Here is a 72,089-nt window from a genome sequence, read left to right on the forward strand (position 1 = left end):
ATGTATACACTATTAATATATAAAAGATAAGATATGAATGCTCACGTATCAATATTGTGATTCAATATTGCAGGAAAGTACGTAGACGCAACGGAGATGATAAACACTAGATTGACTCACGAGCAATACCCTCGAATAATACCCATCACCTCCTTAGCTATAATTCATAATTTCCTTAGCTCTTTCCCGCTCGAAAAACATGTTTGAAATAACTAGTCTATGACCTCGTCGCAGTATTTTATGTATAATACTAATAATAATATCAATATTACTAATAATAATAAATAAGATTAATAATAATAATATTAATCTTAATAATAATAATAATAATAATAATAATAATAATAATAATAATAATATAATTAATGAAATTTACAGAATAGAAAGAAGAGGAAAAAGGAGTGCACAAACTGATTCATTTTCGCTCGTTTTATAGATGTGGCCAACCCCTGACCCCCATCCGATCGCATGGGTCTGTAGGCTAATGGCCATGCGATCGCATGGCTAGTGCCTCCAGCTCACAATCATTTGTATTTTAGCTTGTCGACATATTATAATATAATATATATAATATATTTAATTTATATAATTAATTATATATTATATTATATTCACGTGCATAGTTGACTTGTAATTTTTGGTCCGTCGACTCGTACGTTGTTACTCGACTTATGTCCCGATTCCGGTTTCTCGAATGCATTTTCATACGCTTAATAAATTAGCATTTTACGTTTTGTGATGTGTACCATTATTAAGAATATATACTTAATTCTCCAAAATTTATATTTTAATAAATGTAACTTACAAATTTGAGTATTATGGTCATTTGCTTCTATAAATCATCGTCTCGTAGTATATACATATACATATATACATTTTCATTTTAAAATAGCGGGTTACTGTAGCAAAGTTTTTTTTACTGTAGCAAAAAAGTGATTTTCGAAAACACTGTAGCTTTTCGGGTACTGTAGCAATTCAAAAAATACTGTAGCAAATTAGTGTTTTACTGGTTCATCTTAAACGTTTTAGTTAACTTATTCAATAATCGAATGTTACTATCGTTTACTAAATAACTTGAAATCATATATATATATATATGCACATTAAGTTTTATATATATATATATATATATATATATATATATATATTGTTCGTGAATCTTCGAGAACAGTTAAAGAATAATTGATTACATGAATATAGTTCCAAAACTTTCGTGACTCAACATTACAGACTTTGCTTATCGTGTCTAAACATTAAATCATTTAAAGATAAAGTTTAAATTTGGTCAAAAATTTCCGAGTTGTCACACACACACACACACACACACACACACACACATATATATATATATATATATATATATATATATATATATATATATATATATATATATATATATATATATATATATATATATATATATATATATATATATTATAATATGAGTAATAATAATACGGGATTTGTAACCAAAAATAGGTAGATCACGACATACCATATGATTTCTAATATATATAATTAATAATTTGTAATTAATATAATAATATATATAATATAGATATATAGATATAATATATAGATACAAACATCCTAAAATAACTTTCAACCACAATTCACAAAATTTTTTTGATTTATATATATGTATGTATGTATATATATATGTATATGTATATATATATATATATATATATATGTATGTATGTATATATATATGTATGTATGTATATATATATGTATATGTATATATATATATATATATATATATATATATATATATATATATATATATATATATATATAGTGGTAGGATCAAGAGGGAAGTAACCAATCGGGGGAAGCGGGGGAAAGTAAAATTTTTTTGTCTTTTCGTTTTTTGAAAAAACTTTGTTCACGAACATTATAGATTGGATGAAAATATGAACATTTAATAAAGACACTTTGTGATAAATATTTTTATTTTGGCGGGAAAACGCTCGAAGAAGTAATATATAACAATTATCGTATTTTTTGAGCGTATGTTGAGGTTTTAGATATTAGGGTTTAAATATTAGGGTTTATAGGGTTTAGATATTAGGGTTTAGAAATTTAGGGTTTAGGGTTTAGATTTAGGATTTAGATTGAGTTTTTAACACGAACGGTTTAGAGTTTAGGGTTTAGGGTTTGTCCATAAACCCAAAACACCAAACCCTAAATCCTATAACCCTAAACTCTTTTGGGCTAAATTTTACTTCACAAAACATGGAAAAAAAACGTTCACATTCTTCACGAACAATATTATCTTGAATGTTATTTTTGTCGATCGTTTTCCCACCTAAATAATAACATTCATCACGAAGTGTCTTTTCTAAATGTTCATATTTTCGTGTAATCTTGATGCCGGAAAAAAATTCCAAAGAAACGAAAAAAAAATTTGCTTCCCCCTATATATATATATATATATATATCGTAGTGAATTTTGTAGACTTTGTCACATAAGCAAGTTAGCTAAGGAATCCTAGCGATGGCAATGGGCGGAAAGATGACTCACGGGTACCCGTGTTCGTGACGGGGGTAATTATAAAAAAGTGTACCCACGGCACGGGTAAGGGTTAAAATTTTATACCTGTTAATCCGTGATGCTCGTTTGAGCAACCTGTGGATATACTCGTTTACACGCATATATATACTTAATTTTATAATATATAATTTAATTAAGACAAAATTGTTGAAATGGTCCCTCTGGTTTGTACCAAAATGCTGATTTAGTCCCTGTGCTTTTTTGACGGATTTGGTCCAAGTGGTTTGTAAAAGTTGCTGATTTAGTTCCTCTGACCGACGACCGTCAAAAAAGGCCGTTAACCCCAGTCATGTGCCAGACATGTGAGGGTATTTTCCTCAGTTTCTTTCCTTTATTGACCATTTTTGAAATGGTCCATATGGTTTGTACCGACATTGCTGAAATGGTCCCTGTGGTTTGTTCGAAAATGCTGGTTTCGTCACTACAATCATTTTATTGTTTCCAGTCATATTTGTTATCATAAACATAAGCCTAAACATACGAATCAGTGATTTCGACATTTTATCATTTCCAGTCCTATTCGACATTCAACTGAATTAATCAACAACTTAGAATTCAGTGATTTCCTGAACGACTTGGTTTGCGGAACAATTAAGCGTATATCAGACCGAATTCAACTCATTTTCTGGATATCTATCAATCATTGAAGCTTCGTGATGCTTTAAATCATGTTAAATATCATCTATGAATTCCAGATCTTCAAGTCAAAGTTCGTGTTCTTATATTCAACAATTTAATTGGAGAAAATTGAGAAGTTTCAGATGTTATAATTGATTGTCGAGTACTCGAATGATGATTCTAAGCAACTTTGATTCAAATATCTTCACCTGAAAACATTCATATTTTAAATTTGGATTTTGTATTCATATGAAGCTTTTCGAGCTATTCAATCAATGGATGTAGGGATGAAACCAACATTTTCGAACAAACCACAGGGACCATTTCAGTGATTTTGTCAATAAAGGAAAGAAACTGACAAAAATACCCTCACATGTCTGGCACATGACTGGAGTTAACTGATCAATCCATAATTAATGAGTTATTTAATTAAAGACTGAGTGCAATGAGATTAAGATGAAGGATGGGATGTTTGATGATTATTTTGGGCCCTGATGATCATCTTTCACTTTAACAATAAAGTGATCAACCACCCCGACCCGGTCTTGATTGTTAATTAGCATGATTCACCTCGACAAGATGTAAAAGTTCCTTGAGCAAGATCACAAGAGAAAATTACAAAGGTCCGGGCAAATGGCAGAGAATCAACAACCCATAAATGAGAGGCCAAGCTCCCTATTTATAGTATTCGAAATATTCGCGGTCTGCGGATTGCTTAACTATCCGCGAAATCTTAGTGAAATGACCCGCAGTCTTTCATTAGCGCGGAAACTGATCTGCTATCTTTATTTTCAGCGAATATTCCAATCCTTTCGAATATACTTCGCGTAACTTCTGCTTTTAGCCTTTAGTAAATAAAATACACATATACAATGCTATGTTGACAGTGACATACCAAAAAACTTCTGCTTTTATCCGCGCATGTTGACAGCGACATACCAAAAACTTGGTGCACTGAACTCGATGCTACTGTGAATGACAAGATCACCCCAGATGATCTTGAACAAGATATTCTTAAAACAATCAAGAATGCGGGCTTCATTATGCTGGCGTATTCCAACGTTCCGCTGTATATTGGCGGGGTTTCTATCCATTGGATTTGGGGCGATTGCAACGCACTTTTGATCGACATAGCAAATAATGGTATATTGCTTATACTTTTCGTTTTACACAAATACACATTATACACTATCGCTATATTTGTATAACTTTTTTGCGGTACCATTTTGCACAGATTGACCTTGATCTGGTGATGAGGTCAGTGGACGTCAGTAGGATTAGACCAGCGTGTCGCTTAAAAGACGGCGACGGTGAAATCATACATATTGATGAACCGATTCTCAACACACTTTCCATCCCTGGTGGCGAAGACTGCGGAAAGCGTAAAGCAGCAGCAGAGGGGGCTACCATGCCTCGCAAAAGACGTATTCGCTCTTTATCCAAACAAGAAACAAGTAAGAAAATTTCAATCCGCATTATTGTTTATACAGCGCTAATATTCTTGTCTCATTAATTTGCTGTATTCGCTTATTTCTTTTTATTTGTGCTTTCAGACTCTACAGGGAAGCCGGAACAGCTATACAACATTATTGGGGATATCCCCGATGATATTTTAGAAGAGCCCGGCAATGAAGATTTAAATCTTCCCTCTGATGTCGAAGCATCAAACCGCGAAGAAGAAGATGCGGATGAGGCTGCGGAGGAGGAACAAGCCAACCGACTCTACCTCAAACTTTGCAAGTTTGTTCCCAGAAATGTACAACGACAATACCGCCAACTCTCATACACTCAAGCTGAAAGACAGCGAATTCATAAATGTTTCAATGCTATTTGCTTGACTTTTGACAATGTTGAGCGTTTCAATGAGATGTCTGATGAATATGAAAAGCAAGTCAAAATTGCTAACGCTCAGCACAGGAAAGCGCAGAAGCTTGAGGCACAACTGAAAAAAGTTGCGGATGAAAATGTGACGCTCAAAAAGAGAGCGGAACACGCAGAAAAACAATTCTCTCAACTTGTCAAATATCTGCCTGAGTTTAGCGATAAGGTAATGGATTCGATGCCAGTGACCGAAAAGTTTCAAGCATACGCCCAAGCTGCAAAACTCGCTACCCGTTGTGAGTGGCATGATTTACTTTGCAAGCTCGGCCATCTTACTCAACCACTTCCCGCAGATATTGACAGTGAAATATGCCCAACTGGTGATGCACAAGAAGCGCTGACAATAGCGAAAAAAGAGGTTGAAAAGATCGCTATCCCGGCACTGGAGGAGCTTAGCCGGCGCGAAGGTGTTACTTTTGAAGATATTAAAGCGCTTAAGCTTTAAAATATCTTGTTTGAAATATAAATCTATAATCCGCAATTACATATTGCGTTTTTGTAATTTTACGCGTCTCACATAGCGCGTTTATTAATGAAATATTTTTATTCTGCAGTTGCAACTTGAATTATTTATATAGCGCTTTATTTTAATATATATTCATAATTCAGACTTGTCCTTTGCAATTTCCATATTCGTTATTGTGCACATAACAAACACGTACTTATGCGAAACAATCTTTTATATATTATGAATCTTCTAAGTCCGACAAAACGATTCTTAGGTAATTTATTAGCATTGCGAAGCATCTAAGTATGGAAAGATCAAATACTTAGGAAATTTTATCCTTTCGCAACATTCATTATTTAACACAAGTGGGCAATTTCATCACTTGGTTTTAAAATCATTATTTCGCAATATACATCCGCATTAATATAGCATAAGTAGACTTCATCATCACTTAGCAAAACAATGACGTTTGTTTTAAAATTTCTGCGAACTCTTAGTCACATTTACACAAACATTAATTCAGTGTTTTGAAAATTAAGCAATTGTATTATGCAAAATAATCACTACGCGTGGCCACACGCAGTGTTTTTGCTTTGTATAGAAACAATCACTAACACCCAAACTAATTTTGTCTTATTCAATTATTTTTCTGCAATAACAACTCAGAAAATGAAAATAACATATTGATCATGATCAAACATGATTAAGCATTCTATCGAAACTCTTTTATTACAAATGTGTGCAATATTCAAGGTGGACTGCATGCCCCTCAACACCTACACTTTCTCGCGCCACAATCATCGCACAAAATGGCTCAACCACCACAGAAGTTAACGTGCCAATACCCTTATTGGCAGAAAACTTAACCATTCCATGTAGCGTAGATGGTATTTCACCAAATATGCGCAAAGCAGTGCGCCCAAGAATCATGTTAAATTGCTATTGATTTCGCATTATATAAAGATTCAACAAAGCTTGGCGCCTTAGTGATTCGTCGCAGTCATCTACTAACTCAACTTGTAATTCCAACTGACCAATAGGCCAAGTTGATTCTCCTGAAAATCCAGCGAGCGAAACCGTAGTAGGTTTCATCAAAGCTTTAATGTTTGCAGGCAACTTGCTAAAACATTGCTCATACATTACATCTACACTACTACCAGTGTCAACATGCACCTTCATAATCACAATACCAGTATTCGCAATGCGACACAAAACCACCACTGGCTTATCAAGATTCGCGCTCAATTTTGCAGGAGGAAAAGTAATAGAGGGGTATTGCTAGTTCGCGATTTGTTCAGATGTTTGGAATACTGACATTTCGCCTTGTACCTCTACCACATTGATGACCTGAATTCCCCGCAAATTCTCTTTCTTACTCACCATTTTTACTCCAAGATTCTTCACCGCGGGAGCTTTTCGATCAGCAGCATTTGGCACTTGCGGAGCATTAGACTCTGCAGGAAAGATAATCGCATTCATGGTATTTGTAGCACCTTGCATGATTAAATGTTCTAGCTTGCCTTGCTCATATGCCTCCGTATCAGCTCTGCCAAATCCCTACAACGATTGGTATCATGACCATAATCATCATGGAAAATACAAAACTTAAATTTATCTCACCTACTGTTCTCCGCTAAAGGTTGAGGATCAGGAAAAGATCTCGCAACCCTTTCTTGTAAAAGAATTTCTTTGGGTGTTTTTGTTAACATCTGTATGATATTAAAAGACTCGTTGTTCCATTTTCGCGTAGAATAGTGATCCCGACGGCCATATCCATGATTATCATTTTGACCTTGATGTCTATCATTGCGCGGGTAACCACTGCCGCCATTTCGCCGTGGATATCCTGAACCGCGGTAATTATCACCATTTCCATCATGAAAAGAATCATTATCATCTCGCCAACTTTTATCCTTACCCCACCCGCAAGCGGGTGTTATAGTACTATCTTCTCCACCTCTAAGATAATCATACGTTTCTTGTTACACCTTAGCGAAAGTTGGCGGAACATCTCTTCACAGTCGACGCACAAATATTGCATGTCGCTGCGGATTAATAGCATGCAAAAACCCAGAGATTTTTTGATTTTCATTCAAACTAGGTATCTTTTGGCACTCATAAATGTACCGCGTAAGTAATGCGCTTAAAGTTTCCTTGTTGCCTTGTTTGATATCATGACATTCTATATGCGTCTTCTTCTGCGGCAAAAGATTCTAAAACGGCAGCAAAAATTTATCGCGAAGATCGATAAAGTCGATAATACTGCGAGCTTGCGGGATATGGAACAACTCCTTTGCTGATCCTTGTAAAACCATAGGAATACTCTAAACGCAACCGGCTCATTCCAGTTGTAGGTGCTTACCACCCTTCAAACCGCTGCAAAAAATCCAAGGGATCAGTTAAACCCGAGTAAACTCCCAATGTCGCCGGAACAATAGGCGGTGTAACGATTGGATAATCAGAGATATGCTGGACAAACTTGTCTGCAGCAGTAGTAATCTCAGTCGCCTTTTTTGTGCGAGTATCAGTATTCTCCGCACAAAATTTGGCTATCATATCTTGCAAAAAATTCAGTTGTTCAAACTTATGCTGCATTGACTTAGGCGCAATGCTTTTAAAAGCATCCGCCAAAAAATGTTGAGCATTCTCTCTGCGGACAGCATCAGCTGCTTCACCTTCTTCCCCATGACGAGGGAAAGGTGTTGGTGGTCGCCTTTTCTTAACATGTGGAATTTTTACAAAATTCTTCCACACAATCCGAATCATCAGAAAATTCGCTTTCTTCTCTTGGCGCTTTCGCAATCTTTGAGTTATAAGCAGAGTTCAAAATAAGGCGTTCCTATGCATTATCACTATCACTATCATGATGTTCCACAACTAAGCGATCAACTTGAGATCCTAAATCATTCAACGGCCATAAGTAAGTGCGCGGTATGCGAGGTTCGGGACTATACTTAGCGTCTTTCTTAGCTTGCTCAATAGTAGTGCCAACAACTTTGTCTATTTTCAGACTCGCTTTTCCAGCCAAAACTCTTAACTGCTTGCCTTCAGCAATGGTTTCATCGCGGTTCTGTTGCAGATTTCTACGCGCAACCATTTTTTCTGCAGCAAACTCTAATTGCGAATCATTATTAGCGGTGTTAACATTATACATTTTAGCGAGCGGTTCTTGAACTGATTTGCTTGCAGTAGCATTAACATTTGTTTGCGTATTGAACGGCAAGGCGTTCTGCAAATCACCAGCCATCACATCGGCATTCACGTAAACACTTACATGCTTTGCATTTGCTGCCATGGCAGATAATCAAATCAAATGATATGCCCTAGAAAGTACCTGCAAATCATCATAACCAAACATGATTGAAATTAAACCAGCCAATTAATTGTTTGATAGCACAGAACAAAAAATTTCGAGTTTAGTTTTAAAACGAGTCCCACGGATGGCGCCAATTGATCAATCCATAATTAATGAGTTATTTAATTAAGGACTGAGTGCAATGAGATTAAGATGAAGGATGGGATGTTTGATGATTATTTTGGGCCCTGATGATCGTCTTTCACTTTAACAATCAAGTGATCAACCACCCCGACCCGGTCTTGATTGTTAATTAGCATGATTCACCTCGACACGATGTAAAAGTTCCTGGGGCAAGATAACAAGAGAAAATTACAAAGGTCTAGGCAGATGGCAGAGAATCAACAACCCATAAATGAGAGGCCAAACTCCCTATTTATAGTATTTGAAATATTCGCGGTCTGCAGATTGCTTAACTATCCGTGAAAACTTAGCGAAGTGACCCACAGTCTTTCATTAGCGCGGAAACTGATCTGCTATCTTTATTTTCAGCGAATATTCCAAGCCTTTCAAATATATTTCACGTAACTTCTTCTTTTAGCCTTTAGTAAATAAAATACACATATACAATGTTATGTATATGATCATTAACGGCCTTTTTTGACGGTCGTCGGTCAGAGGGACTAAATCAACAACTTTTACAAACCACTGGGACCAAATCCGTCAAAAAAAGCACAGGGACTAAATCAGCATTTTGGTACAAATCACAGGGACCATTTCAGCAATTTTGTCTTTAATTAATATATATTAATGTATTTCCATAATTATTTACGGGTTTACCGCGGGTGATGGGTATCTATGATTAAAAGTTACTTAAAGTGCACATTTTGTAAACCCGCAGGTCACGGGTATCCGCGAGTCACTGGCACGGGTAGAAAAATTTACCCGTTGACGGGTAAACGGGTACCCGCGGGTAAAGAAAAAATCCTGACAAGCGGGTTGTAAATAGTAGGTATCTATGCCCGTCGCCCGCGGGTGCCATCCAATCCTAAGCCCTCTCATCTCTACTGTTTTACTCAGAAAGTCCAATAGGTTATGTTCTGATATGGCCGAAACGGACGGTTTTATTCTTGCGGTGTTGTCAGGCCGCAGCACGCCAGGATCAGCCACCCAAGGGGGAGGTACTATTTTAAAATTTATATTTAGCAGGGCCTAAATCGTACTACTCCTTAGTATGAGTAAGGGAAGTATGACCTAGAGTCATATTTTTGAGATATCAGTAGAATCGAATCTATATTTAAGCCTAAGATAGTTCGGAAGGAGTAGTGATTACTTAATTTTGGAATTTTCTAATTTATAAGACAGATAAAGTAAATGCAATAAAATTTGTAATTCAGATAAGGTTAAAGTGAGTGCATACTATGACTTCATCAGTTATTCTGCCGAGATTATGGAATGCTGGCTCATGAAACAGGCAGAGACCTTGTATTCATTACACTGGTCCTAAACGCCCCTGTCATAAGACATGTCACTGGGTACTGCGTTAGGCTTGAATATTCTGAATAGACAACAACATCCCTAACCCCCGACGCCCGTGCAGTCTGACTACAAGCATACACGTTCAGACGGCTCATCCAATTGAGCGACTCGGTTGGGTGAAGTATTAACATTCCACAATGGTCTAAACTTTCTTAAGTATAATAGAATACATGGTTTACCATATCCGAGAGACGTGATGTGTTTCAATGCTTTTGTTAATGATTGGGTTTAAAAGATAGTTAGGCCCTTAAAAAGAGTTCAACCATGAAGAACACCATGACCAAGTCAAGCTGACTTCCATGAACACGTTCGGTTATCCTAACGGTCCAATCCTTTATGTGTCTAAACAAACAGTTCCTTAATTAACTAAGAATCCCTCAAGCGGGGTACAATGCTTGAGACCACGTTATGGTGCAGTGTACTAATCAACACTGACCGGGTTTCATGGCCTTACTTAGCAGAGGTACAGCTTACAACAACCGTTGTGCTTTAGCGTGCACGTATGAAGTTTATATGCTTAGTTACTACACTAGCATGGTCTGGGACCGACAAGTTTATATGCTTAGTGATTACACTAGCATGGTCAGGCAGGCCGTTTGGCAGGCCGTTTTTGGAGGCCGTTTGCTAAGGCAAGCCGTTTGTCGAGCCCGTTTGATCTGACCGTTTGGTAAGCCGTTTTCCATACTGGCAGGCCATTTGGCAAGCCGTATGGCAGGCCGTTTGCTGGCCTGGTCAGCTTGATTTTCCTGGATCGTAACTTGATTTCTTGTCTTTCACCGTTTTTGCTCTAGAATCTTCGTTTTAGCTCCGATTCTCTTGATTCTTTTTGCACCGTATTCGTAATTACTTGTTCTTCACTTCTAACCGACGAAGTGGGTATTTTGCCAACAAAGTTCAAATCTTTCTTATTTTTGGGCCTTAATACCGGGGTGAAAACGTGACTTTTTAGCCGATATCATGTTCCTAAAAATTTATCAGTTTAGATAGCTGCCACAACAGAAATTTTTCACCGGGGCGAATTTTTGTTGTTTAAGCGTAGCAAATATATTTTTTTTTTTTGGAAAAATAGACTTTTTGTGCCGTTGGTCCCTCCATTATACACAAAATAGTGAACAGCGCCCCTTTCATTTTTTTTCTGCTTACAGCATCCCTCCATTATCCCATTTAAGCATACCGAGTCCCTCTGTTAAATTTTCGTTAAAAAGGTCCATTAACCCTTGACATGTGCCTTGCATGTGAGGGTAAAATTGTCTTTTTACCAATCTTCCTCATCTATATCTAAATCTAATGTTTGTTGAACTTGTTCTTTCCCAAAATTCAAACCCTAAATCAAAAAATAATAATAAAACCAACAACTAAATTAAAAAACAAAACAAACACATAACAAATTATATTCATTATATGACCAAGAACTCTTTCATCCATTATTCCTTCTTATCCTAACAATCTATCTAAATCAAATCAAAACAAATAATATAATCAAAGCATCCATTTAATCGATCAGTATGCTGATTAAAAACCATATATAGCTAGAAACCATCCATTAAAAAGAAAAAAGTAATAACTAAAAACTCAAATTATAAATCAAAATTAAAAACCTGTTGGGTTTCATCATCGGCTGGTAAGAGCAGGGTTTCACATCACTGTACGATTCGAAGTGTTGATTAAAAATTTAAAGGCACGTGTTGGTGGTGGGTACCAGTGGCGGCAGAAAGTGTTGGTGGTAGAGGATTTTCGACGACAACAGCGGTTGGTTGGTACAGGTGGTGACAAAGGTCGAAGTTATTCAACACCATCACCGCCAATACACCAACACAGGTTCTTGAAACCCATTTCATTTGTGTATAAATAATTTAATTTTGAAATTAATTTTGAAGAGATCAACTTAGAGACGTCATTTGTTCAGGTGGTATCGAAATCAAATTTCGGTGGTAGTGTGGTGACGATGGTGAGGTGGCAGTGGGTGGTTGTTAAATTTAGGTTATATCTGCAAGATGGGTTGCGGTGGTGACGATGTGCAGTGGTATGATGATGGTGAATTTGTTATGATTTTTTAAAATCGATTTCATATTGTTACTGCTCTACTGCTTATTTTAAAATCGATTACCTGAGGATGTGATGTGTAGTGGTGTTTTGATCTGCTATTTTTTAAATTGATTACAGATATATTGGTTTCGATTTTAATTTGGTCCTCAACAACAACAATCAGATTCATAATTTCCTGAAAAATCCTATTAACCAAAAAAATACAACTCGATCAGTTTTGAAAAAATCTACTTAATCTAATCCTGATATGAAACTTGTTCTAGAATCCTTATGAGTTGTTTATGCTTCGTGAATCATCAGATGTAACGACCCAACCCGTTATCCAACTTAATATGCAAGAATAATTTTTTTTTTAATACAGTTAGGGTGCGCGGCGCGCAACCCTCTCTGTGCGCAGCGCGCACAGAGCCTGATCAGTTCTGTCCGGATTTTCTATTTTTCGTTTAATGATCTACCACTTCCCGACACTTTTAGGCGAAACGGTTTTCACAACACATTATAATAAGTAAAAATCACACGTTTTCATAATAAAAAAAGTTTTACGACACCGGGACCACATCGGCCGTTTTACGACTTTCGTACAAAATACAAATTTCCGACCACATGATTTTTAACACAAAATAAAGACCGAGCATGGTAATTGGGGATATGCTACCCAATCCTAATCAATCCAAAAACACGTCTTCTAAGTAACTACGCGAGTCAACTAGTTCCCACGTGTGATGACCCGTCCAAATCCACTTGGACGAAGTCATCATTCATCGATTTCATAGTGAGGTACTGACCTCTACATGATACGTTTTGTAAACATTGCATTCTTTTGATAAGGCACACCATAAATGAATACCAATTTCCAAGGTTTTCAGCATCTGATGATTTCTGTATATAGACAATCACCGTAAATAATAGTTTACCATAATACATCCGTTGACAATACAGTCAAAATAAGATACATGGTGATGATTTTGTGAATGCAAAGTTTTCTCGAATAAAGCATGTATGACTCCATGCACATAGCTTGTATAACGTATAAGCAAACAGCGGAAGACTTCTAGGAACCTGAGAATAAACATGCTTAAAAGTGTCAACACAAAGGTTGGTGAGTTCATAGTTTTAGTGTTGCGCATAATCGGTATATAAAGGTGGATAACAAGATTTCAGTTGTTTCATCCAGAAACGTTTATCAAAATATTCTACGAAATTGAGCACCCTGGTAACTAAACTTTAACGTTATAATAAGTACCCCTGTTTTAACATACATGCAACCAACATGTACAATACACGCAATCCAACGTGTACTAAACTCAAATAGCATACGTCTGTTTTATATTTCAGGCTAGGGTTTCTATACCTGGAACAGACGGAGATGTCAAGCCCTATGGATCCAAATACCACTATTCGCGCTCACCAGTTCTTATAACCGGCAGTTACTAGTTACCAAAGCTAAAGGATTTTCGGTTCAAAATCGGTGTAGAATTTAGTATGTACTCATATCCATTGCATTTAAAATATAGTGCATGTATTCTCAGCCCAAAAATATAGATTGCAAAAAGCAATTAAAAAGGGATCAAATAAAACTCACCTTAGCAGCACATAAATTCATTCACCGAAATGTGACTGAAACTCGGAATGCAAAGTAATCGTAGATCTCAACGTATCAATATTGTGATTCAATATTGTAGGATACTACGTAGACGCAACGGAGATGATAAACACTAGTTTGACTCACGAGCTATACCCCCGAACCATACCCATAAACTCCATAGCTATAACCCATAATTTCCTTAGCTCTATCCCGCTCGAAAATTCATTTTGAAAATATGCGAGCAGAACCTCGTCGTAGTATTTTATGTATAAATAATAATAATAATACTAATACTACTAATAATAAGATTAATAATAATATTAATCTTAATAATAATAATAATAATAATAATAATAATAATAATAATAATAATAATAATAATAATAATAATAATTATAATACATATAGAGGGAGATATTCGAAAAATAGATAGATTGAATGAATGTATCTGGCCAAAACTGATCGAGCTTTTATAATGTGGCTTGTCTCCTCATCCAATGCGATCGCATGGATGGGAAGGCATAATCCCATGCGATCGCATGGCCTAAATATCCAGCTCACAATGTTTTGTTTTCTTGTTTGTCGACATATTTTTCACTGTAGCAAATAGTGTTCACTCTAGAAAATAGTGTTTTACTGTAGGAAAGTCGTTTTACTGTAGCAAATAGTGATTTTCGAAAACACTGTAGCAAAATGATTTTTACTGTGGTAAATAGTGATTTTCGAAAACACTGTAGCTTTTCGGGTACTGTAGCAATTCGAAAATACTGTAGTAAATTAGTATTTTACTTGTTCATCTTAAATGTTTTAGTTAACTTATCTAAATATCAATCGAATCAATAAACGAATGTTACTATCATTTACTAAATAACTTGAAATTATATATATGTATATATGTTTATTTAATATACATAAATCAGGTTTTAAATGCACATTGCAAGTTATTTATGAATAATTAATATTCCAACTTATATATATATATATATATATATATATATATATATATATATATATATATATATATATATATATCTATTTACAAATAGATGTTCGTGAATCGTCGGTCAATAGTCAAAGGTTAACTGAATATATAACATCAGTTCAAAAAGTTTGAGAATCAATATTACAAACTTTGCTTATCGTGTCAGAAACATATAAAGATTAAGTTTAAATTTGGTCGGAAATTTCCGGGTTGTCACAGTACCTACCCGTTAAAGAAATTTTGTCCCAAAATTTGATTGGGATCGTCATGGCTGGCAATAAGTATGTTTTCATGACAAATACGAGTTGATGAATAGAGTTTCATCATTATTGACTAATATAGATAAAACGATTCGATTATGTGAAACGTACGAGTGAAGCTGTCACAAAAGGTTAAGATAAAGATTTAATTTTTGACGTAGTCGCGGTGGATTTTTGGATTTCAAGGAATCTGGAGGAAAATCTTCGTAATAAGATTTGATTCTTCGGTAGTTAAGGAGATAGGATCTTCTTTGGTTAAATGCGATAATCTGTTTTGATTGCTCTGTCGTATATTTCACTATAAATCTACCCTCTTCATTTCCTTATTTTTCACAGCTCATACCTTCTATTCTTTCTCCCTCAATTCATATTTTGAAGCATTCATCAATATGCTCCATCCAGTTCTGCTTCTTGAAATACTCCTAACTTTCATATCTGTCATCCTTCTTTTTCATATGTCGCCAGAAGAATCTATTTACTTCTACTATAATCTTGGTTTTATAGTGTTTTTAGTTCTCCCGTGTGTTTATATTGCTATATGCATCGATATACATGGTTTGTAATTTCCGATTTGTTGTTGTGTTTTATATCTTCCCTTATATTTCGGAGTCCCTGTTTCTGTCTTTCTATAATCATTGATATCCACAGTTAATGCTCTCTCCTATTTGCTGCGATTTATGCTCCCATTTCTATTTCGGAGCTCCATGCTTTTATTTTCTTCTTCTTCCTGACTTCAAGTAAAGCGAATAATGGTCCAGAATTCGTAGGCATGGAGTTTCGAATGATCATAATATACAAAGAAGAAAGGAAAGGTAATAGCACGATTTGATTTGTCAAATTACCAGAATATCCGGAAAAAACCGAATCATCAAGAAAAATATTTTCTTGATATGTTTAGAGGTTAAATAGAATGAAAGAGTTATGTAACATGGTTCATGATGAGGGCATGATCTGTGAACCTTTATCACGTTTCATTAGAAACTCAGCATGACTTACTGTAATATAATCACGTTGATCAGGTGTCATTATATTATACTAACTCATGCTTCAGTCCCAACACTGCTTCAAAAATATTCATAATTTAAACTCGAAGGTTTACAGAATATAGAAATTAAACAGTTTCCTTTATGAGGTAATACAGATAACGCTAGGAAATAAATGATTTTAGATAAGAATAGTTATGAAAATATCTTCAGAAATATCGAGGATATTTATAATAAAAGATATGATGATATCTTAGAATTTCTAATATCAAAGGACAATAAAGAAGATTTGTCCGTAAAGATTTAGAGTCAGAAGCAAGGTATTCGTTAATGACTTCAGCAGATACTGAATCATTTTGATTCTTTGAAGGCAGGTCCAGTCTTTGTGATTTGTCAACAGTTTCCTTCATAGTTTGCTCAATCTGTTTTTCAGTTTCAAATCTGAGCTTTTTCAACATACTATTCTTTATCATCAAACTTTTGGCCATTAAGCCCATTTACATTTTTGCTGTTTCATCAGCCTTCAAAGTTATCATAACCGAATCGTCGGTTATCAATCCGAGGTGTTTTTAAGAGTTTGAAGAGTTTGAATGAAGATTGTAATTGTCAAGATACATATGATGTTCTAGAATTTTGAATGATACAAATATTTTTTTGGGTTTTAGAAGTGATGTTCTAGCACAGCTTTGAAGTCAAAGTATAACTTTGAAAGATATAGGGATCTAAGAGTGATATCTTCTGTTAAATCTTAACTTGGATTTCGATTTGTCAAAATCAGAATATGTAATCAAATTTAGGTGAGAATGGTTGTTTTGATTTCTATGAAAGAATGTATATCGTTGTGAAAGTAGTGAATATAGTTGATGATTTGTTGAATCAGAATCAAAGAATGTAACATATTAATTGTGAATTTATATATCTCTCGGGTATTACTTACCCGTTAAAATATTCTCATCATTAACAGTTTATACAAAAGATTTTTTTCTTAATTACAATCTTTATGAAAATATACCTACATATATATTTTCTTTAGATGTAATCATGGATTTTGATGTTATGCGAGGTGTATACGAAATATTATTATTTTTATTACGAAATACGACGAAATATAATACAAGTTACACAAGTTTTAATTATTTATTTACAGATGGGATATATCTAAACCTTGCTACAACACAATAGGTAGTGTACCTAATCGTAGAGTAGTATAGTTTTTAGTAAGTCCGGTTCGTTCCACAGGGAGACGGCTTATTTTACACTATATTTTTATATAACTATATTTGTACAAAATATAAATATATATATATTACAATTATTATTATTATAAAAAGGGGGGTTTTACCGTTTAATGACCGGTTTGTCGATTTTAAAACTTAAGTCACAATTAAAACCTAATGCAAAATATTAAAAATAAATATAACTTAATTTAAAGCGTAAAGTAAATGACGATAATTAAAGTGCGATAATTTAAAGTGCGATAAATAAAATGACGGTAAAAAAAATTGCGATAATTAAAAGTACGATAATTAAAAGTGCGATGAGATATAAAATAAAGGAATTATGCTTATTTAAACTTCCGTAATTATGATGTTCGACGTGTTGATTTTAATTTATTACCATGGGTTAATTGTTCTTTGTCCTGAATTATTCGATATGTCCATCTGGTTTTGTCCATAATAGTCCATCGGTCATAATTATAAAGTGCGAGAGTCTTCGTCAAATTAACCTTATACCCGAAGTCAAATATTCCAACTAATTAGGGATTCGAACTGTAACAAGGTCTTAATACTTTGTTTAATGAATACACTAGGTTATCGACTGCGTGTAATCCAAGGTTTCAATACTATATTAACAATTACACCAATTACCCTTGAATGTAATCCACCCCTGTTTCAACGAGTCCATTGACTATTAATCCATTCCCGTGTCCGGTCAAATGAACAATTATTGGTATTTATAGATATCCCGCCCACCGTACCCGATTAAGCGTGTGTGGTTATTTATAGATACGTCAAATTATAACCTTTATATTAAATTAATAAGATATCATGTAGTTAATTAAATATAAAGCCCATTAATAGCCCATAGTCCAATTTCCACAAGTGTCGTTCTTTTGTTCAAACCCCAATTATGGTCCAAAGCCCAATAACCCCGTCTTAATATTTAGCCCAACATCACGATTACTTCGGCTCAAATAAGCATAATAATAACTTAAGTACGAGACATTAATTTAAAAAGGAAGAACATAGCTTACAGTGGTGATTAATCGCGTAGCGTTACACGGACAGAGTTCCGACTTTAAAACCCGTAAAATAACTTTTACATTACCCAAACTAACTAATTTAAAACTAAACTAATATATATTATAAATATATATTATAAATATATAATATATATTATAGAAATAGAGAGATTGAATTGATATGGGGTGCCATGGATTCGGCAGACTTCGTGCCTTTTATAAGAGATTTCTGACTTTGGCTGCTCCGCGAGTGCGGTACTTTTGTGCCTTACAGCTCCGCGAGTGCGGAGCTTCGGATTCCAGCTCACCACTTTTTGGCCATTTGCTTGTCAACATAATTAATAAATATATATAATTTATATAATTATTTATATATTATATTATATTTTTGTGCATAGTTGACTTGTACTTTTAGCTCCGTTGACTCACGCGTTGATGCTTAGTTCATGTCTCGGTTCCGGATTTTCGAACTTTTTTTTGTACGCTTAGATATCTTGTACTTTGCGTTTCGCGACTTGTACTCTTGTAATTTTTAGACGTTTCTCATCAATAAATTGAACCACTTGAATTGTAACTTGTACGTTTTAGCCTTTTGGTCATTTGCGTCTTCTAATCATCGTTTTCTTCTTTTGTCTTCGCACTTATTTAATATAAACGATTATTACATGAAAATAGAACAATTGCAACTGAAAACTTTACATATTGGGAGGATACTGTAGCTAAGTCGTTTTTACTGTAGCAAATCGTGTTTTACGAAAACACTGTAGCTTTTCGAGTACTGTAGCAATTCGAAAATAATGTAGTAAATTAGTATTTTACTTGTTCATCTTAAACGTTTTAGTTAACTTATCTAAATATCAATCGAATCAATAAACGAATGTTACTATTATTTACTAAATAACTTGAAATTATATATGTATATATCTTTATTTTATATACATAAATCAGTTTTTAAATACACATTGCAAGTTTTTTATGAATAATTAATAGGGAAAATGGCCCCAAAATGCATTGAACTTTTATCAAAATCCTATTGTATGCATTTAACTTTCAAAAGTCCTATTGTATGCATTCAACTTTATATTTTCTCCTATTGTATGCATTCAACCTGTTATAACAAGTTACCTTCTAGGTCACCTTTTAAATATTTACATCTTTAGTCCCTCATATTTGTAAATTCTAATTTCATTAGTCCTTCTGTTAAATAAAACATTTATATATGCATAAAATGGACACGCCACACAATAATAATCAAATAGCACATACCGGAGTCCAATGCATAAAGGTAAGCTAAACTAGGCATACCGTACGAATGCTATACAACAAGCTAATAATCAACGATGCGCGAACACCAAACGATAAGAACAACGTCATCAAGCTACACCCGGAGGGTTAGCTACGTAACAATTATATCAATAACGTATATATATAAAAATATATAACCAACGAACCCACAACCCATGGTTAACCACTTAACCTTAAACACCCGAAGGATGAACGTGCAACCCGGCCTTAGTGAATACGTACGACCCAATACTCACTACTTTCACTTCGTAGAATAACCGAGGATGGTCGTGCTAACCGAGCCTTAGTGAATACATGCAACCCGTTATTCACCACCTCAACCACGAATTCAGCCAAAAGGAAAATCGTACAACCCGAAGTATTGTGAATACGAACGACCCGATATTCACGTCCCCAAACCATAACCCACGGTCTCAAGATTACTAAAATCCATGACCTCGGGGTTAATCAACCGAAATCAAATACCAACGCACATCCTTGCCAATTGGACCTAAAACACAAGTCCATCAAATCCACCTATATGTGAAGTGAGCTCTATAACCGAGAACCACTTCACCCGACCCGCACCCATCCTACACATACATATGCACATAGAATATTAACACTCACCTTGTCGTCTTGATGAATGCTACCGAAATAATTCGCAACTCGCCGATGGAATGTACCTATTCCAATATCACAATACAAGTAACACACTTAGAGTGGATTTACAACCCAACTCAAAACGACACTTAGTGCAATTTCGACCAATTGCACTTACAAGCACAAAACGCCCCCAAACTAACCAATAATCACTAACACTAGTGACAATGGTCCTAATACGTCAATTAAACCCAAACACAAGTGTTAAACACTTACCATTCTCAAAATCACCCATAAACCCTAATTTTGACTCATTTCAAAATTAGTCAACCTAAACCCCCAAATAGGTTCCAACACTTCCATAATCAGTCAACCTAGTGATTAAACCCATTATCAAAACCTAATCAAGGCCAAATCGTCAACCAACCCAAAACCCGACAACTGACAAGAATAACTAGTCACCATAAACCCACTTCATCATCAAAAGGAGTTTCACAACAAATCAAGCTCAATCCCTAACTTGAATATCAAATCTAACAAATGAAATTCGGAGTTTGAACTTACCAATACTACCACAACGTAGCCGTGAATGAGATGAACAACTTTAAAACCCGAGCTTTGGTGAGAATCCAACCCCTTCTTCTCCAAATGGAGCTTCCTCTCTCTAAAACACTTCCTCTCTCTAGGGTTTGAAGATGAGAGTGTTTGTGGTGTAGAAATGAGGATAAGATGATCAATGGATCAGCTTTGAGGGCTCCAAACCGACCCCAAGTGAAATGACCAAAATGTCCTTCATTTAACCCAAAATACAAAAAGACAGAATTTCTGTCGCAGGCCACGTGTGCGGCGCGCTCCTTTAAGTGTGCGCGGCTCGCACACACGTCTGAATAGATTCTGAGCTTTTAACTTTTACCCACGCTTCTCACACTATACGTACATCATTCTTACGCTATGTACCATAAATATTAGGGTCTTACAACTCTCCCCCACTTAGAATCGATCACGTCCTAGTGATCCTCGTCACTTAACCAACCGGACCCACACTCAACGGTCCTCAACATACGTTCCAAACCGATTTCCACCATAATTATCATAAACTCGAAGATTAATCCCTTTACCAATTACACACTTGAACGCATTCTGGAATACGCAATGCGCACAATATCTGAAAACTACCACAATCGCTTAACATACACGGAAACATCATGTTTCCTTCCAACTTCTCTAGGCAATCCTTCCCAATGAATCGCCTTTAACACAAAATCATCATCCGCGATTTATCAAATCCCAAATCCGAGCACTAAAACTTGCTCAATACGACCAGTACGCAACTATCGTAACATCATAAGCAAACGGCTAAAACCGATATCTCCCAAAACGACTATGGCAACGCAAATCCCAAGGTGTACAAAGTCGACTATGGTCACACCCGTAACAACATGTGAGCGAAACACGGCTATCGCATCACTAACCACACAACATGGTCCTTACGACCCCGCCATCGGTGTATAAAACAACCAATAGTTCACAAAACATGGTCCTTACGACCCCACCATCGGTGTATAAAACAACCAATAGTTCACACAACATGGTCCTTACGACCCCACCATCGGTGTATAAAACAACCAATAGTTCACACAACATGGTCCTTACGACCCCACCATCGGTGTATAAAACAACCAATAGTTCACACAACATGGTCCTTACGACCCCACCATCGATGTATAAAACAACCAATAATTCACACAACATGGTCGAAATAACCCGAGCCTAAACACATATGGAGGATGGTCGAAACAACCCGAACCTTCGTGAATTCGCAACAACCCGAAATTACCAACCCAATCCATATTTCCCACAACGAAATGACCGCACAACCCGAGTCATTGTGAATACGCGCAAACCGATATTCACTACCTCCACCACATAGTATAACCAAGGATGGCCGTACATCCCGAGCCTTAGTGAATCCGAACTACCCGACCTTCACTACCTCAAACTATGAGTTCAACCAACAGGGACAATCGTACTACCCGAAATATTGTGAATACGAACAACCCGATATTCGCGTCCCACAACACAACACATGAATGGTACTCCCATTCCCCATCGGTACTCGAATTTCTCGATAATGTCATACCATACCGATATAACACTACACCCATGATGAAGTTAGCGGACCGAATCAACGGCCATAACTCACCAATCACATACGCTCTTTTGGCCTCAAACAACGAGTAGTGCAACATCGCGCACTCCTACACTATAGTGAATCCTAACGGATCACACTAACCATTCACCACAAACGAAGCATATACGCATACGCGAACATCGCTATCACAATCGAGCAAGAACCACCAATATCGCACATAGGCACAAAACAATAATTCTCTAGAAGAGAATCCGATACACACATCCCTTAACCTAGGGATTTCACCTTGCTCGCCAAATACGCCCATTATCTCTCAACGAGATTCACCACATTACCACGTCGGTGATAATTCAAATCCGAAACCATAAGTACAATTTAACCAAAATCGTACTGTACCACAAATCGACCAAATCTAGGTCCCGTCACAAATTCCGGACCTACTAAGAGCATCATCCAAAACCTTACACTAAAACCTCCTCGTGTGGGAGTGTACTAAAACCTCCTCGTGTGGGAGTGTAACTCCCCCACTCAGAACTACGTTCCATAACCGCCTCTTGTACAACCGTACCATGCTACCAAAGGTAGACTTTACTAACAATTGGGTTCACACGACCCATCACCACATCTTGCTCCAACCTTGAGCATGCAAAGGATTTTAGCCAATCCTTAAACACTTCGAACAGAAGTCACCACAATTTTCACAACTTTACTCTCGTAATCATCCAATTGCTATAACTTGTCAAATTTCTACCAAGTCACTCATGTACCTAAGGGTTTCTTACCGGTACCCTAAGCACAAAGTAACCACACTACCATCGGAGTCGAATACCACGCTAGTAGGTATGAAAGAGGCACCTAACACCGCGTCATGTAGACTCCTTCACCAACATACATCGAGATCAAACACTCGATCTCAAGGGTTCTATCCACCCGATGAACCGCATGGTTCAACAACTTCAACACGAAAGTAAACACGTGCTAACAACCGAACACCAAAGGCCATACCCATAGCTTGGTAGAAACATTTCCCAACGCTAAGGAATGCTTGGTTGCACCAAGTCTTACGCCCTTCGTCCGCCAACCAAACGTCACCATAGGGTAATTCCACTAGGAACGTCACCCATAACAAAATGTGCACAACACAAATGCTTTCAACAAACTCGTACACAATGACACATAATAAATATCCAAAGGACATATTTATTAAAACAAAACGTACCTTAACGTCTCCTTGCGGCATTTGCCTCCGCCAACTCAGGACAATCCGGCTTGCGATGTCCCTCTTTATGACAATAGTAGCACATTCCGTCATCACTTCTCGGCATTGTGCACTCCCATAACTTGTGGCCCCTAACACCACAATTAAAATATCTAGGCGCACGAGAACTCGTCATGCCTTTCTCTACATCACCCATACCCACACTTGCACCCTTAGTTTTCTTACTTGGAGCACTATACAATTCAACCCTTCTCTTACTCGAAGGTTCACCAATCTTCTATCGCGAATACGATTCGAAACCCTAGCCATGTTGAATAACTCCGCAAACGAGTTCACTTGACCAACGCTAATTTTTCCCTGCAAATCATCATTCAAAGTTCGATAGAAATCTTCCATCAACATCCGATCGTTCCCAATATACTCGTTCCTTGGGCAGTTTTCATTGATTAGCATATTTTTCAACTCTTCCCAAGGAGTATCATTGTAACACCCGCATTTTGGGCATAGATGAAATGACCATTGTACCCTGGGGTATGGCGTAATTAGTGATTTTAATAATTATATGTTTATAATTATTTGGTTGTTTAGTTGAGACCAGTTTGTGCCAAGAGTTGCAGAACAGGTTCGTTTGAATAAATTGGGCTTCGTTAGGACTACCTAATATAAACATTGTGTTCTAAATAACAAAAATGTTTATTAATTAACAAGTTTAGGTCACATGTTATAAAGAAACATGAGTGACTTAATTATAGTTTAAATTGTTTTATGGAGTACTTACTTAAAGTTGCAATATAATGATATAGATATTTAAATGAACATGTGGCATACAAGCCTCCACATGATTGGTAACAAAGAAATGGTTATGATATTGCCACGTATAAAACCTATGAAGTATAAATTAGACTAGTGACTAGTAGGTTAAAAATACATATGGTTATAAGCATGATGCCACGTTGATTTTGATTATATATTTATTCACTAGAGTGACACGTATGTAGTTGTGTATGCATGAAAACAAAGATAAATTCTAGATGATATGACAAGGCTACTAGTATTTGCTAACCACGTTTTCTTGTTTGCTAAGGATCAACAAGTAATTGCCACGTCTAATACCTATAGTTTAGATTCAATGATTACTTGCAAGTTTTTAGTATAAATAGCATTCTTACTCCTTCAATTTCAAATCGTCCATTTCACTTCTATACTACTTACATACACTGCAATTCTAAGTAAGGAGCGTGATCTAGGGTTACTACCATCATTTTTAGAAAATATCTCAAAGTAAGTACTCTCATGTTATTTAATTTAATAAAACTAATATATATACTATTATTGTGTTAATTGCTATTTGATTGGATACGAGCTATGTACATTTTTTTATGAGATATTATTTTGATTATAATGGTAAATTATTGGGATAGTGGATAGAGGCTAATTACATAGATCACTAATATTATTATTATTATTATTATTTTTAATAGTAATATGAAACTTACGTATTTGTTATTTTACCCATACGTGTGACAAAGTCACACGCGTGTAGGTTTTTACACGTGTGTGATTGATAACTCTCACGTGTTCGAGGTTTAGTTGGTTTCATCTGTGTTCTACGTTTGATTAATATTATTATTTACTGGGATTGTGTCTGACTGGAAGTATCCTATTCTCAGGTGATAAAGTGGATGTGAAGACTCAGTGACATTAGACTACTGAGTTTTGCTGGTAAATTGGTGAGTGGGATTATCTTTATGGATGTGATTATACAGTGACAAGTATAGTGATCTGTGTCATGCTTAAGTAGACTGTGTAATGAGTATGTGACCAGTGCAGTGACTATATGTGATTATGTGCGCACCCAGTAAACGTCGAGGTGTTTTGTGCGACGTGCGTCGAGGTGTTTTGTGCGACGTAAGAGGTCAATGCTATTTACCTTGGTGTCGGGTAGTAGTATTGGGTCCAGACGTTACTGATTGGTGGTATAGTGTGAATGACGAGTACGTCACGTCTGGAAGACTATACCAGTGATTCAGTAATGAGGACTATCGGTATATTCCAGCTTGATCAGCTATGGGTTGCCGGTCCTCTTGTGTATGGCTTTAAGTGATTAGTGATCAGTGCCTTTAAGCTGTGCTTGATGCTTGTAGTGATGTCCATCTAGATATTTTCATTCACTTAGCGTTATGCTAATTCCCCCACAGTGTTTTGCCCTGCAGGTGTGTATTAGCAGCTTTAGGTGGGTTTTGCAAGGCAAATCAAGATGTTTGACACAGTGTATAACTCTGATGTTTTGTAATAAATAATATATATTTGAAATGGTCTGTATTAATAACGTAACACCAGTGAATCGTTTAATCATATTACCATGTAGTAAGATACGATGTGTAAATTATGAAGTCTTCCGCTGTGAGTGTCTTTTAAAAAAAAAAAAAAAAATGTGTATGTAAAAAGTACGGTGTTACAATTTGGTATCAGAGCGTAGGTTTGGCAGTATGTGCACTGTGTACGTGACCTACTCCCAAACTTATGAATGTGTTGTGTCAAACATCCGAGTGGGGAATAGGTGAATGTAGGGATATGTGCCTAGGTGATTGTGCTTAGTGATAGGTGCTAACGGGTTATCAACTAAGCTTTTGTGAGATGATGTGTTTGCAGACAGGTATGGCTAATCAGACCAGAAATAACGATGCCCCTTTGACTCCCGGACCCGGAATATTTAGAGCGCCGTCAGTAGAGCATAGTCCGGAACGTGATCCAGATGAGTATGTTTTACAGTTAGAAAGCCAGCTACAGGAAACTCGAGAAAAGGTAAAGGAATTGGAAGCCCATATTAGGCATTCAACTGTGGTGTCTGAAGCAAGTGATCCACCGATACCTCCAGGGTTTACTGGTACTCAGTATACATCTGACCCATCGGGTAGTGCTTCTCAACCATTCCAGTCTCAACCTCAAATTATACCTCAAGTGCCATATCAATCTTCTCAACAATACCAGTACCCTCTTCAATATCAGTATGCGACAACGAATCCATTTCAAACTCCTATGTTTCAGCAAGTGGTAAAGGAGAAGAAAAAGTGTACGTTCAAACAGTTTATGGACTGCAAGCCCTCTGAGTATTCGGGTCATCGCGATCCGATTGTGACAATGAATTGGCTAAGGGAAGTTGAACGGGCATTGAAAGCCTGTCAATGTGAACCAGAATTGCGGGTAACTTATGCCAGCCGACTGTTAAAGAATCGAGCTATGGTTTGGTGGGATACAATTACTGCTCCGTTGACCGAAGAGCAACTCAATCAGGTCACGTGGGAACAATTTTCTACAAAGGTCCAGGAGCAGTACTGCACCGCATTTGATATCAATCGATTGAAGCAAGAGTTCATGCAAATGACGATGACTGAAGAAATGACAGTCGATGAAGCGTTTGAGCAGTTTATGGACAAGTTAAGGTTTGTGCATCAGTGGATACCTGACGAACAGTCCAGAGTGCAAAGGTTTGTAGAAATTTTGCGACCTGAGTATCGCACGATTGCAAGACTTGCTACTACTTTGTCACAAGCGCATATGTTAGCAAAGGTAACTGAAAGTGACATTAAGTCGGCCAAAAGTGTGAAAACTGAAAGTGTGTCGCAAGTGAAACCAGCGGCAAGTCAGTCTAGCCAGCAATCAAAGAAATCAAGTCGGTTTAAGCCAAAAGGGCAATCCAGCCAGGGTGGATCAATGTCAAGCAGTCAGAAGACATGGTGTAGGATGTGTAAGTCTTCGCATAGTGGGCAGTGTACAACCTTGACGAAACGTTGTTTGCGTTGTGGTACAGTGGGACATGAGCCTCAAGATTGTTCATTTAAGAATAATGTGTGTTGGAATTGTCAAAAAGAGGGTCACAGATCTGCAGAGTGTCCAGTTGTAAGAAAGAGTTATTCCGGGGTGGGGTCCGGGTCAGGGGTACGTGCTGTGTCAGCTGGGGGATCATCTGCTTCCTTTGTGGGGCAGAAGCGCAAGAATCCTCCACAACCTGAAGCTAGAGCCTTTCAGATGTCAGTAGACGCTGCCACTGCTACAGATGATGCAATCACCGGTATGTTCTTAGTAAATTCTGTGCCGGCTCGTGTACTATTTGACTGTGGAGCAAATTGCTCGTTTGTGTCAACTACATTTTGTGCTAAGTTAAATGTGCCCGTTAGTGTAATAAATGAACCTTTAAGTGTCGAGGTGGGTGACGGTAGGACAGTTCCAGTCACAAAGTTTGTGTCTGGAATTACTATTGACATAGAGGGTAGTCTTTTCCCTGTGACTTGTTTAGTGATGCCTATACCAAGCTTTGATGTAGTACTAGGCATGAATTGGCTTAGTGACCACAAGGCCAGTATTAAGTGCGATAGGAAAGTTATTTCTTTTCTGGTGGATGGTGGAAAACGGGTAGTGGCTCGTGGTGATCGTGGTGGGTTCCGTTGTCCATTGTTGTCGATGATGAAAGCTCAAAAATCTTTGTCCAAGGGATGTGATTCTTTCTTAGCTTATGTGATCGATGTAAAGAAGGAAAAGAAAGTAGTGTCCGATATTCCTGTGGTGTCTGAATATCCAGAAGTGTTCCCAGATGAATTGCCAGGCTTACCGCCGATCAGAGAAGTTGAATATAAGATCGAGTTAATGCCAGGGGCTACGCCAGTTGCTAAAGCTCCGTATAGATTAGCTCCTTCAGAAATTCGTGAAATGATGTCTCAAATTCAAGAATTGTTGGACCGCGGGTTCATTCGTCCGAGTTCTTCGCCGTGGGGTGCACCAGTGTTATTCGTGAAAAAGAAAGATGGTACGCTTCGAATGTGTATAGATTATCGTGAATTAAATAAAAGAACAGTGAAGAATAAGTATCCGCTTCCTAGGATAGATGACTTATTCGATCAGCTTCAAGGAGCTTCGGACTTTTCGAAAATAGATCTACGTTCGGGATATCACCAGGTTCGTGTTGCTGAATCTGACATTCCTAAGACTGCATTTCGTACTCGTTATGGTCATTATGAGTTCTTAGTGATGCCGTTTGGGTTAACCAACGCTCCAGCAATTTTTATGGATCTTATGAATAGAGTGTGTAAACCGTTTTTGGATAAGTTTGTTATCGTGTTCATTGATGACATCTTAGTGTATTCCAAAACCGAGTCCGAGCATGCTGAGCATTTAAGAAAAGTGTTGGAACTTTTGAAACGTGAACAATTGTATGCAAAGTTTTCAAAGTGTGAGTTCTGGTTACGTGAAGTTCAATTTTTGGGTCATATTATCTGTGCAGAAGGTATAAAAGTGGATCCGTCTAAAATTGAAGCTGTGATGAATTGGAATTCACCAAAGAATCCGACAGAAATCAAGAGTTTTCTAGGATTGGCCGGTTACTACCGACGGTTTATTAAAGATTTTTCAAAGATTGCAAGTTCTTTGACGAAGTTAACTAGAAAGGATGTGTCTTTTCAGTGGGGTAATGAACAGGAAACTGCGTTTCAGACCTTGAAAAGTTTATTGTGTCAAGCACCAGTGTTAGCTTTACCTGAGGGATCCGACGACTTCGTTGTGTACTGCGATGCATCCTTATCCGGTTTGGGTTGTGTATTAATGCAAAGAGATCGTGTAATTGCGTATGCGTCTCGACAGTTAAAACCAAGTGAAAAGAATTACCCAGCACACGACTTAGAAATGGCTGCAGTAGTGTTTGCGTTAAAGTTGTGGAGACATTATCTTTATGGTACGCACTGTGTTATCTGCACTGATCATAAAAGTTTACAGTATATCTTTTCGCAAAAAGAGATGAACATGCGCCAGAGACGGTGGCAAGAACTAATCAAGGATTACGACTGTGAGATCAGATATCATCCTGGCAAAGCAAACGTTGTGGCTGATGCGTTAAGTCGTAAGAAATCCGCTGACAGTGTAAAGTTTATGCGAATTGAGATTGTGTCCGATTTAGTTGATCGACTAAAGATAACTCAACTTGAAGCATTACAAGATGAACATTTGAAATCTGAGCTAATGGTGAAAAGAAGAGTAGAATTGATGAATGACTCGCGAGGATTAAAAACTTATCGTGAACGAGTTTGGGTGCCGTTACTTGGAGGATTGAGGGATTTAATCTTAAATGAAGCACATAAATCGAGATTATCTGTGCATCCCGGTATTACAAAAATGTACCATGATCTGAAAGTGTTATATTGGTGGCCAACTATGAAAGCAGACATCGCGCAATACGTGGAAAAGTGTCATATTTGCGCCCAAGTGAAAGCGGAACACCATAAACCATATGGGTCTTTGCGTCAATTAGAGATTCCAGAGTGGAAATGGGAACATATCACCATGGATTTTGTGACAAAACTACCTAGAACCCAGAAAGGAAATGACATGATTTGGGTAATAGTGGATCGTTTAACCAAAAGTGCACATTTTCTAGCTACCAGTGAAACAGCTTCGTTGACGAAATTAGCTCAGTTGTATCTGAATGAAATAGTATCGCGACATGGGATACCGTTGTCTATTGTGTCAGATAGAGATTCCCGATTTGTGTCTAGTTTCTGGAACAGTCTACAAGAAAATTTGGGTACTCGTATCAACCTAAGTACAGCTTATCATCCTCAGACTGACGGTCAAAGTGAATGAACTATTCAGACCTTAGAGGATATGTTAAGGGCTTGTGTTTTAGAGTATGGTGGATCGTGGGATTATCATCTGCCATTGATCGAATTTGCTTACAACAACTCCTATCATTCAAGCATTGGCATGCCGCCGTATGAAATGTTGTATGGTAGAAAGTGTCGAACTCCATCGTGTTGGTTGGAGGCAGGTGAGAAACAGTTTGCGGGTCCAGAAATTGTGCAGCAGACTGCGGAAAAAGTGGCTATCGCACGTGAAAAGCTGAAAGCTGCTAGAGATCGACAAAAGATGTATGCAGATCCTCGTCGACGACCAATGACGTTTACTGTAGGTGAACGTGTGTATTTAAAAGTGTCACCGTGGAAGGGTGTAATTCGATTCGGTAAACGAGGAAAACTAGCTCCGAGATACATTGGTCCTTTTAGAATTCGTCAAGTGCTAAACGATCAAACTGTAGTGTTAGATCTTCCTCCAGAGTTGGCTGGTATTCATGACACGTTCAACATCTGCTATATTCGTAAGTGTAAAGTGGACGATGAAAATCAAATTCTTCCACTCCAAGATCTGAAAGTAGATTCAAGTAAGAAATTGGTGGAAGAACCAGTGAGGATCGTCGACAGAAAAGTGACTGAGTTACGTAAAAAGCAGATTCCTATGGTGCGTGTGGAATGGAAGCATAGTTTAGGCACCAATCTAACATGGGAGACCGAGGAGTTGATGATCTCTAAATACCCTCATCTGTTTAACCGTGATCAGATTCCGAGGACGGAATCTTCTTAAGGGGGGTAGATTTGTAACACCCGCATTTTGGGCATAGATGAAATGACCATTGTACCCTGGGGTATGGCGTAATTAGTGATTTTAATAATTATATGTTTATAATTATTTGGTTGTTTAGTTGAGACCAGTTTGTGCCAAGAGTTGCAGAACAGGTTCGTTTGAATAAATTGGGCTTCGTTAGGACTACATAATATAAACATTGTGTTCTAAATAACAAAAATGTTTATTAATTAACAAGTTTAGGTCACATGTTATAAAGAAACATGAGTGACTTAATTATAGTTTAAATTGTTTTATGGAGTACTTACTTAAAGTTGCAATATAATGATATAGATATTTAAATGAACATGTGGCATACAAGCCTCCACATGATTGGTAACAAAGAAATGGTTATGATATTGCCACGTATAAAACCTATGAAGTATAAATTAGACTAGTGACTAGTAGGTTAAAAATACATATGGTTATAAGCATGATGCCACGTTGATTTTGATTATATATTTATTCACTAGAGTGACACGTATGTAGTTGTGTATGCATGAAAACAAAGATAAATTCTAGATGATATGACAAGGCTACTAGTATTTGCTAACCACGTTTTCTTGTTTGCTAAGGATCAACAAGTAATTGCCACGTCTAATACCTATAGTTTAGATTCAATGATTACTTGCAAGTTTTTAGTATAAATAGCATTCTTACTCCTTCAATTTCAAATCGTCCATTTCACTTCTATACTACTTACATACACTGCAATTCTAAGTAAGGAGCGTAATCTAGGGTTACTACCATCATTTTTAGAAAATATCTCAAAGTAAGTACTCTCATGTTATTTAATTTAATAAAACTAATATATATACTATTATTGTGTTAATTGCTATTTGATTGGATACGAGCTATGTACATTTTTTTAAGAGATATTATTTTGATTATAATGGTAAATTATTGGGATAGTGGATAGAGGCTAATTACATAGATCACTAATATTATTATTATTATTATTTTTAATAGTAATATGAAACTTACGTATTTGTTATTTTACCCATACGTGTGACAAAGTCACACGCGTGTAGGTTTTTACACGTGTGTGATTGATAACTCTCACGTGTTCGAGGTTTAGTTGGTTTCATCTGTGTTCTATGTTTGATTAATATTATTATTTACTGGGATTGTGTCTGACTGGAAGTATCCTATTCTCAGGTGATAAAGTGGATGTGAAGACTCAGTGACATTAGACTACTGAGTTTTGCTGGTAAATTGGTGAGTGGGATTATCTTTATGGATGTGATTATACAGTGACAAGTATAGTGATCTGTGTCATGCTTAAGTAGACTGTGTAATGAGTATGTGACCAGTGCAGTGACTATATGTGATTATGTGCGCACCCAGTAAACGTCGAGGTGTTTTGTGCGACGTGCGTCGAGGTGTTTTGTGCGACGTAAGAGGTCAATGCTATTTACCTTGGTGTCGGGTAGTAGTATTGGGTCCAGACGTTACTGATTGGTGGTATAGTGTGAATGACGAGTACGTCACGTCTGGAAGACTATACCAGTGATTCAGTAATGAGGACTATCGGTATATTCCAGCTTGATCAGCTATGGGTTGCCGGTCCTCTTGTGTATGGCTTTAAGTGATTAGTGATCAGTGCCTTTAAGCTGTGCTTGATGCTTGTAGTGATGTCCATCTAGATATTTTCATTCACTTAGCGTTATGCTAATTCCCCCACAGTGTTTTGCCCTGCAGGTGTGTATTAGCAGCTTTAGGTGGGTTTTGCAAGGCAAATCAAGATGTTTGACACAGTGTATAACTCTGATGTTTTGTAATAAATAATATATATTTGAAACGGTCTGTATTAATAACGTAACACCAGTGAATCGTTTAATCATATTACCATGTAGTAAGATACGATGTGTAAATTATGAAGTCTTCCGCTGTGAGTGTCTTTTTTTAAAAAAAAAAAAAATGTGTATGTAAAAAGTACGGTGTTACAATCATATGCTCCATCCTGTAACGTGCATGAAGCATACTTCGTCCTATCCCCTTCCGCACAACCACTAATTTTAAATACGGACTCCAGTTTTTCGAACCATCGGGTTAAACCGACTGGTCCTTCTGTTCCGCTGAATGATGAAGGTTTGCAACCTTGAAATGCTTTATATGAGCATCCAACACGAGGATTTGTGTTGTTTACTACTGCTCTTGCCGCTTCGACCCAAAGCATTAGTCGTTTACGCGTTGGTTGATAAGCTCCTCAATTTCTTGTTCCGTCATTCGATTTAATCGAGCCATGTTTCTTCAATAAACATATAAGATAATTAATCACATAGAATATTATAGATGTAGCAAGTAATTAATGGTACATCGTGGCATATTAATAATATGAATCAATTATTATAAAAGCATTTTCTTCTTATTAGCGTTTTATAATTGTAGCTCGGGTAGTACCTACCCGTTAAAGTTCATACTTAATAGCTAGTACACAAATTAACTACTACAATCATAATAATATTCTATCATGAAAAACTTAATGCATTAATACTTCACGCTTGTTCTTTTGGTACAATATTTTACAATAATTCAATACCACTATTTACATAAAACATATGTAAGATGAAATATAGCACATGATATATTATTATATAAGGCGTGAAGTCGAATAGCTGCAAAAACATATTAGAAACGACGAGGCTTCCTTGGGAATTCAAAGAAATCTGGGAAATCATAGAATTTTGGCTTCCCTACTGTCAGAGTGCGTATTTCAGCGATAAGTCTAGGTTTTGGTTGGGGTTCAGTAGATGACATTTATGTAGTATTGGTAAGACATGGTTGACTAGGTGTGGTAGTATCGGGAGCACTTGGTACAATAATTATTTTATTAGTTTCTGCTTTTGGAATTTCTGGGTTGTCGATTATAGGTTCCTCTTCTGGTTCCTCTGGGAATTGTGAGTCTTCCAAAAATGCATCCGACTCCAGGTCATCATCGTCATCAGTTTTATAGATGATTGATACACCTTCCTTCGGGTCATCGTCCTTATCAGATAACTCTATGATTGGTACTTTTGCTGGAGATTCAACTTCAGAGTCGCTGAATGTGATAATGAGATTGGTGCTAGAAGTAGACATCTATCACACATTAACTACCACATTAGTAATATACGACATAATATTTACATGTTATAATATTTAATTTCCGACCAAAAATGATAAGTAATGGTTTTCAAAAACAAGTTCGGTCAAAGTCCAGACTCACTAATGCATCCTAACAAATACCGGTCAGACACACTAATGCAATTTCTGGTTCGCTAAGACCTCTGCTCTGATGCCAACTGAAATGACTCGTCCATATGACTATAAATGCGGTACGTTATTCATTGGTCCCATAGCGAGGTATTTGACCTCTATATGATACGTTTTAGAAAATATTGCATTCGTTTCATAAAAAGACACACCCTTATTATACATAATGCATGTTTTAAACAAGTGGGCGATTATTTAAGAAATAATCCCCATAATACATCAGTTTCTAAATACTACACACGTGACATAACAGTCGAATATAATACATGACAAAGGTTTTATTGAATGCAACACTTCATTTAAATAAAAGCATGACACTCCATGCACAGCTTGCTCAGATAATGCAACAGCGGAAGACTTTCTTAAGGAGCTGAGAATAAATATGCTTAAACAGTCAACACAAAGGTTGGTGAGATATATAGGTTTAAAGCTAGCATCGATATAAATATAGACCACAAGATTTCATAGTTATAAATATTTCAATAAAGATATTCTATAAATTGTTGATCGCTTCGGTAACCATACTTAACCATAAATGTAGCATATTCTCTTTATTATGAAATCTCCATACACTGTACCAAGGGTAGTAAAAATGAAGTACTATGCAACCGTTTACGATACTAGAGCGACTAGCCCGGTTGGGGTTGTCAAACCGATAGATCTATCAATAGGATTCGCGCTTACATGTTCTTACAACATGTAAATATTAACCAAGCTATTAGAGAAGATATGCAATGTGGTACAACTCAACGTAAAATATATTTTAAGTACCTGCGTCCATGGCGTAAAACATAAAATGCATTTATTCTCATCCTAAAATATTTTTATAGTTTAAAAATGGGACTATATACTCACGGTAGTAAAAGTATATTAATAATAAGTTTGCAGCTTATTAAAAATATGGCCGCCGTCCTTGGATTCACGAACCTATAACAATAATAATGATTCAGATAATAATACGACATGTGAATAAATTAAAACAAGTTCATAGAATACTTATATATTAATTTTTAATATTTTTATGTTAGTAGTCCTTTGTTAGTAGTCCAAAATAGTCCGAAATGTCCAACAGTCCAATAATCGGTATATATATAATCTTAGAATTACCCCACGACGTATTGTATACGTATTGTCTTTGCATCGACCAAGAGACGTATTGTATACGTATTGTCTTAGAATTTATCAAAACGTATTGTATACTTATTGTCTTAGGATTTATCAAAACGTATTGTATACTTATTATCATGGAATGTACCAAGATTATTATATATATATATATACAATCTCGGAATTAACTAAGATTATAATATTTTGTTATACTAATGATAACATGTCCAAATATATACAGGAAAAGTTAGCAAGGATATGGTTAATATAGTTTTTACAATATAAATTTCGTCCATACAACGTTAATTTTAGCAGATTTTGTTTTGCTCGCCAAATATTCATTACAACTCCGTTTAAAGTGAATCAAATTGCTATGGTTTCATAATGAACTGTAGTATTTAGAATTAAACTGAAAAAGTAGTGGTTTATAGTCAGAGTTACAGGTTACAAGTCATATTTGAAAGAGGTAGTCATTTCCGTCGAAAAACGACATCTTGATGACCATTTTGAAAAACATACTTTCACTTTGAGTTTAACCATGATTTTTGGATATAGTTTCATGTTCTTAAGAAATATCATTTTCTCAGAAGAACAACTTTTAAATCAAATTTTATCATAGTTTTTAATTATCCAACCCAAAACAGCCCCCTGTTTTACTACGACGGCGTATGTCCGGTTTTACGGTGTTCTTCGTGTTTACAGGTTTTAAATTATTAAGTTAGCATATCATATAGATATAGAATATGTGTTTAGTGGATTTTAAAAGTTATGTTAGAAGGATTAACTTTGTTTGCGAACAAGTTTAGAATTAACTAAACTATGTTCTAGTGATTACAAGTTTAAATCTTCGAATAAGATAGTTATATATATATGAATTGAATGATGTTATGAACATCATTACTACCTCAATTATAGTAGGTAAATCTACTAGAAATGATGAGAAAATAACTTGAGCTTCAAAGGATCTTTGATGGCTTGGAAGTTCTTGAAGCAGAATCATGATACGAAAACAAGTTCAAGTAAGATTACTACTTGATTTAAGGTAGTTATGTTTATAGGAATTAAACCAAAGCTTGGATATGATTATTACCTTGATTAAGAATGAAAAGTTACTGATATTAGATGGAAGTTCTTGATCTTTGATGAGTTGTTGGATTGGATTAAAAAGATTGGAAGTAATCTTGCAACTTCTTGATTCTAGGTTGTTTTTATGATGATTAAAGCTTGTAATTGAAGCTAAATGATGGGAAAAATACTTGGAGATGATCAAGTATGAATTTAGGAGTATTTTGAGAGAGAATTGGGATTGTAAGTATGAGAAAATGGAATGAAGAAATGGTGTGTATGCATAAAAACGTTTTTAGTTTATAAAGAAAGAAAAGATTTCTAATTTTGTTTTCTTGCTAAATAATTCATGCTACTTGACAAATGGTTGGTTCCACATGTTCCTTAATCATTTAAGGCTGCTAAGGAGCAGATTTTTATTGGTATATACCAATAGTAAATACATCTAGAAGCTGGGTATAATACGAGTGCAAATACCGAGCGAATACGAGTAGAATTCTTGATGAAAACAAATGGGAATACAATTGTGATTATTTTTGTTAAGTAAGAGTGTTTTGATATATGTATTGAAGTCCTTCAAATGTGTATTAATACATCTTAATACACTATATATATATATATATATATATATATATATATATATATATATATATATATATATATATATATATACATTTTAACTGAGTCGTTAAATCATCGTTAGTCGTTACATGTAAGTGTTGTTTCGAAACCTTTAAGTTAACGACCTTGTTAAATGTAATTAATCCCATTGTTATTATATCTAATGGGATGTTAAATTGTTATATTATCATGATAACATAGTGTGTTAATATATCTTAATACGATATATAAATATTAAGACGTTATTACAACGATAATCGTTACGTATATATATCGTTTCAAAATCCTTAAGTTAGTAGTCTCATTTTATGTATATAGTTCATTGTTAATATAATTAATGAGATACTTAATTATCATTTCATCATGTTAAATATATATATAAGTTCATATATATATTATCATGTTATTTACAAGTTATAACGTTCGTGAATCATGGGACAAGTTGGGTGGTCACACATTTACATAAAATTCGTTTCAATTAATCAAATCTTAAAAAGTTTGATTGCTTAATATGTTGGAAATATTTAATCATGTAAATATTAATATTGTTCAATATATAATCATGGAAAAATCCGGGTCATGACAGTACCTACCCGTTAAAGAAATTTCGTCCTGAAATTTGAAGTAATACCTATTCAATGGGTGTGTTTGTAAACAGCTGTGGATATTTCTGTTTCATCTGGTCCTCTCATTCCCAAGTGAACTCAGGACCTCTTCAAGCATTTCAACGAACCCTAACTATAGGTATGTTGCTTTGCTTGAGCCGTTTGACTTCACGATCCATGATTTCGACAGGCTCTTCTATAAAATGCAGTTTCTCGTCGATTTGGATTTCTTCAAGAGGAACAGTGAGGTCTTCTTTTGCAAGGCATTTCCTTAGGTTTGAGACGTGAAAGGTATTGTGTACTCCAACAAGTTGTTGTGGTAGCTTAAGTCGATAAGCCACCGGTCCAATACGTTCGATGATCTTGAATGGTCCTACGTATCTTGGGTTCAATTTACCCCTCTTACCAAAGCGTATCACACCTTTCCAAGGTGACACATTTAACATAACCATGTCATTAACCTGAAATTCTAACGGCTTCCCTCGAACATCAGCATAGCTCTTTTGACAACTTTGGGCGGTCTTCAATCTCTCCTTGATTTGCACAATCTTTTCAGTAGTCTCCTGTATGATCTCGGGACCAGTCAGTTGTCTGTCACCTACTTCGTTCCAACAGATAGGGGATCTACACTTTCTTCCATAAAGTTCTTAGAATGGTGCAGCATTAATACTCGTATGATAACTGTTGTTATACGAGAATTCTGCCAATGGTAAATATTTATCCCATCCGTTTCCGAAATCGATCACACATGCTCTAAGCATGTCTTCAAGAGTTTGAATGGTCCTTTCACTTTGCCCATTAGTCTGAGGATGATATGCATTGCTCATATCCAGACGAGTCCCTAGAGCTTCCTGTAGTAATTGCCAAAACCTTGACGTAAACCTACTATCGCGATCAGATATAATGGAAATAGGTACTCCATGTTTTGAAACAACTTCCTTCATGTATAATCGTACCAATTTCTCCATCTTATCCATTTCCTTTATAGGTAGGAAATGTGCAGATTTGGTAAGACGATCGACAATTAACCAAATGGTGTCATAACCCCATGCAGTCTTTGGTAGCTTCGTGATGAAATCCATAGTAATACATTCCCATTTCCATTCAGGGATTTCTGGTTGTTAAAGCAAACCTGATGGTTTCTGATGTTCTGCCTTGACTTTGGAGCAAGTCAAACATTCTCCAATGTATGTTGCAATATCAGCTTTCAAATTTGGCCACCAAAAGTGTGCCTTAAGATCTTGATACATCTTTCCAGCTCCGGGATGTATCGAGTATCTCGTCTTATGTGCCTCATCCAAAACCAATTTTCTTAACCTTTTAAACTTCGGTACCCAAATACATCCATTAAAATACCGGGTTCCATCTTCTCGTATCTCAAGTTGCTTGACTAAACCCTTGAGCATCTCATTTCCAAAGTTTTCTTAAGTAAGAGCTCCTCGTTGAGCCTCCTTTATTTGTGTAGTCAGGTTTGTATGAATCTTCATATTCATTGCCCGTACTCGAATCGGCTCTCTTTCCTTCCTGCTTAAAGCATCTGCTACTACATTTGCTTTCCCGAGATGATAGCGAATTTCACAATCATAGTCGTTTATCAGCTCGACCCACCTACGTTGCCTCATGTTCAGTTGTTTTTGGTTGAAGATATGTTGAAGGCTTTTATGGTCGGTATACACAGTACATTTAACCCCGTACAAGTAGTGTCTCCAAATCTTTAATGCAAACACCACTGCTCCCAATTCTAGATCATGAGTCATATAATTTTGTTCATGAATCTTCAGTTGTCGGGATGCATATGCAATAACCTTCTTTCGTTGTATGAGGACACAACCAAAACCTTTTCGCGAAGCGTCACAATAAATTACAAAATCATCGTTTCCTTCAGGTAACGATAGAATAGGTGATGTAGTCAACTTCTTCTTCAATAATTGAAATGCGGCTTCCTGCTCAGAAGTCCATTCGTACTTCTTCCCTTTATGTGTTAATGCCGTCAATGGTTTGGCTATCCGGGAAAAATCTTGAATAAACCTTCTGTAATAGCCAGCAAGACCCAAAATTTGGCGAATCTGCATCGGAGTCTTTGGGGTTTCCCATTTTTAAATGGCTTTAACCTTCGCAGGATCGACCTGAATTCCTTGACTACTCACGATGTGACCAAGGAATTGTACTTCCTTTAACCAAAAGGCGCACTTAGAAAACTTTGCGTATAACTGTTCTTTCTTCAACAGTTCCAGCACCAACCCTAAATGTTGCTCATGTTCTTGTTCATTTTTGGAATATCATCAATAAAGACGATAACAAACTTATCCAAATACGGACTGCATACCCGATTCATGAGGTCCATGAATACAGCTGGTGCGTTTGTCAGCCCGAACGACATGACTAAAAATTCATAATGACCGTAGCGTGTCCGAAATGCAGTTTTCAGAATATCTTCTTCTTTGACACGCAACAGATGATATCCCGATCTTAGATCGATTTTGGAGTAAACACGTGATCCTTGCAGCTGATCAAATAAGTCATTAATTCTCGGTAATGGGTACCGATTCTTGATAGTTAACTTGTTTAATTCACGGTAATTTATACACATTCGGAAGGATCCATCTTTATTCTTGACGAATAAAATTGGAGCTCCCCACGGTGAAGTACTTGGTCGAATGAATCCACGGTCCAGTAATTATTGTAACTGGCTTTGTAACTCTTTCATATCAGACGGTGCAAGTCTGTATGGAGCACGAGCCACTGGTGCAGCTCCTGGTACTAGATCTATTTGAAATTCTACAGATCTAAATGGAGGTAATCCCGGCAACTCTTCCGGAAAGACTTCAGGGAAATATCTTGCCACATGCCCGTCGTTGATGCTCTTCTCTTTTTCATTCGTTTCGACTTTATTAACATGTGCTAGGATAGCGTATCACCCTTTCTTCAAGCACTTTTGGACTTTCAAGCAGCTAATGAGTTTTAGCTTTGAGTTACCCTTCTCTCCATAAATCATTACTGCCGTTTTATCCTTACGAGGAATGCGAATTGCCTTCTTGGCACACACAATCTCAGCTACTATTTTGGACATCCAGTCCATGCCGACTATTACATCAAAACTTCCTAATTCTACGGGTATCAAATCAATTTTAAATGTTTCTCCGGCTAACTTTATTTTACAATCACGACAAATTTTATCGGCTTTAATTAGTTTACCATTAGCTAACTCAATCATGTACTTAGCATCTAGAGGTAATGGTGAACAATTCAATTTAGCGTAAAAGTCTCTACACATGTAACTTCTATCGGCACCAGTATCAAATATAATAGATGCTGATAAGTCATTTATGGTAAACGTACCCATAACAAGCTCCGGGTCTTCACATGACTCTCTAGCATTAATAACAAATGCTCTTCCCCGTGAAGGTCCGTTATTCTTCTCTGGATTCGGGTACTGGCTCTTAATATGACCCTGTTTCCCATATCTGTAACAAGTAACAGTAGCCAGGGCAGTTCTATTTGCATTGGTGGCAGGAGTCTTGGTGCCATTTGTATTTGTAACAGGAACCCAACAATCTTCAGCAAGATGACCTCTTCAATTACATTTGTTGCACACCACATTGTAAAAACCAGTGTGATGTTTGTGGCATCTATTACATAAGGGATTATGCCCTTTGTAACCCGAGCTTGAACCACTACCCGTACCTTGCGTGGTTTCCTGTTTCTTGAGAGATTGTTGCTGGTAACCTCGATCACGGTTTCCATCCCACTTTCTTTTGTTATCCGATACCTTGGCATCAGTATTTTGATGCGTTCTTATCCAGGATGATCTGATCCATTAGCTCGTTTGCCATGGTGATAGCTTCATGAATTGTCTTGGGTTTGGATGCTGTAACATTGGCCTTGATGTTCTTTGGCAGACCATCTTTGTACAATTCAATCTTTCGCTCTTCCGTTGGTACCAATTCAGGACATAACAAGGCTAATTCCATGAATTGCCTGTTATAGTTGGTAAGTTCCGTTCTGACAACTTTCAGATTTCGTAACTTGGCTTCCATTTTTCTAACCTCGTTCCTTGGGCAGTATTCATTGATTAGCATATTTTTCAACTCTTCCCAAGGAGTATCATATGCTCCATCGCCCCCTACAGCTTTTACATAGTTTTCCCACCATGTAAGTGCACCATCTTGTAATGTGCATGAAGCATACTTCGTCCTATCCCCTTCCGCACAACCACTAATTTTAAATAAGGACTCCAGTTTTTCGAACCATCGGGTTAAACCGACTGGTTCTTCTGTTCCGCTGAATGATGAAGGTTTGCAACCTTGAAATGCTTTATATGAGCATCCAACACGAGGGTTTGTGTTGTTTGATGCTGCTCTTGCCGCTTCGACCCAAAGCATTCGATCGTTTACACGTTGGTTGATAAGCTCCTCAATTTCTTGTTCCGTCATTCGATTTAATCGAGCCATGTTTCTTCAATAAACATATAAGATAATTAATCACATAGAATATTATAGATGTAGCAAGTAATTAATGGTACATCGTGGCATATTAATAATATGAACCAATTATTATAAAAGCATTTTCTTCTTATTAGCATTTTATAATTGTAGCTCGGGTAGTACCTACCCGTTAAAGTTCATACTTAATAGCTAGTACACAAATTAACTACTACAATCATGATAATATTCTATCATGAAAAACTTAATGCATTAATACTTCACGCTTATTCTTTTGGTACAATATTTTACAATAATTCAATACCACTATTTACATAAAACATATATAAGATGAAATATAGCACATGATATATTATTATATAAGGCGTGAAGTCGAATAGCTGCAAAAACATATTAGAAACGACGAGGCTTCCTTGGAAATTCAAAGAAATCTGGGAAATCATAGAATTTTCGCTTCCCTACTGTCAGAGTGCGTATTTCAGCGGTAAGTCTAGGTTTTGGTTGGGGTTCAGTAGATGACATTTCTGTAGTATTGGTAAGACATGGTTGACTAGGTGTGGTAGTATCGGGAGCACTTGGTACAATAATTGTTTTATTAGTTTCTGCTTTTGGAATTTCTGGGTTGTCGATTATAGGTTCCTCTGGGAATTGTGAGTCTTCCAAAAATGCATCCGACTCTAGGTCATCATCGTCATCAGTTATATAGATGATTGATACACCTTCCTTCAGGTCATCGTCGTTATCAGATAAGTCGATAATTGGTACTTTTGTTAGAGATTCAACTTCGGAGTCGCTGAATGTGATAATGAGATTGGTGCTAGAAGTAGACATCTATCACACATTAACTACCACATTAGTAATATACCACATAATATTTACATGTTATAATATTTAATTTCCGACCAAAAATGAGAAGTAATGGTTTTCAAAAACAAGTTCGGTCAAAGTCCAGACTCACTAATGCATCCTAACAAATACCGGTCAGACACACTAATGCAATTTCTAGTTCGCTAAGACCCCTGCTCTGATGCCAACTGAAACGACTCGTCCATATTACTATAAACGCGGTACGTTATTCATTGGTCCCATAGCGAGGTATTTGACCTCTATATGATACATTTTAGAAAATATTGCATTCGTTTCATAAAAAGACACACCCTTATTATACATAATGCATATTTTAAACAGGTGGGCTATTATTTAAGAAATAATCCCCATAATACATCGGTTTCCAAATACTAAACACGTGACATAACAGTCGAATATAATACATGACAAAGGTTTTATTGAAAGCAACACTTCATTTAAACAAAAGAATGAGACTCCATGCACAGCTTGCTCAGATAATGCAACAGCGGAAGACTTTCTTAAGGACCTGAGAATAAACATGCTTAAACAGTCAACACAAAGGTTGGTGAGATATATAGGTTTAAAGCTAGCATCGATATAAATATAGACCACAAGATTTCATAGTTATAAATATTTCAATAAAGATATTCTATAAGTTGTTGAGTGCTTCGGTAACCATACTTAACCATAAATGTAGCATATTCCCTTTATTATGAAATCTCTCTACACTGTACCAAGTGTAGTAAAAATGAAGTACTATGCAAACGTTTACGATACTAGAGCGACTAGCCCGGTTGGGGTTGTTAAACCCGATAGATCTATCAATAGGATTCGCGCTTACATGTTCTTACAACATGTAAATATTAGTTACCAAGCTATTAGGGAAGATATGCAATGTGGTACAACTCAACGTATAATATATTTTAAGTACTTGCGTCCATGGCATAAAACATAAAATGCATGTATTCTCAATTCAAAATATTTTTAGAGTTTAAAAATGGGACTATATACTCACGGCAGTAAAAGTATATTAATAATAAGTTTTCAGCTTATTAAAAATATGGCCGTCGTCCTTGGATTCACGAACCTATAACAATAATAATGATTCAGATAATAATACGACATGCGAATAAAATAAAACAAGTTCATAGAATACTTATATATTAATTTTTAACATTTTTATGTTAGTAGTCCTTTGTTAGTAGTCCAAAATAGTCCGAAATGTCCAACATTCCAATAATCGGCATATATATAATCTTAGAATTACCCCACGACGTATTGTATACGTATTGTATTTGCATCAACCTAGAGACGTATTGTATACGTATTGTCTTAGAATTTATCAAAACGTATTGTATACTTATTGTCTTAGGATTTATCAAAACGTATTGTATACTTATTGTGATGGAATGTACCAAGATTATTATATATATATACAATCTCGGAATAAAGTAAGATTATAATATTTTGTTATACTAATGATAACATGTCAAAATATATATAGGAAAAGTTAGCAAGGATATGGTTAATATAGTTTTTACAATATAAATTTCGTCCATACAACGTTAATTTTAGCAGATTTTGTTTTGCTCGCCAAATATTCATTACAACTCCGTTTAAAGTGAATCAAATTGCTATGGTTTTATAATGAACTGTAGTATTTAGAACTAAACTGAAAAAGTAGTGGTTTATAGTCGGAGTTACAGGTTACAAGTCATATTTGAAAGAGGTAGTCATTTCTGTCGAAAAACGACATCTTGATGACGATTTTGAAAAACATACTTCCACTTTGAGTTTAACCATGATTTTTGGATATAGTTTCATGTTCATAATAAATATCATTTTCTCAGAAGAACAACTTTTAAATAAATGTTTATCATAGTTTTTAATTATCCAACCCAAAACAGCCCCCGGTTTTACTACGACGGCGTATGTCCTGTTTTACGGTGTTCTTCTTGTTTACAGGTTTTAAATCATTAAGTTAGAATATCATATAGATATAGAACATGTGTTTAATGGATTTTAAAAGTTATGTTAGAAGGATTAACTTTGTTTGCGAACAAGTTTAGAGTTAACTAAACTATGTTCTAGTGATTACAAGTTTAAATCTTAGAATAAGATAGTTATATATATATGAATCGAATGATGTTATGAACATCTTTACTACCTCAAGTATAGTGGGTAAAACTACTGGAAATGATGAGAAAATAACTTGAGCTTCAAAAGATCTTTGATGGCTTGGAAGTTCTTGAAGAAGAATCATGACACGAAAACAAGTTCAAGTAAGATTACTACTTGATTTAAGGTAGTTATGTTTAAAGGAATTAAACCAAAGCTTGGATATGATTATTACCTTGATTAAGAATAAAAAGTTACTGAGATTAGATGGAAGTTCTTGATCTTTGATGAGTTGTTGGATTGGATTAAAAAGATTGGAAGTAATCTTGCAACTTCTTGATTCTAGGTTGTTTTTATGATGATTAAAGCTTGTAATTGAAGCTAAATGATGGGGAAAATACTTGGAGATGATCAAGTATGAATTTAGGAGTATTTTGAGAGAGAATTGGGAGTGCAAGTATGAGAAAATGAAATGAAGAAATGGTGTGTATGCATAAAAACGTTTTTAGTTTATAAAGAAAGAAAAGATTCCTAATTTTGTTTTCTTGATAAATAATTCATGCTACTTGACAAATGTTTGGTTCCACATGTTCCTTAATCATTTAAGGTTACTAAGGAGCAGATTTTTATTGGTATATATTAATAGTAAATACATCTAGAAGCTGGGTATAATATGAGTGCAAATACCGAGCGAATACGAGTAGAATTCTTGATGAAAACAAATGGGAATACAATTGTGATTATTTTTGTTAAGTAAGAGTGTTTTGATATATGTATTGAAGTCCTTCAAATGTGTATTAATACATCTTAATACACTATATATATATATATATATACATTTTAACTGAGTCGTTAAATCATCGTTAGTCGTTACATGTAAGTGTTGTTTCGAAACCTTTAAGTTAACGACCTTGTTAAATGTAATTAATCCCAATGTTATTATATCTAATGGGATGTTAAATTATATATTATCATGATAACACAATGTGTTAATATATCTTAATACGATATATAAATATTAAGACGTTACTACAACGATAATCGTTACGTATATATATCGTTTCGAAATCCTTAAGTTAGTAGTCTCATTTTATGTATATAGTTCATTGTTAATATATTTAATGAGATACATAATTATCATTTCATCATGTTAAATATATATATAAGTTCATATATATATTAACATGTTATTTACATGTTATAACGTTCGTGAATCATCAGACAAGTTGGGTGGTCACACGTTTACATAAAATTCATTTCAATTAATCAAATCTTAAAAAGTTTGATTGCTTAATATGTTTGAAACATTTAATCATGTAAATATTAATATTGTTCAATATATAATCATGGAAAAATCCGGGTCATGACATTATTACGCACACACGCTGTATCAACTCGTTAATACAACGACTATTTTGCTCGATGTTATTCACAATGCAACACAAATACAAACATAACACAAAGTATATTAATAATATCCGCATATTAATATAACCGTTAGACCACCTACAAATTAAGGCACTAACCAAATTCCCATTCCGGCTCGTAATCCTACAAGTCCCGCAACAATTTAAGCACACACAAAAGTCTAAGTCTAGGCACCTATCTCAAGTCACCTAAATCCCTTAGACCATGCTCTGATACCACTTGTAACGACCCAACCCGTTATCCAACTGAATATGCAAGAATAATTTTTTTTTAATACAGTTAGGGTGCGCGGCGCGCACAGAGCCTGATCAGTTCTGTCCGAATTTTCCATTTTTCATTTAATGATCTACCACTTCCCGACACTTTTAGGCGAAACGGTTTTCATAACACATTATAATAAGTAAAACTCACACGTTTTCATAATAAAATAAGTTTTACGACATCGGGCCCACATCGGCAGTTTTACGACTTCGTACAAAATACAAATTTCCGACCACATGATTTTTAACACAAAATAAAGACCGAGCATGGTGATTGGGGATATGCTACCCAATCCTAATCAATCCAAAAGCACGTCTTCTAAGCAACTACGCGAGTCCACTAGTTCCCACGCTTACCCGAGCCACCGCATCCATGCGAATCTATAAAAATGTAAACAACGAGAGGGTAAGCTAACGCTTAGTGAGTGAGAATATACTACATACATATATATGCATAAAATGGACACGCCACACAATAATAATCAAATAGAACATACCGGAGTCCAATGCATAAAGGTAAGCTAAACTAGGCATACCGTACGAATGCTATACAACAAGCTAATAATCAACGATGCGCGAACACCAAACGATAAGAACAACGTCATCAAGCTACACGCGGAGGGTTAGCTACGTAAAAATTATATCAATAACGTATATATATAAAAATATATAACCAACGAACCCACAACCCAAGGTTAACCACTTAACCTTAAACTCCCGAAGGATGACCGTGCAACCCGGCCTTAGTGAATACGTATGACCCGATACTCACTACTTTCACTTCGTAGAATAACCGAGGATGGTCGTGCTAACCGAGCCTTAGTGAATATGTACAACCCGTTATTCATCACCTCAACAACGAATTCAACCAAAAGGACAATCGTACAACCCGAAGTATTGTGAATACGAACAACCCGATATTCACGTCCCCAAACCATAACCCACGGTCTCAAGATTACTAAAATCCACGACCTCGGGGTTAATCAACCGAAATCAAAATACCAACGCACATCCGTTCCAATTGGACCTAAAACACAAGTCCATCCAATCCACCTATATGTGAAGTGAGCTCTATAACCGAGAACCACTTCACCCGACCCTCACCCATCCTACACATACATATGCACATAGGATATTAACACTCTCCTTGTCGTCTTGATGAATGCTACCAAAATAATCCGCAACTCGCCGATGGAATGTACCTATTCCAATATCACAATACAAGTAACACACTTAGAGTGGATTCACAACCCAACTCAAAACGACACTTAGTGCAATTTCGACCAATTGCACTTTCAAGCACAAAACGCCCCCAAACTAACCAATAATCACTAACACTAGTGACAATGATCCTAATACGCCAATTAAACCCAAACACAAGTGTTAAACACTTACCATTCTCAAAATCACCCATAAACCCTAATTTCGACTCATTTCAAAATTAGTCAACCAAAACCCCCAAATGGGTTCCAACACTTCCATAATCAGTAAACCTAGTGATTAAACCCATTATCAAAACCTAATCAAGGCCAAATCGTCAACCAACCCAAAACCCGACAAGTGACAAGAATAACTAGTCACCATAAATTCACTTCATCATCAAAAGGCGTTTCACAACAAATCAAGCTCAATCCCTAACTTGAATATCAAATCTAACAAATGAAATTCATAGTTTGAACTTACCAATACTACCACAATGTAGCCGTGAACGAGATGATCAACTTTAAAACCCGAACTTTGGTGAGAATCCAACCCCTTCTTCTCCAAATGGAGCTTCCTCTCTCTAAAACACTTCCTCTCTCTAGGGTTTGAAGATGAGAGTGTTTGTGGTGTAGAAATGAGGATAAGATGATCAATGGATCAGCTTTGAGGGCTCCAAACCGAACCCAAGTGAAATGACCAAAATGCGCTTCATTTAACCCAAAATACAAAAAGACAGAATTTCGGTCGCAGGCCACGTGCGCGGCGCGCTCCTTTAAGTGTGCGCGGCGCGCACACACGTCTGAACAGATTCTGTGCTTTTAACTTTTACCCACGCTTCTCACACTATACGTAAGTCATTCTTACGCTATGTACCATAAATATTAGGGTCTTACATCAGATTGATTAGAGAAACGATTCGGAATTCGAATTCACGAAGTCAAACCTCGTACTTCAACGGTCAACGTTTTGATTCGTGAGTTCTTCTGTGTTTCTGGTTAATTTGATGAATTTCGAGTGTTATGTGGAAGATTTGCAACAAATTTCGTGAAGAAAGCATCATCAAAATCATCATAGATCTCGATGTGCAGTGGTATGATGATTGGGTTTCCAATTTGGTTTTTAGAATTTTAGTTTTAATTTAAGGTTTGGTGAAGAAGAAGATTAAAAGACGAATTTACCCTCACATGCAAGGCACATGTCATGACTTAACTGACTTATTTAACGGAAGTTAGACGGAGGGACACTGAAACACAAATTTGTAAAATGGAGGGATGCTGTAAGCATGAAAAAAATGAAAGTGACGTTGTTCACTATTTGGTGTATAATGGAGGGACCAACGGCACAAAAAAGTCGGCAAAATATGAAGTTTTTTGGACAAGATATAAAGCTTTTAGGCAAAATATGAACGTTTTGAGCCAAAATATGGAGGGTTTTGGAGAAAATATGAAGGTTTTTTTTTTTGGCAAAATATAGAGGCTTTTTTCTGGGGGTGGTGTGGGGGGGGGGGGGCAAAATTGAAATATTTAAAATTTTTGCACCGAAATTTACAAATCCATGAGGTGCGGCTGCCACCCCCACCCCACATATTTTCGCCACTGAGTTTAGAGTTTACAAAAAGTTTCATGATGTTCAAGGTTCAAAAATTCAAGTTCTTCAATAGATACAAGGTTAAATGTTCATGATGTTCAAGTTTTCGAAGCTAAAAGTCAAATTTTAATTGTAATCCACACTTTCACGTACGTAATGTTAATTAGATATCAGTTTGATGTTTTAGGTACTCGAGAAATCACTCTTAAATGTTAACAGTTTATGCACGTGTAACATATATCCACTTTGGTGCAGTTAGTTTGGCATAGTCTACTTATCGGCCAAACATAAAATTAACAAAAAGTTTGTTGAAGCCAAACCGATCACTTGTACGTTGTACCCAACAAAATGCAAACTTATTGTAAAAGAATATGAATAGAAATACTCAACAATGACAACAATCAAGTAGTGGCTGTTATGGCGACATCGTAGTATTATGTTTTTACTTCACACTCTTTGAGAACGTGTGGACATTTTTGATGCAATTTGTAATTTTTCGACTTAATAGAGGTTAATGTATTAAATATTGGAACACACAGAATAAACCTTGTAATTCTATTTGAGTTTTCGTTATTTTTGCGAAAAAAAACTTGTAATTCTACTCCGAATTCATTCTAGCGAGATTTTTGATTTAAAACATTTACAGCTAAAAAAACCCGACAATGTCAAAAACAAGACAGAAGTCGTTACCTAGAATTCAAAATTCTTAATGCTATGCTAGGAGCAGGCAAACTGATGGTGTAATGTTAGAGCTATTTGGTTTTTGTATTGTGATAATGTTTAGGCTTTATTTTGACTTTTTGTGCCGTTGGCCTCTCCATTATATACCAAAAAGCTAACATCCCTCTGGTTTTTTTTGGCTAACAACATCCTTCTATTATCTCATTTATATATGCCAAGTCCCTCCGTCTAAATTCCATTAAAAAGGTCTATTTTTTTAAAGGCAAGTTGTTGGCATCGAATACTCTCATTTGCCACGCACGCACGCACTTTCGGGCAGGAAACCCGAACCACATTACAGGGATCCGACCCTTATACCATCCCGAGGGGTAGGCGGTCGGACCTAAGTCCTGAATACGGTTCAGTAAAATCTTCCCCGGGGTAATTCGGCTTTCAGAAAATAGATCCCACGAATATTTTTAAGGGGAGAGACTCGAACTTGAGACCTCCCCACCCCCATCCCAATGCACAAGTGCAAAGGGGTGAACCACTGAATCACAAAGTCTATTAAATCTTCACATGTGCATCGCATGTGAGGGTAGAATAGACTTTTTACCCTTCAAATCCTAATTTATTCTTTTTGGTCATATGGACTTTCACTTTGTTCCTTCTTTTTCATTTGAGTTCACAAAATTGATTCGGACATCACAAATCTCACCATAACATATCAAATCACAAGCACACATTAACACAAACAAATTCTTGTGATCATTTCATTTTATATTTACATTTCAAAAAATCAAAACAAATCAGAAGCATATTATTGCTGCTACAGTATCGTTCTTCATCATTCATAGAGCAAAAATTTGAAATCAAAACTTGAGGATTTAAACGACAAATTGATCACAGTTTCCTAACACTCGTTCATCATTAAATCAAATTATGAACAACATATTTGTGGTGAATTAGATCGAGTTCTTTTTTTGTGTTCGTTGTATGGTGATTTAGTCTCCGAAGTAATTCAGAGACTTTCAGAACGAATTAAACACATATTATGATTCCTTATCGATCACTCAAGCTATAAAAAGCTTCAAATCCGATTGAAACAACACAGAAGTACATATTTCGAAGTCAAACTTTTGTTCTTTGTGGTCAACGATTTGATTCGAACGATTCGTGATGTTTATGCTTGATCAACTGATTTGCGAGTGATCAGATGATGATATGGAGCGATTTTTATGAAGGGATCATGGTCTAAAAGAGTCCAAAATTTGAGTTTGATTTATTTTGAAGTTCATTTTCATGTTCATGACTGTTCATCTATTTACTTTGCAGATGTGGTTTATTATAGAAGTGTGTTACGGGAACATCTTAATCGCTGCAGTTAGAACTCAGCTCAATCAGTTGCAGTTCCTAAATCAAAATATTGATGTTTTTTATAATTTTCGTTCTTCAAGTTCATGGAGATTTTGATGATAAGAATCGGACAGAAACACATACAGCATGGAGATGCAGGTGTCCGATTTCAACTATTCAGACGAGTATCAAACCTATGGATTTGATTGATGAAGAAGATGACAAACGGTTATGAAAGTCGGGCGAAAAAGATGAAGGCAGAAGCAAGTTCGGACGTTCATCAAGAACAAATTCGCCCAGTTGTAGGGTAAAAAGACGATTTTACCTCACATGTGAGGCACGTGTCAAGAGTTAACATAACTTTTTAACAGAATTTAGACTGAGTGACTCGGTATGTTTAAATTGAATAATTGAAGGATGTTGTTAGACAAAAAAAATCGGTATCCCTCACTTTGTGCGGCCCAAGCAGTTGACCTAAAGCATTCCGGGTACACTTTGCCCGGTGAATGCGAGAAGTTTCTTCCTAACGGATGCGTGAGTGGCAAATGAGAGGGTTCGATGTTGATATTACCGTTAAAAAAAGAAAGAAAAGAAAAAAAGTTTTGTTTATGTGTTCGTTGAGTCATGTACTCATTGCATTACTTATTTCAAAATAAGGAGTCAATATCAATCCACGCTACTCCACAAGTAACCATTTCTTATTTTAAGTTATTCATTTTTTTTCCGTAATAAATAAATAATAAATGAATACTTTATTTATATTATTTAATAATATTCCTATCTATCCATCCATAGTTCCTATTAAAATCCTATAATAATAATAATGTTATTATTAGGTTAATTTCTTTGTTAAAAAAATTAAAAAAAAAAATCTAGACATGGTGGGTGATGTCATTGATCTAAATAATTTTAAATTAAAATAAAATCTTATTAAATAATTATTATTATTAAATTTTATTAATAATTATTTTAATTATTAAAATTAAATAATTTTGAATTATTTTAATTAATTATTTTGAATTGAGTATGAAAATGTATAAAAGCTAGACAGAAGGAAATCAATTCTAAATTTATATTTTAATTTACATTTTTAAATAAAATGACAACCAATATTATCTCTTATGATTGAATGTGGACTGTTTAATATGCATTTTAGGTGTTTGATGCAATGTTCAGCTGACGAGCATCTTAGTCGGACTCTGTGGTTCCACGAGTTATTAAACTAAATGACTTTAGCATTTACGTTCACTTAATACCTAAAACATATCGTTAAACTGTTTCGTTTAAACAAACTCGTGGTTCCACGTGTCATTTCACTAGTTAATCTTCTTTATCTCTATATAAAGCAAAAATATTTTTTGACTTCAATTTTAAAATTAAGACTCAATTAAGCAATGAAAATCAAGATTTAATATTTCATATTAACAAGTGAAAAGGTTATCCGTGTTCCGCGACGAAATTGTAACAATACGTAGTTATGTAAAAAATAAAGACTTGGCAATTCGAACCGTGTTTATGAATAAACAAAATCAAGAATGGCGGCCACTACATATGTTAAATTATACCCATATACTAAAATGCGTGGCGAATGTTTTTGTTTCAGTTATTTTGTATATACCTATATATGCGTGACGAATGTCGTCGTTTCAGTTATTTTGTATTGTCGTTTTGCGTTTACGTTCACACTACAAACGACCCCTCAAATTCGGCTTAATTTACACAACGGTCCCTCAACTTTACTATTTTTCAGGGGTAGAAAGCGTACTATATAATTTTATTAAAATAAAAGAAATTAATTTTACCCGAATTTTTAACGGGCCTTATCTTCTCGCTCGGTGCTAGTTAAATTTTTTTCGAACTCACCGTTCAACTCGAAAAAATCTAACGAACACAACGGGACTAATTACGCGCGAAACGGACATCGTTAAAAAACACTAAATATTTCGGGCTATATTTCATACATATACATACACGTACAACAACTCAACCTATTAGATATATTAGGTACCAAACAACATATATCCAAATTCGACCGCGCATTAAAGACAACCGCAGCAACGCGCGGTCGAATTTTTTTCTAGTTATATCTATTGTAAAAAGACAATAACTAAAACGACTGTTTCATCTTACACGAAACAAAAATTGATATTTTTTTATAATTGAAATCCTGGTAAAAAAATAATATTTTTACATAAATGATCGACGTTTAAAAATGATGTAACGTAATTTTACAAATATAATTGATCACTCTTTTAATCTTTGATGAACTTAATGATTTTAGCTCAACGAGTGGCAGAACTTGAACTCTGCCCTGGCCCTTATATATTCCGCCGATGAGCTCAACTATGATATTGAGTGGCAGAAAAATTTAAGAAACGCCAACAAGAAAAGACTTATCTATGTGAAAAGTATACAACAGTTATAATTTATAATTTATAACATGATGTCATAAAATATTTTATCACATACTAATAGCGGCCCCAAGTTTAATTGTTTAGAACTTTATTGATTGTCACACCAAGCTAAACGTCTGTTTAGTACTTTTCTTATTTTTAAATAACATGTGATGTAGCCTTTTTTTATTTAAACTCATTGTGATTCTCTTTTTTTTAAAAAAAATTACGCCGTTAATATCTGTCGTTTGTTTACTTTTTTATCACAACTCCTAAACTCTATTTTTTGCGTAGTTGGTACCCGTGGTTTCATTAAGTTACCTAGTCCGTACCCAAACCTAACGACCATCTATTTTTAATGGTTAACCCCTCACATGTGCCACGCTTGTGGGGGTAATTTCGTCCGTTTATTTATTTTGCCTCATTATAAAAACACCTCAACAAAACCAAATCGAAGAGTATTTTTTTGGCACCAAAACCCTAATCCGTAATTGAGTATAAACCACGGGGATTATCAATTTTCGTATGCTCGATATTAACGAGCGCTAATCAAATTCACATCGATCTTCTCAGACTCGTATTCCTCATCTTCTTCATCATTAAGTTCAAAGAGGATGGAACTTAGAGGAGAAGTGTAGAAGAATAAATGAAGCAACAACATTGAAGTTACTGACCGGGGGGTTTAAGCCATCATCATGGTCTAGTGGTTCAGGTTCTTCGGTTCGTAAGAACAGATCATGAATTACTAGTTAAGTGACTTCAATTAAGTGTGAGTATGTTTGATTACTGTATTTTATTTTTATGTGTACCGTGTATACATGGTTTTCTGTTTGTGTATATTTCATAAGATGAAGATGATGTTCTTTTGTATGCATCTCAAATACTCAATTGTAAAAATTTACCTTTTATTGTTTACAACTCAACAATTCAAATAGCCAACTGATTTGTGACGACCCGGAAATTTCCGACCAAATTTATGTCATACCCCGTCCTAATCCGTCTGGACGAAGTCACCAACATATGGTTCCATTACGATGATCGACTCCAAATAAAGTCTTTAAAATGAGCAAATGCACAGCGGAAGATTTCGTTCATACCTGAGAATAAACATGCTTTCAAGTGTCAACCAAAAGGTTGGTGAGTTCATAGGTTTATCATAAAACAATAAAATTCAACATTTTGATAGACCACAAGATTTAAATCCTGCATGGTACAAATGGGCCCGAATCATATACCCACCTGTAATGTACATGCGATATCTTTTAAATACAGTACACCTTTCTCGTGTACGAAATCATCTTTCATAAATCTTAGTAACCGTACACATATCTCGTGCACAAAAATAACATACACATAACATGTGTATAAAATCATTCTCTCGATACATAACATTCATATCAATTGGTGGCAATTATCATGTCCACATAATTCAATGGTGGCAATTATCATGTCCACATAATTCAACGGTGGCAATTATCATGTCCACATAATTCAATAATAATTCGCAGAACTTTTGTCTGCATAATAATGCATTCGAGGAATGTTTTGCTTGTGTCTATCTCGTCAAACATTTATAAAAGTATTTCATGTATTCGCAGTTCAAAATATCTTTCAAAAGCATTTAATAAAGCAGTTGTAAAAACAGCGCATGTATTCTCAGTCCCAAAAATGTAAAGAGTAAAAGGGAGCAAATGAACTCACGCATATAAATATTGTAAAACAGTTAATAAAGCATTTGCATGTATTCTCAGCCCAAAAACGTAAAGAGTAAAAAGGGAGCAAATGAACTCACCTAATGTATTTTGTAGTAAAAATACATATGACTATATTGAACAATGCAGGGCTGGCCTCGGATTCACGAACCTATATCATTTGTGTATTCATTAATATATATATAATCGTAATCGAATAAATATATACATTATTATTAGGGATATAATTTTTATATTAATAACATATATATATATTTCATTCTTTAATTAAATGTATTCACTTCGTATATAAAAATATTAATAAAGATAAGTTATGTATCTTAAATTTACTTGTAAGTAATTACCCTTTTGGTTACAAAATATCAGTTATATTAACACTTAGAATAATTATGCTGATAGAAATAGTAATTTTTATAGTACAAATAATATTAATGATAGTATTAATAATAGTCTTATAAAAATGTAGGTTTAAAGTAATGATACTTTTAGTAATAATTATATTAATGTTCAATAATAATAGTACTTGTTAATGATATTCATATTAACAAAAATGCTAATATTAGTAATAATACTTACGTCAATATTAATAATACTAATAAATTTTAAAATAATACTAATACTAATATTAGCAAAACTACTAATTAATTTTGTTAGCGTCATAATAGTAATAATACTAATATTCATAATTCTAATAATAGTAATAATAATATTAAAAGGGTACAGTTTATAATAATCTTAATAATACAATAATACTTACAAAATACTAATATTAATGATAGTAATATTTATAATACTTATAGTTATGGTAATAATAATAATAATTGTAAGTATAGTACTAATAACAATAACAATAATAATACTAATAATAACCATAATAACCTATCATAATAATATTAACATTAATAATAATCATAAAAAGAAACATAATAAAAGCTTTATACCCTTTTAAGAATTTCTGTAAAAGGAAAGCCCCATACCGGGCTCGAACCCGCGACCTCCCGGTTAACCAACACCTTTAACCATTCATCCATTCATGTATTTCCGAATTAAATCATAATTCAAATTATGTTATTCTTACTTCGGCCCAATGAATTACTTTAATGAATTCAAGATTGACAGCCCAACAAAACATCTAGTCCTCAGCCCAATTCAATTACGGCCCAATAGAATAAGCAGTCCAACCAGTAGCCCAACTTGCAAATAATTTGGTTCCTTTTGTTTTAAACCGACATCAAGGAGGTAGTGGAAGGCAGTCAACACAAATCTAACATTAACATTATTTATTCATTCTTATTCTTATTGCATCCCATCATCATTAGAATATTATTATCATCATCGACTTATTACCATAGCATCAATATAAATGCTTATCATCATCTAACCTATCATTTCATCGTCACTTATCATCATCTTCATTCATTATTAAAATAAAACTCGAATTAAATTTTATACTCTCGGTGTACTCGATCAAGAGTACGAGAGAGACGAGCAATAGTCGTTGGGTTTTTGAAGTGTAACCCGAATACCAACAATATGGCGTGTGGCGGTGTGCGTCCACCCGAAACAAAAGCAGTAACATCAAACCGAAAGGTAATAGTAGAAAAGAACAGTTCGTAATAGTAGCAGGCTGGTACCTCCCTTGTACGTCTGGGCCTGCTAATAGGCTGATCCATTATGTTTGGGTCTGTAATAGTGGCGATAATAACCAAAGTAAAACAGTAGCAGGTGTGTGTTCTCATCAAACAACAACCAGAATTCCATAAATCAGAAACAGTCATACTTCACACAATATCCGTTTAGAAACAGCAGTGGTCGAGCAAGAGGAAGAAAAAAAATGATCAATGGTAAGGTTAGGGTGACTCTCGAATAGCTGCAGTAATGAACTAGAAGTGGATGGGTTACCCTCCAGCCAAACCAGTGAACCGGATAATGATGGTGATGTTGGGTTTATAATTTAGGAAGATGGTGATCGATAAAGATGGTAGTGTAGTGTGTTTCGATGGTGGGTTGAGGGTGATGGGTTGAACCGATAGAATAAGAAACGGAGATAATAGCAAGAACATAAAAGATCGAACCGGAGTAGGAGTTTGTAATGGTGGTGGTGTTGGTTTTGAACCGAAAACAGAAACATTGGAGGTGTGGGTTTCGAATACATCAAACAATCTACAGTTTTAATGGTGGTGGTGGTGGCTTCTATGTGGGTTCAAGGTGGTGGAAGGAGTGGTGATGGTTGCCGGTTCTTAGTGTCATGGTGGTGATCATGGATATATATGCATATATATTGCATAAGAATATATATAGATATATAGGATAGAGAAGTAGATAGATGATTCAGTAAAAAGAAAAACAGTGATTTTAAATAGTCACCAAATAGTAATCTCATAATTCATTTGGCATCGAAATTCTTTTGGGACAGACATGTTAAATCGAGAGTGGTTTGTGATGTATGCACATATAATTAAATCATATAATAACCAAGTAAGTGAAAGACAATTAACACATATGAGTCAACAGTATCTTCAATGTAAATCAACAAATGACTTTACTAGTGGGGTACAAGAATGATGCTAATAATTTGACTCATACACAATAAACGCGTGAAAGAAATAAAAAGAAGATATTAATATTCTTTCTTGTTATTATCCTGCCGACGGTTTTGGATTTATATAATACGGACTAAATTTAGTGCTTCAATGTTAATCAGTAGAGGATAAAAGTGTTCAGAAAAATCTCATATTTTTAAATTAAGTGGCTTCATTTATTTTGGTCATTATGATATAAAATTCGGTCATTAACTATTAAATAAAAATTACATTAATTATTCACTCCCAATTCCAAGTAAAATATAAAAAGTTTTAAAATTTAATAATTAGCTCCTAAATACATTTTTACTAAGTCTATAATTTATAAAACTTATTTTTGGATCATTGTTTATTTTAAAATCACATAAGTTTGATTTTATCTTGCTTAATATCAATCGGAACATCAAACGAGTATTACAATCATTTACTATTTATTTTTAATATTTTTTTATAGATATATTTTAAATAATAATTATTATAATATCCTATTTTTATTTTATAAATTTTTAATAACAACAACATATAATACTTCAAATTATATTTTGAATTATTATATATATGTATATACACACATATCTATTTACAATTAATTGTTCGTGAATCGTCGAGAACAGTCGAAGGTCAATTGAATATATGAACATCGTTCCAAAATTTTCTAGACTTCAATATTACAGACTTTGCTTATCGTGTAGGAAATATATAAAGATTAAGTTTAAATTTGATCGGAAATTCTCGGGTCGTCACAATTTAAACTTAATCTTTATATGTTTCCGACATGATAAGCAAAGTCTGTAATGTTGAGTCTCAAAAATTTTGGAACCGTGTTCATGTATTCATTTGACTTTCGATTATTCTCGACAATTCACGAACAACTATTTGTAAATAGATATGTGTGTATATACAAATAATAATTGGAAGTATAATTTGAAATATTTAATGTTGTTGTTATAAAATATGATATTATAATAATTATTATTTAAAACATATCTATATATACAAAAATATATTAAAAATAAATATTAAATGATTGTAATACTCGTTTAATGTGCGGATTGATATTAAGCAAGTTTAATTCGAACTTATATGATTTTAAAATAAACGGTGATCCGAAAATGAGTTCTATAAATTTTAGGCTTATTAAAAATGTATTTAGGAACTATTTGTTAAGTTTTAACACTTTTTATATTTCACCCATAAATGAGAGGGACAGTTGATGTAATTTTTATTTAATAAATTAATGATCAAATTTTATATCATAATGACCAAAATAAATAAAACTATTTAATTTAAAAATATGGGATTTTTCCGAATACTTTTATCCGCCACTGATTAACGACGGAGAACGAAATTCAGTCCGAGAAAGGTGACGGCTAAATTAATCACACGTTTATTATTATTATTATTATTATTATTATTATTATTATTATTATTATTATTATTATTATTATTATTATTATTATTATTATCATTATTATTATTATTATTATTATTATTATTATATTATTTATATTATTATATATTTCTGTTTCAAATGATCCGTGAAAGACATAGTGTGCATAATTGAATGAATAATTGAATGATTTAGATTTACTGTGCTTGATTGAATTATTAAAGCATACACTTACATACACCCACATGATAAAAACAATTGTGCATCTGTTTCTATGCTTCCATTCGACCATCTCTTTTTCCATTTAAACATTTCAATTTATACAAGCACACAATATATATATATATATATATATATATATATATATATATATATATATATATATATATATATATATATATATATATATATATATATATATATATATATATATATATATTCACCACAACCAATCCATCGTGAACCACAACCATCTTCACCTTGATTATTTTCATCACCACCGACAACTAAGAACAACTCCACAACCATCTCTCACACCCACAACGATTACAAACAACCATCACCCTTATTTCGTTTCAACTTATGATCTTGAACCCATCACCGCTGCCACCACCGTTGGGTTACCATCATCACAATCACCACTTGATCATGGCCATCTCCACCATCACAACCGCACCCACCACACCTCTCCTTCTCCCTCTAACATCTCTCTTTCTCTCTCCCAATTTTACTCAAACACCTACACGTTTTCTGTTCCTTGTTGTCGAATCCAAACCCAAACCAAACACCATTTAAACGTATACGTGATCTCGCTGCTACTTGAATATCTACATTTTCTGTGCAATAACTACCTCCCATCCGCCACTAACCGCCACCCATCACCACCACATCGAACCCATAACCACGACTCACCACCTTTGTACAACCGTCACCATGAACACCCATCAAAACTCATCAAACTCTCTTGTTCACTACTGCGATTTTCCTGCTGTATACCGTCTGTGTGGCTGCTACCATCACCGGAGGACCACCACTCAAACCTCCACTATCCACTTAAAACCATCAGTTATCACCATGTTTAATCACCTTGGAGATTCCTGTTTCTGTTTCCTAATACAACAGTGAATGATAATGGTGTATGTTGTTTTGATAATGATGATGATTGTATTTTTTTTTTTGTCGGTTCTAAACAGCAGGCGTGTCCTCCCTTGCTTTAATGGCCGATAAACCATTCAACATATAAACCCCATTTGAATTAATTTAATAAAGGTAGTAAGTGATGAAGAAGTTAAAATCCCATAAACCCTTGATTTTCATTTGGATCAGATTCCTTATTTATTTCACAACTTGGGCCGTATGATTTATGAAGTTGGGCCAACACAAGCCCATGTACAAGATCACAAGCCCATCAACAAACAAACAAGGTGTCGATGCTGTTTCTGATTTTTGTTTTATAATGATAACAAGATAGATGACGATAGGGAGATGGTGATAAATTGGATGATGATACCGATTGATTGCTGCAACTCGTTATCCGTTTCTAGTAAATTAACAAGTAGGATGATTATGATAATGATATGATTATAAATATAGATGATATTGAGGAGATAATGATTTTGGGATTATGATAACATGATTAGTAAATGATGATAACATGGTTATGATTATGATTCGGATATGAGTAGGGTTAGATAATTTGTATAAATGATTTGATGACGATGGTGAAAAGTGATGATCATGGATTATGATTATGTTATGATTATGATTAAGTATAGATGATAATGATAAGGTTTAGTATGATGATGATGCGATAGAGATGAAGATACAATTGTTGTTAGTATTCCCTGTCAAACCACAGTACCCACAAACCCATCGTGTAGTCTATTTAAAACATGTATTGGACTTGGTGGACTTATTAGACTATTAGAATTGTGCTAGTGAAACTGCTATTGGGCTGGGACAAGGTTGTGATTGATTATTGGGCCGAAATCTACTTAAAAGAGTTAAGGCATCAAACAAATCAGAAAATAAATAATGGAGCAGTGGTTAGGAGTGTGCTCACTAGCGAGAGGTCTCGGGTTAGAGCCCGGAATGTGGCATTCCTTTTTAGAATAAGAGGAAAAAGAAGAACAGACGGATAGGAGGCTTATATGGTTTTAATCAGGGATTATTTTAGAAAAATATGATGCAGAGCATTGGTTAAGTGTGTGGGTGTTGAACGGGAGGTCATGGGTTCGAGTCCGGGCTGCGACATTAGTTTTTTTTTTTTTTTTTTTTTTTTTTTTTTTTTGCTATTTCCTTAAGGTAGTATACTTATTATTCTTATTATTATTATTATTATTATTATTAATATTATTATTATTATTATTATTATTATTAAAATAAGAATTATTATTACTAATATCAATATTATTATCATTATCATTATTATTTTTACTACTAATATCATTATTATTATTATTATTATTATTATTATTATTATTATTATTATTATTATTATTATTATTATTATTATTATTATTATTATTATTATTATTAACATTACTAACTATAACTTTAGTTTTAAATTTATTTTGTATATAAAATATAACTATATTTTTATGATCTTAAACTAAAAAGATAGATATCATAAGATAGATTCAAACTTTATATATATAAAAGTATATATAATAAGTATACTACTTTTACTAATAAAATACTTTTTGTTCATTTACATTTTAATATAACTTGAATTTATTTAAAATACTATCATATTAAAAATTATGAGTATTTAAAAATGTAAATATTAAGTATTTATTCAAAATATATTAATAAGGTATATAATATATTTTTATGATAATTTAATAAAATATATATAAAATAAAAATATTTAAGTAATCATTAATATTAAATTTAATATCACAAGTAAATTACTAATATCAAAGTATATATATTTATTTGAATATTATTATATGTGTTAATATACATACTTGATATAGGTTCGTGAATCCAAGGCCAACCTTGAATTGTTAAATGACATCATATGTATTTTTACTACAAAATACAGTATTGTGAGTTTCATTACTCCCCTTTTAAATGCTTTTGCAATATATATTTTTGGGACTGAGAATACATGCGCTTTTATAAATGTTTGACGAAATAGACACAAGTAATTGAAACTACATTATATGGGTAAATGATCGAAGCCGAATATGCCCCTTTTGCTTGGTAGACTAAGAATTAGTAAACCGATCTACTAATTGACGCGAATCCTAAAGATAGATCTATTTGGCCTAACGAACCCCATCCAAAGTACCGGATGCTTTAGTACTTCGAATTCATTTTTTATCATGTCCGAAGGATTTCGTGGAATGATAGGGGATATTCTTATATGCATCTTGTTAATGTCGGTTACCAGGTGTTCACCATATGAATGATTATTTTTGTCTCTATGCATGGGACGTATATTTATGAGAAATGGAAATGAAAATCTTGTGGTCTATTAAAATGATGAAAATAATTGATTATCATAAACTAATGAACTCACCAACCTTTTGGTTGACACTTGAAAGCATGTTTATTCTCAGGTATGAAAGAAATCTTCCGCTGTGCATTTGCTCATTTTAGAGATATTACTTGGAGTCGATCATGACATATTTCAAAAGACGTTGCATTCGAGTCGTTGAGTTCATCAAGATTACTATTAAGTCAATTATAGTTGGATATATTATGAAATGGTATGCATGCCGTCAACTTTTGATGAAATGAAAGTTTGTCTTTTAAAAACGAATGCAATGTTTGTAAAATTGTATCATATAGAGGTCAAGTACCTCGCGATGTAATCAACTATTATGAACCGTTTATAATCGATATGAACGGGGCATTTCATGATTTACTCGTTTGGTGGTTTTGTGTGGATTTGTTTTCCCTTTGTAATTACTTTAGGGTTCATTATCGAATACCTTTAAATCCAATCATATGCTACATTACGTTACAAGTTATTCTACATTGAGTTTAGCAGTAGTACATATGATGAGACAAATAAATTCAAAGAAATAACGAGAATCAATTGATAATCCTTGTGTTTTATACTTAATTAGGGATAGGGATTAAGGTTTATGGTTTTGGTGCCAAAAAAATACTCAAACGATTTGGTCATGTTGAGGTGTTTTTATAATGAGGAAAAATAAATAAACAGACGAAATTACCCTCACATGCGTGGCACATGTGAAGGATTAACCATTAAAAATAGATAGCCGTTAGGTTTGGGTACTAACTAGGTAATTTAATGAAAGCACAGGTACCAACTGTACAAAAATAGAGTTTAGGTGTTGTGATGAAAAAGTTAACAAACCACAGGTACCAATGACGTAATTTTTTCCTTTTTTAATTCTAAACTTCACGTGATTAAGTGTGATGCTATTTTTTTCAAAATTTTTTTACTTTCTTATATTATATTTATTGTTGTAAATTTAGTAGTTAAATATGGATGGTAATTAGTCAAATATGGATAGTAAAATTTGTACTATATATATGTGCATAATGTAAGTTACAAAAACACACATATACATTAAATACATCACACCTCTCTTCAACCTCTTTCTCTCCTATATCTTCTACAACACATCTCTCTTTTATTGGTTCTTTCAATTTGAATATATTGAACCAGGCCACTAAAGGTAGTTATAAGCCTACTGAAATATAACACGTTATCAGCACGAAGTGCTCCGTATAATCAAGGTTTATCTAAGCAAGCACACGTCACTAATCAAGGTAAGAAATTATCTAACTTTTATTAACTTCACTAACATTTATATTTATGTTATTTAAGTTATATATGGTCGGTTATACCGCCTGAATTATATTTCTGTAATCTAACTTTTATTAACTTCACTAACATTTATATTTATGTTATTTAAGTTATATATGGTCGGTTATACCGCCTGAATTATATTTCTGTAATCTAACTTTCATTAACTTCACTAACATTTATATTTATGTTATTTAAGTTATATATGGTCGGTTATACCGCCTGAATTATATTTTCTGTAATCTAACTCTTATTAACTTCACTAACATTTATATTTATGTTAATAAGACCTCATGATTGTACGCAACACGTCATTTGACAACACGGTACTTTATGTACGCAACACGTCATTTGACAACACGGTACCATGGGTCGAGATTAATTCCGATCAATACGAATACGATGGGGTCTTTATATGTTATCTAACATTTATGATTACTTATGCAATTAATCATTATTTATTTCATGCATACTAATGTTTATTCTGAAAAGTAAATCTTAAAAGTTAAAATAAGAAAAAATAGTTTGTATTTTTATTAAAAGTAAATCTTAAAAGTTAAAATAAGAAAAAGTAGTTTGTATTTTTATTAAAAGTAAATCTTAAAAGTTAAAATATGAAAAAGTAGTTTGTATTTTTATTAAAAGTAAATCTTAAAAATTAAAATAAGAAAAAATAGTTTGTATTTTTATTAAAAGTAAATCTTAAAAGTTAAAATAAGAAAAAATAGTTTGTATTTTTAAAAGTAAATCTTAAAAGTTAAAATAAGAAAAAGTAGTTTGTATTTTTATTAAAAGTAAATCTTAAAAGTTAAAATAAGAAAAAGTAGTTTGTATTTTTATTAAAAGTAAATCTTAAAAGTTAAAATAAGAAAAAGTAGTTTGTATTTTTATTAAAAGTAAATCTTAAAAGTTAAAATAAGAAAAAGTAGTTTGTATTTTTATTAAAAGTAAATCTTAAAAGTTAAAATAAGAAAAGTAGTTTGTATTTTTATTAAAAGTAAATCTTAAAAGTTAAAATAAGAAAAAGTAGTTTGTATTTTTATTAAAAGTAAATCTTAAAAGTTAAAATAAGAAAAAAAAATCTTGTCCTTTATATTACTCATATGCGTTTTGATATAGTGACTTTATTCGTTAACGTCAACTAACGACGTTACAACGGTCATATATACATAACGATTGTTAACGTCAACTGACGACGTTACAACAACTATATTTTTCAAATATAAAATAAACATCTCCGTTTTCACATTTTCACAAATCAATCTTCATTTTTCATATTACTACTCTCAAAAAGTTTTTGTAAAAATGATTCACACAAGGATGATTTTTCCTATTGTATTGGTCATATTAACTATCATCATTGTTGCTAATATACCACCGGGTGAACCTATATTCTATCCTGCCCTTGTGGTTTTATTATTTGTAATCATACCATTATTCTATTGTTTGCTACTTATGAATTTAAAATGATTCTAATTTCATTTTATTATTTGTCTATGAATAGAAGTTGAATATGATTATGATTTATGTTATTCATCTTTTTGATAATAGAAAATGTTGAATTTGAAAAGGCTTAAATTTGCTCATTTAGAACAAGTGGGAACAACTACTTAACATGGGTTATGAATGTAGAAAAACATCTCGAATCAAACAGTATTTTAGAAACCCTGAATGAAAATAACAATTATTCCGAACAAGAGAAAGCAATAGTAAGTATTTTTCTTAGCAAACATATTGACGAGTCCTTAGAATCTACATATTATATGATCGAAAATCCAAGTGTATTATGGAAAATACTCAAAGATAGATACGATATTAATTATCAAAAAAATAATAATAATAATAATAATAACGGTGATCCATGAAAGAATAAAATTAAAGATATTAGTAGACGCTCTTATAAGAATTCCGGAGATTCTTATTAATGATCTGGTAACGTGGATCATCAATCTAGTATTTATTGAATACATGAACATCTTGTTTAGCTCTACAAATAAGTCCCAAAAGAAAAGAAAACGAGAGTGAATCTGTTGACAAATCTTGATTAAATTAACCCTGAGCTACCTTAATAAGTCCCAAAAGAAAAGAAAACGAGAGTGAATCTGTTGACAAATCTTGATTAAATTAACCCTGAGCTACCTTGAGACTTGAATGGTTTGAATTTTCTAAGATGCCTAATTTTTTTATGTATCACTCATAAATAAATGGTTTTAGACCATAACGCATATGTTTTATTAAGTGTTATCTTTTATGTACTTCAGATTATAACTTGTTTGCAGGTAATATAATTTGATTATCTTGCTGAAATATAACTCATTATTTGCTTATCTTATTTGAAGTTTTAGTATGAATCCTGCAGAAATACAACATCAATTAAATGGTAAAGACCTATGTATTGCAGATAGTAGTAACATACACACTATGATCAAATCTAAGAAATATTTCATTGATTTAAATCAAATGAAGGAATTATAAATACTATATCAGCTCTTGCAAACTTGATATAAGAAACGAAAAAGGCAAAATTTCATATTACCAAATGGTACGAATTTTTTGGTAAACAATGTCTTGTTTTCTCCCAAATCAAAGAGAAATTTGTTAAGTTTCTCTGATATATATCATAATGGATATGATTATCAGTCAATGATAATCGAAAATGAGAAATATCTATGTAGCATCGAAAAGCGCATAGGATTAAAAGCGCATATGATAAAAAGCACATATGATGAAAAGCGCAGCGCATATGATAAAAAGCACATATGATGAAAAGCGCATCGCATATAATTAAAAGCACATATAATGAAAAGTGCATATGACGAAAAGCGCAGCACATATGATTAAAAGCGCATATGGTGAAAATGATATATGATGAAAAGCACATATGGTGATTAATGAAAATCACATATGGTGATTAATGAAAAGCACATATAGTGATTAATGAAAAGCACATATAGTGATTAACGAAAAACACATATGGTGATTAATGAAAATCACATATGGCGATTAATGAAAAGCACATTGAGAAATAATCACCAATGTTTCTTGAAAGAATTCAAGGGTATATATATATGGACCAATTCATCCATCATGTGGACCATTTTTCTAATAGACGCATCTAACGCATGGTCTCATGTTTGTGTGTTATCAAGCCATAATATGGCATTTGCAAAGTTTCTTGCACAAATTATTAAATTAAGAACACATTATTCTGATTACACCATTAAAAGGATGAGACTTGATAATGCTGGTGAGTTAACATCTCAAGCTTTTAATGATTATTATATGTCTACAAGGATTGTTGTTGAACATCCAGTTGCTCATGTGCATACACAAAATTGGTTTAGCTGAATCAATAGATAAACGCTTACAGCTAATAACTAGACAATTAGAAATGAGTACAAAACTCTCAATATTTATATGGGGACATGTAAATTTACATGATGTGACATTAATTCGCATTAAATCAAGTACAAGTTATAAATATTCTCCATTACCAACTTAATTTTGGTGGAGACAAAATATTTTCCATCTTAGAACATTTGGTTGTGCAGTGTATTTTTAATTGAACAACCACAACAAATGGTTCCTCAAAGAAGGATTGAAATATATGTTAGATATGAAACATCTTCAATCATAAGATATATTGAACCCATGACGGGTGATGTTTTTACAGCAAGTTTTGTCGATTGTCACTTTAATGAAACAGTGTTCCCTATATTAGGGGGAGAAATGAAATATAAATAAAATGATGTTTCATGGTGTGAACATCAATTAAGGAATATTGATCATCGCACAAAAGAATGCGAAAAGAAAGTTCAAATATGATGCATATGCAAGAACTTGAAAATTAATTACTTTATGCATTTAAAGATACAAAAAATAAGTGACTAAATCATATATACCAGCAGTAAATGCTTCAGCTAGAATTAAAATTACAAAAGCTGGCAATAATGTCACTCATGAGTCTTTGCTACGGCAGAAACGTGGGAGACCAATTGGTTCCAAAGATAAAAATCCTCGAAAAAGAAAATCAGCTGATAATGAGGTAAACGAAAGTGTTCAACAAGAACCACAAATCAATACTCCTTCTGCAGAGGATATTGATAAATGTAAATACATAAATTGCAATAAATTATGCAATATTATGAAACTGAAATGAAATGAAAAATCTTGATGAGATATTTTCATATAATGTTACAATGACATCATGAATAAAGATGATGATTTGGAACCAAAATCTGTCATTGAATATCAAAATAGACGTGATTGAACTCAACGAAAAGGAGCAATACGAGCTGAATTAGAATCGCTCAATAAAAGAAAAGTTTTTGGATCAATCGTTATCACTTTTAAAGATGTGAAACAATGGGATACAAATGAATTTTTATCCGAAAAGAAATGTGCAAATGAAGTTACAAGGCAAAACTAGACTTGTAACTCAAGATTTCCCACAAAGACCAGAAATGAATTAGGAGAAAAACTTATCCTCCTATAATGAATATAATTACTTATTAGATACTTAATCAACCTGGTAGTTATTTAAATGCATCTCATGGATGTTGTTACTACTTATCTGTATGGATCACTTAATAGTGATATATATATGAATATACCTGAAGGGTTAAGGTATCATAAGCATCTAATGCAAAACCCAAGGGAATATATTCCATTAAATCACAAAGATTTCTAAATGGGTTTATACAATCGGGACGTATGTGGTATAATCGATTAAATTACTACTTGATAAGAAAAGGGTATACATATAAACTTATTTGCACGTGTGTTTTATAAAAACAATGTTCGGATATGTGATCATAGCTGTTTATATCAATTATCTTAAATAAAGAAATCTATAAAGCCATTCAACTTCTAAAGAAAGATTTTAAAATAAAAAAAATCAAGTATTACGTTGATTTACATATTGAGCATATAACTAATGACTTACTTATACATCAAACAACTTATACCGAAAAGATTTTAAAATATTTTAATATGGACAAGACAAAAACCATTAAGTACTCATATGGTTGTTAGATCTTAATATTGATACTAATCCATTTCATCCTCTAGAAGATCATGAAGATCTTCTTGGTTCAGAAGTTCCATATTTTAGTGCAATTGGGGCTCTTATGTATCTTACAAATTATAAAAGATCTGACATTTCTTTTGCAGTTAATTTGTTGACAAGGTTCAGCTCAGCCTCTACCAAAAGACATTGGAATGGGATCAAACAAATAGTTTGATACCTTTGGGGAACTACTGACTTATAATTATTTTATTCTAACAACTCGAAACAAGATTTGTTTGGTTATACAGATGCAGATTATTTATCTGATCTACATAAAGCTAAATCTCAAACTGGATATGTATTCCTAAATGGAGGCACCGCAATATCATGACGTTCTCAAAACAAACACTTGTTGCAACATCATCAAATCATGCCGAAGTGATTGCATTACATGAAGCTACTCGGAAATGATTTTAGTTAAGATCAATGATACAAATCATTATTGATTCTTGTGGACTAGAACGCTATAAAAGCCCAACAACTATCTATGAAGATAATACAGCTTACATAGTACAAATGAAAGAAGAGTATCAAAAATGACAGAACAAAACATAAATGCTGACGAGGCGCTAAAGCTATAAACGTTCTTAACGGTCATAAGTTTGATGGAAAAGAATGGTATATTGGTAAGGCTCAGAAAAAGACTGAAAGGGAATAGGAATTGAAACAACAGTTTGAGCAAACCATGAAGGAGACTGTAGACAAATCACAAGGGTCAAACTTGTACATAAAAGATTTAGATGATACAGTTTCAGATGAAAACCTCAGATTCTTCTCATATACTCAAGATCTCGTAAAAGACAACCAGATTAAAATGAGATACGTTCAATCAACAACTCTGCTGATCTTTATACCAAAGCACTGTCAATCGCCGTTTTCAAAACATACGTTCACAATATTGGCATGAGGCAAGTTCAAAAGATGTGACGACTCAGCGTTGTCTACTTGAGGGGGAGTCAACTCTATGCTGCACTCTTTTTCCCTTAGCTAAAGTTTTATCCCACTGGGTTTTCTTTAGCAAGGTTTTTAACGAGGCAGTATTAATTGCTCTTTAAAAAAAATTACCATCCAAGGGGGAGTGTTGTAAATTTAGTAGTTAAATATGGATGGTAATTAGTCAAATATGGATAGTAAAATTTGTACTATATATATGTGCATAATGTAAGTTACAAAAACACACATATACATTAAATACATCACACCTCTCTTCAACCTCTTTCTCTCCTATATCTTCTACAACACATCTCTCTTTTATTGGTTCTTTCAATTTGAATATATTGAACCAGGCCACTAAAGGTAGTTATAAGCCTACTGAAATATAACATTTATTTTTATATTTTCGTACATTTAATTTTATAAAGAGTTAATTACACTAATGGTCCATGTGATTTATTGTAAATTATGTTGCTCGTCCATATCTCTTAAAAATTACATGGTTCGTCCCTGTGGTTTTAAATATCAACGAAGCTGGTCCATGTGGTTTATTGTAAATTACGTCGCTCGTCCCTATCTTTTTAAAATTACATGGTTTGTCCCTGTGGTTTTAAATATCAACGACGTTGGTCCCTGTGAATTATTATTATTATTATTATTATTATTATTATTATTATTATTATTATTATTATTATTATTATTATTATTGTGATTATTATTATTAGAGTTTTTAACATATATCACCTTATTAAGTGTTAAATTCACATATTTACTCGCATGAGTTGAAACATACAAATCCATAAAAAATACCCAATTAATAAATTTTTAGCATTTTATAACTTCCAATCGTGAATTGAACTGAAATCGAGTACACACTCATCACAAACAAGATGGATAGTTCTGGTACACACTCACCACAAACAAAATGGATAGTACTGGTACATTATTAAAGTTTCCATTTTTATTTTTGATATACTTATTTAATGTTTTATATATAGTGATATTATATATATATATATATATATATATATATATATATATATATATATATATATATATATATATATATATATATATATATATATATATATATATTACTCCGTATTACTGTTCTTAACATTTACATAATGCATTCACATCGTCATATATACATGTACCAATCAATAACATCTCAAACATGACCCATAACTTTTCTATGTAATAATGATCTGTAGTCGTAGAAAAATTAACAACTTTCATCAAAACATAAAAGATGTATTCTGACCTTGAAACTCTATTACATTGGTAGAAAGAGTCGGACGATCGCGATTAGTATTGATCGATCATTCGAGCAACTATGGGCTAACATGAAGAAAAATAGCGGGAGTGGTTGCCAAAAAAATAAGGCATGCGCCTATAGGACGACGACGACAACAACAACAATAACAACAACAACAACAATAATAATAATAATAATAATAATAATAATAATAATAATAATAATAATAGTAATAACAATAATAATAATAATAATAATAATAATAATAATA

At 34.1% G+C, this 72,089-nt stretch overlaps 2 protein-coding genes across 2 annotated transcripts; both read left to right on the forward strand.

The window, feature by feature from the left end:
- Window positions 1–24,890: 24,890 nt before the first annotated feature.
- LOC139870374 (uncharacterized) lies at window positions 24,891–30,283 on the forward strand. Its single transcript, XM_071858184.1, has 6 exons — window positions 24,891–24,975; window positions 25,365–25,424; window positions 26,347–28,406; window positions 29,133–29,379; window positions 29,461–29,706; window positions 30,212–30,283. Exons 3-6 carry the CDS (start codon window positions 26,353–26,355, stop codon window positions 30,281–30,283), a joined length of 2,619 nt encoding a protein of 872 aa, XP_071714285.1. The 5' UTR covers window positions 24,891–24,975; window positions 25,365–25,424; window positions 26,347–26,352.
- Window positions 30,284–30,459: 176 nt separating this feature from the next.
- On the forward strand, window positions 30,460–31,264 carry LOC139870375 (uncharacterized). Its single transcript, XM_071858185.1, has 3 exons — window positions 30,460–30,655; window positions 30,776–30,975; window positions 31,217–31,264. The coding sequence occupies exons 1-3, from the start codon at window positions 30,460–30,462 to the stop codon at window positions 31,262–31,264; spliced, it is 444 nt and encodes a 147-aa protein (XP_071714286.1).
- The last annotated feature ends 40,825 nt before the right edge of the window (window positions 31,265–72,089 follow it).

The sequence above is a fragment of the Rutidosis leptorrhynchoides genome, chromosome 10 (assembly GCF_046630445.1).
Source record: "Rutidosis leptorrhynchoides isolate AG116_Rl617_1_P2 chromosome 10, CSIRO_AGI_Rlap_v1, whole genome shotgun sequence".
Lineage (NCBI taxonomy): Eukaryota > Viridiplantae > Streptophyta > Magnoliopsida > Asterales > Asteraceae > Rutidosis > Rutidosis leptorrhynchoides.

Bases quoted from the DNA above. Each gene is read 5' to 3' on its own strand.
- LOC139870374 (XM_071858184.1), top strand. From the start codon at position 26,353: ATGGCTAATCAGACCAGAAATAACGATGCCCCTTTGACTCCCGGACCC. The intron at 28,407-29,132 runs GTCTCAAATTCA...GAAGTTAACTAG, and splicing joins TCAGAAATTCGTGAAATGAT to AAAGGATGTGTCTTTTCAGT. The intron at 29,380-29,460 runs GTAGTGTTTGCG...AAAAGTTTACAG, and splicing joins ACGACTTAGAAATGGCTGCA to TATATCTTTTCGCAAAAAGA.
- LOC139870375 (XM_071858185.1), top strand. From the start codon at position 30,460: ATGTTGTATGGTAGAAAGTGTCGAACTCCATCGTGTTGGTTGGAGGCA. The intron at 30,656-30,775 runs GTGTGTATTTAA...ATCAAACTGTAG, and splicing joins GACGTTTACTGTAGGTGAAC to TGTTAGATCTTCCTCCAGAG. The intron at 30,976-31,216 runs GTGCGTGTGGAA...TTGGTTGTTTAG, and splicing joins GTAAAAAGCAGATTCCTATG to TTGAGACCAGTTTGTGCCAA.